This window comes from Strix aluco, chromosome 3 (genome assembly GCF_031877795.1).
Source record: "Strix aluco isolate bStrAlu1 chromosome 3, bStrAlu1.hap1, whole genome shotgun sequence".
Lineage (NCBI taxonomy): Eukaryota > Metazoa > Chordata > Aves > Strigiformes > Strigidae > Strix > Strix aluco.
In genome coordinates this window covers 39,731,357-39,782,221 of record NC_133933.1, presented here as the reverse complement: position 1 = coordinate 39,782,221, position 50,865 = coordinate 39,731,357, and the positions used below count along the sequence as shown (strand labels likewise).

Sequence of the window (50,865 nt, the reverse complement as noted above, 5' to 3'; positions counted from 1 at the left end):
CCTAAGGGGAGGGCAGCGACTCTGGCCCCCCCCTCCGGCACTCGGGTTCGCTCGTCCCGGCCCCCACCCCCGCGCTCCCCGTTGGTTTCGTCCCGTCGCCCCTCTCCCCCGCCGCCCGCCCCACCCCGCCCCGCCCCGCCCCACCCCGCCCCGCCCCGCCCCTCGCGTTGCCGCGGTGACCGGGGAGCCGCGCCTGGCCCCGCCCACCGCTGCGCCTGGCCCCGCCCCCTCCCGTGCTGCCCGATGACGCAGCTGCGCTGCGGCGTGGGGATTCCGCCGGATTACCCGGCGTGCCCCGCGGCAAAATGGCGGCCTGAAGCGAGAGCGTGGGGCCGGGCCGAGCGGGGGCAAAGTTTGGGGCGGGCCCGAGGCGGGGCCGAACCGGGGCAGAACCGGCCGCAAAGTCACTGGGACCCCGGGCGGAGCCGAGCCCGACCGGGTCAGAGCCGGGCTGGGGCCCCGGGGGCGGGGAGCGGGGAACGCGACCGGCTGGGGACTGAGCCCGGGCCCGGGTGGGGCCCCCCGCGCCCCCGGGCCTAGCAGGCCGTCCCGGGCGCGCTTCGGGCCGGCGCTCTGCGAGCGGGGGGCTGCCGCCCCTGCCCCCGTGTGTGTCCTGGGGCCGGGAGGAGGTGTCGAGTCCCCCGAGGGCAGCGGGTCTGGGCGGGTCGCACCGTGGGCAGGGGGAGCGGGCAGCAGATGGGTGCGAGAGGGTGGTACGGTCACAGCCTCGGCCCCGGGGAAGGGGCCACCCCCCTGGGGGATGACGGTAGTGCCATCGCCTCGGCCATCAGGGCATTAGGGAGCTCTCGCTGCCGGGGGGGAGACCTGTGGTGGGGAGCGGAGCAGGCACGAAATCGGCAGGCCGAACCAGGTCCATGCAGGGTGTAGCCTTGTCTGGGTGATGGAGAGGTAGGTGGTGTGGGCGATGAGAAAGCAGATTCTGTGCAGGGAGCATTGCTGGAGTAGGAGCTGCAAAGTGAAACAAGTCTGGGCCAGCATGTGTATGTTGAGGAACAAGAGTATAACTGACAGAGGCAGAGTTGGAAGCAGCGCTTCCACAGAGAGGGAGCAGCACTCTTCTGGTGCCAAACCTGTCAGGGGGGAATGGGAAGTTCTCTACCAGCCTGGACACCCTCTCTAGTGCAAGGGATGCTTCCTACTATAGAATTAGTGAGCAGCCCCTGGGAATGTGGGAAGACTTTAAAGAAAAACAGGTGAACAATAAATACTGAACTGCATCTGGCTCTGGGCCTGAGCACACTGCATGAAGCAGAGTAAAAGGTTGAGTGGTAATAAATGGATTTTTAGATGGGCAGGAGATTGCACTGGTAGACATTAGGGTGTGCAAATGATATGCAAGTCTGGCAAGGCTGAGAATGACCTAGATCTGAGAGATGCCAGGTGGAGGTTGTCCGCTGAAAAGAATCATCCATCAAATGTAGATAGTTCTGTGCCAGCAAAAGCTTTTCAGAGGTATGCATCTCTATTTTACAGATTCAGAGAAGGAACTGGGATAAAGGGCCTGCGTAAGAGGAAGCAATGAATCCTTGTTGAAGCATCAGACAGCAGGTAAGAAAGCCAGGAATGAGCTGATGCTGAGTCAGACTGTGTTCTTTTGGTCCCACTACTTGAATTTTTTGAGAATATGTGAACCACATACCTGAAAAACTGTCCCTCTTTGTGGTGTTCTCTGCATCATAGTAGGCCTACATTGCCCGAATTGAGAGGCCAGGGGTGTCAATGGAATGGGAGTGACCCTGAAAAATTCAGTAAGAGCTCCTGGGAAGAAAAGTGCAATTAAAGATGTAAGCCGGTGCTCTTTTCATGCCATCCAGAGAAGCAGTCTAAAGTCTGTTCTGCCAGTGCTGAAGTAGCTGTGTTCTCTGTGTAATCACAAGAAGTCTGCGCAGCCAGAATCCCTATGAAATCCTTTCTGATGATCCTGCTGTTGCAATAGTTGCAATGTCAAAGTTAGTGATCCTCTCTTCTGTTAGGTTATTTCTTCCACCACATTGTTTTTTTCCACCCGTATTTTAACTGATCCCCTGATAGGTGGTGCAGGTGTACCACTGGGCTTTCTGTCCTCTCCTGAACTCACCACTGAGATCCATTTTAGAGGGGCAGCTGTTTGGTGCCCAGCAGCTGGTCCTTTGATCATACCTTTCAGTTGTCAAATCACTTTCATTACAGCTCCTTTCTCTTTTCTTCACTTAGTGAATCACTGCAAAAAGCATATGTATCCCAACAGTGCTTTGCATGCAGTGTGTTTCAGCTTCTGGATGTTAAATCTGCATTTAAGCTAGCAGGTCTTAGCTGTGGTATCAGGAGCTTTTGGCTTTTCATTCCTTTCCAGGCAGCCAGTGCTCTTGAAATCATGGGAATGCATTTCAGCAGGGCCAGCGGAGTTCCAAGGTGCAGCCCGTGGCTATTTTAATCTTTAATATTAACGAGGCAGTGGATCAGGAGGGGATGAGTTATGTGCCAAGACCTGTTGCCTCCTCAAACCAGCTTTCTGACCAAAGGTGCATTCTTTTCCAATCTGTTTCAAGTCGCTGGTTGGCTGCTGCAAGTGACTTATTGCTTTGCAGCTTTCAGACCTTTAATTCTTACCTCTGCTATCCACTTTTAAGTACAATCATGTGGCATAGTATGTAGGGGAAATAGACTAGCTTTCAAAGAGGTATAGTCCTTTGCAGGTCTGCGCCCCCTTTTTGTCCCAGAGCAGGACAAATGAAGTCAGATGGCACACGTGATTTTTGGTGTGCTGGTGTGAATGGAACCAGAGCTGGCTTGGAGAAAGGGTTTGGCAGCTGGTATGGTATGTAAAGTGTTTTTAAAAAGGTGAAGAAAGCCAAGCTGTTTGAACAATAGCAAAATAAACAAGTTTCAGTAAAACATGACTTTTTTTCGGTAGTTGAAGTAGGCTTGATGCTTTTGAGTCCTGGAGGCTGATGATTTTTCTGAAGGTGAACTCCCTAATCTGTTACAATGTCTGCTGTGTTTTATGGAGGATCCACTGAAAACTGAATTCTCGGAGATTTCCATGTGTCACCACATCTACAGCGTAGTCCCAAGAAATAGTTTTTGAGGTTAGATCATAACAAATTAACTGTCATGTATACTTGTTAGCAAAGGCCTAGATTTTACAGCACAGTGTGACAAGAATAATGTAGTAGTGGCTAATAACCCTTTGCCTTTCATGTTGCTGGGAGATACATAACAGGTAGGGGTCTCAAATGGGTCTGAACGTGATACAGGTTGAGGGCAAGATTTCTCTGCTAAGAAATGAGGATCTGGCTGGACATCTTTCTGACTCATCTCTGCTCTTTTGACTAAGGTTATCAGGAACTGAAATTGTCATAATAGAGCAGATTTTCTTGGCTGTTCATCTTGGTTGATACTTTGAGAGTAAATTTAAGGTCCGGAAGCTGGGTCTGTTCATCTCCTTTCTTGAAGGCTTTGGTTGGGAAGATACCCCCTTTTTGTACGACACCTTGAGCTACAGAGAGAGTGAGTGCTTGTGACATTTGTGCTAGCTGTGTGTATTTCGGGTCACTAGTAACTGGGTAAATAAGATCCTCTCTGCAATTCATTTTACATAGGACTACAAAGGAACTATGTGCGTAATCTATGCAAGCAGGGCTAATGCCTTAGGGCATGAAATCGTCCATCCTGTTTCTCTGCCAGTTCCCCCACCTGAGGGCTTTTCCTTAGATCTTGATTGGCTGGGTCTGTAGCTGTAGTAGAAAGAATGTTACTTCTTAAAATTGAAGTACCTTTACAGCTGGTTGGAGGGGATGACCCTGCGGTCAGAATTCTGAACTGCAATGTAGGATACCTAATTTCTGCCACAGATTTATTGTGTGAATGTGTTCAGATCATTACTGTTTCTTGCTCTTTGTTCTTTGGTTGCAGAATACAATTAACACCCATCTTACTGCAGATTTGAGGAAGAGTCCATAAGTGTCTATAAGATGCTTGGATACCGTGGTGTTGAATGCTTTAGTAAAGCTCAGTGGAGCAGAGATGAAAAGGAGACTTTAAAGGAGACTTTTAAAGCCATGACTTTAAAATGAAGCAGACCCTTGTGTGATCCACTGTCCTATGTATTCTATGCTGTGTAGCATGGTGGAATTGCTAGAGTGCAAGTCAGGCCCTGCCTTGTTTAAGGCAAGTGGGCACTATGAGACCCCTGCTTTTTTTCCCTTCCTAGGAGCAGTTTGCTTGTTTCCCCAGCTTGTAAGTCTTATCTGGCTGAATCTTTTTTACTTGATTATTTTTTTTCTCTCTTTTGCCCCACTGTTTGTTCCAGACTCGGAAATTGTTCTCTTCGTTGTCAGGATGTACATGTATGGTCTTACTGCTAATGTGCTCAGACAGAGAGGGCCAAGAGCAGCAGCTTGCAGGATGTCTCATATTTGGAATGGCATGAACTACCCTTTCTGGAGTGTCCTCCTGGGAGCTGTGCTTAGGAAGGAAATGGTATGGAAGGCCGTGTAGGAGTGTGAGAATAGCATTGCAATGTTTGGAATGCAGGATAAGCATCACTTGGGTGGGCTCAGTTTTCCTCTGCTTTTCAACAATGCTGGGTGCCAAGCCTGAGGAAGACTGCTGTGCAGAGGTGAAGGAGCTGGAATGTATTCTTCAGTTGAGGTGAAGGCAATTCAGTGAAACTGATAGGCATCAAACTGAATAATGATTTTAAAGTATTTTCACATGATGTCTAATCTGTGGAAATTCACTACCACATAATAGCACTGAGGCTAAGAGCTGAGCGGGATTCACAAAAGATCAAGCACTTATGAGTGGAAATGTTCAGACTTGCTTTAGCTAAAGAACTTGTTTTAGAAGTTGTATTTTTCAGACATAACCCAATCTCTTAACAGGTAAAGGATCAAAGAAAGGGCAGTTTGTTCCATAATTGTCCACTGAGGCCTCTTGCTCCATCCTCTAAACCACCTTGTATTGGCCTGTGTCAGAGGCAAGGTACTGAATCACACTTATTTGCTATGTTAGGTTGCCCACTAACCTTTCTTTTTGTGATACCTGCATTAGGAAAAAAAGCCCACCAACCCAAAAATAAAACCCACAAAGCACTCCAGCTGCTCTGGTTAGGCCTGGTGGTTGAGGATTTTAAGCTGGTGGAGAGCAAGGTCCTTGGAAAGATAGTGCAGTCTGTGGATGAGGACTGTCTTATTCATGGATGTGAAGACATGTAAGTATTGTCTCTTCATGCCGAGTGGTCAGGCAAAGCGCTTTGTGCTTCTTGCCTTTGCTTGTAAGAGGGAAAAGAATGTGTGGAGTTTGGCCTCTCTACGTTGCAGTCTTGTAGTGGACTTTAGTCTGGCAGGTGGCTGAAAGGAAGGGCTTTAGGGCTGTTCAGATGAGAGCCAGTATGTTGTAGCATGAGCGTCAACATACTGGTGTTTGGGAAGACACAGCCTGTGTCCAGTGCTCATGTCCAATGTGTTGAGGATCAAGAGAATCATCAGTGCTGCTTGGTCAAGTAGGCATAAATTTGATTTGATGGATAGGATAATAAAGGTAAGTGGCAGTGGTACGGAGAGTGGTATGTATAAAAAGGTGTTTGTTTGTAATGTTTCCCTAAACACAAGGGGAACTCCTGAAAGAAAGAGTGTGAGTGTGGATTTTCAGAGCTAGGAGCAGGTCATGCAAACCTTGAGACCCCTGTATGGATACCCTCCTTATGGGCTGTTCTGGGAACAACATGTGCTTTAGGGCACAACATAACCCTTTTGCGGCAGGAATAACAGCTGTGAGTAGAGGGTTACAGAGTTTCACAGAAGTTTTGTGGTGCTGAGAAAGTGAAATGGGTCAGAATTGGAAAGTAAGGTTTCCTGCAAGGGTTAGGCTGGTTTTTAGGCACAGAGGACCTGATCTGCTGCTAGTGGCAAGAGAGAACTGGTCTAAATTTCTGATTTTTAGAGGTCAGCAAATTCAGAAATGAAAGTCCCACAGTGACTACTGTGTCTTTGGTTGAGTTCTGTATTTGTATTTTGGCTCTGCAATAAAGCTGGCTTTGGCAATGTTGTAGGAATCATAACTAGATTTTCTTGCTCTTGTGTTTAAAGTCTCAGTTGTCCAGCTACATTAATGTAACACTCATGCATGAACGGTTCTGGAATCAAAAGGGACAGATGAGGTAGTTTCTCTAACTATTGGGGAATTAGGCTTATAAAAAGCCCTAGACGAGTTTTACTTTATAGCATTTGTTTCAAAAGTTATTTTTCCAAGATATTAGTTAGGTAATCGTTGTGGCAGTAAGGGTTTTGACCATTATTTTAGCAGGGTAACTGCATTTAGACCTGGATATGTCTTGGTGCACAAGCTTTATACAATTCCCAAAGATACCTTGCTTCATTGTCTCCTAAATCAGATTTCATCCCGCAGCTTTGCTCCTCATTAGTGAGGACTCTGCTGCTGCCCAAAGGGAAGGTTAAAAATATTGTAGGGAGATGACTTGAAATCTGATCTATCTCACATAACTGAAAAGTGATGGCAGTTAATTCTACTGTTCTGGTTTTTTCTTGTGTGTTTTTATTTATGATTTTTTCCTTATTGAGAACTCTTCCCCCTTTTACCTGTGGGAGATCTGTACCCAGTGTATTGTGTGCACAGCCTTTTCAAATGGGATCAAAAAAAAAAAAGGAAAATGGCAGGATATTTGTTTAAAATTAGAATTGTTTTAAGTAACCTTCCTTAGGAATGGACTTCAAGTTCTCATCCTAGCTTTGAGTGGTTTCATTTTTCTGAGCAGAAAGTGTCTCATGCACTAAAGTATGCAAAATGTATTTCTTGAACTTTTAGGATTGAATTTCTAAGCATTGCTTGCATTATGGATTTGTAAATACTAGGAAATGAAAACTTTGTTTAGAAGGATTTTCTCAGGTAACTGCATTTTGCTAGCGATCCACTCCTAGTAGATGTCTGTGTAGGCACTGAATCCAGTTTCTTCTAGGACTAGTACAGAGTGTCATTTTTTAGGAACTTCTCATATTAGGTTGGATTGATTCCTGCAAGCAAATCACCCTTGCTGGACTGTAGAATTTCTGTACAGTCTACTTATAAGTGTATCCGTTTTTCCTTGATTAGATGATGCCTTTGTATATAGGTCCCCAGGTGTATCTGAAATGGCTGTAAGAGAATTCAATGTCATCAAGGCTCCAGCTGGATGGAGAGAGCTGTATTACTATGCAGCTCCAGAGATGATTTACTACCCAACTGACAACTTGCAATATAAACATTAGTCCAAGCATGATCTTGTCCCAAAACCCCACCTACGCAGGGAGCCAGGAGTCTTCCTGCCACGCGCCATAAATCGTTTACGGTTTGCTCATGCCCGTACATTTGAAAAACAGCTGTGTATTGAGGATTAGCAGTTTGCAGAAGGCCCGTGCGGGGGCTAAATTAGGGTCTCTTGCCCTGGTGGTGAATACCGGTATCGGAATAGCGGGAGTGCTTCTCTGCAGTGGAAGGCAATTTACTCTGGGAATGGGGGGTGGGTACAGCAGCCAGGGAAAAGCGTTGGACTGCAGTGCTCCAATTTGAACTCAGATGCCTGACTGATAGTGGCCCAACATGGTGGAAGATTGAACAATTTATCCTTAGCTGTGTGTTTTTTTAATTTTATTTATGTATGTATTATTTCTATACATTTTACATGCGTGTATATATATACATACAAAATGCAAGCAGACGAATTCTGTCTCCTAGGAGCTGAAGGATGACAGAGGTTTTGGGTCTTCTTTTTTTTTTTTTTTACAATGTGAGCAGTGGTTTCCCTTTTGCTAGCCCATGGTAGCAGAATCAAATTATATACAAGGCCATCTGGGGTTTCACAACTAATTTCCAGCTTTTATTAAAAAATTTACTGTGTCACTTGGATTTATTACAGCTTTGCAACTCAACTCCCAAAGTAAAACTATTTTTGTGGTGGCTGCGATAATTTAAATTACCTCCTGGAGCTTCTAATGACTAACTTGTGTTGATGGTGAAACCTCCCATTTGTCCAAACCCTGGCAGCACAATCTGTTTGATAACTCTAAATGTATTGATGCTTTTACATCAGTGCTGAGTACATCAGAGCCTAAAGTCAGTAGGTGCCTTCAGGTCTTTCTGTAATAGAAGACAATATGCAGATTTTGCTGTGCAAATGAGACTAGGCAGTACAGTTCAGATACCTCCTATGTGCTGGCTGAAGGACCAGCTGCTGAGTAGAGCAGATGTAAGTAGATCATTTTTAGCTGGGTTGGTGTCTCCATCAACAAATCCTTTCTTGGGTGGGTTAGATAAGAATCTGGATGGAATGTGTCAGGAAGGGTGCCCCCTTCTAGATGCAGCATCAGCTGAACACAAGTGCTTCTGGACTGTACCATGAGCATCCATGGGGCCATGGGCAAAGCCAGTGGGCTCTGGGTAAAGCAGGCGACTTGTTTCCAAAGTGACACAGTTAGAAGGGTTCTTACTATTTTGTTGAAGCTGCTGCACAGGCGTCCCTCTGAAATAAGACCATTTTCCTTGAGTTTCCCGCTCTGTTCTCCTCTGTTTTAGGATTGGGGAGAGTAGCTGGAAGGGCTCATCCTAGGCTTGTTTGAGCCTAGGAGTTGCCTCAGTTTTTCTTACTCCTTTTGGTGAAAGGCTGTACAGTCTGTTTGATTCTTTGTGCTTTGCTGAGATGGAGGCCAGATAGCACCAAATACGTTTGTGGCTGTTTGTGTGGGCATTTGAGATTTGGAAGGCACCTGCTAATGAGTTGTAGGTCATTTCATGTCAGATTGGCTAAGTTTCCATCAGGCTGTTTCTTTGTTGCGGCAATGCATATGGACTGTGTATGTTTGGGGATCCCTATTATCTATCTCAGATGGAGAGGGCTTTCCTCCTGTTTGCTGCCTCCTCTCTCCCCACAAGAAAAAAGTAATCACCTGATGCTGGAGAGCTGTTAATCTCCAGATTGAATTAGATGTTTTGCTGTTACTTATATAGACTTCCCAGATATATACAGAGGTTAGAGAGGGGCGTGGATATGTGATCGTATTTTGAGCTTTCCCTCCTTCTCCTTGTTTTTGATGCTGCTCTTGGAATTCACCCTTCTCTTTTCCTAGGAACTGGTGTGAAGGAATTGCTGTCACCCAGAGCAAAACTCAATCTGCTTGCCTCAGGGCCTTGCCCCTCCAGGTTAGGACTTTGCCGGACTTCCATGGGCGGCCATTTGTTTGTGAGCTTACGTTACCGGAATCTTCTGGGGTAGGTCTGAAGGGAACAATACAGGGCACTGGAAATCTCAACTCAGAGACGCGGGGATAGGGGAGGGAAGGAAAGAATAGAGTTAGCAGTACAGTTAACTCTACACCCCACCCCCCTGCTTCTTTTTTCCCTGTTTCCTCACCTGCCCAGCTGTGTAGTAGGTTAGCAGTACGTGTCTGTTCTTATTCTTATGAAAGTAGACTTTGTTCTCTGAAGACTGCTAATCATGCCCCATGGGGGTGTAATCAGTTATAAGGTATTTAATACAGTGCAGGCGGGAACAGGCCGCCTGGCCGGGCTGGCAGATTGCAACACTACAATTATAAAGGGCCCCTTTCCCCCACTCACCCGCCCACCAGTGGCAGGATGAGGGTTGTACCTTGAAACAGTATTAAGTCAATGAAAAATAAAGATGTAGTGGGGGAAGGGGGAGGAGAGGCTGAAGAGGCAGCTCCTATTCCGGGAAACAGGCAGACCTACATTCTGTGAGAGCTGCAGCCATTGCAGGTTGCACTGTTGAGACTTGTGGGAGTTTGGGTGCCGTCACCATCGAAGTGGATTGTACAGGGATGGCCCTTGGCAACCTGTAGAGCAGCAGGGGCTTCCGTCCTCCCTGAAATGGGTTTTCTTGTGGTGGCTGGGGTTGGAGAGGTATGGAGTGGTTAGAAGTGGAGAAGCCCTTTCTCCTGCATGTGGTGATTTAGACACCTAATCTGTTTGGGTGCTTTTGTAAATCCTGCCAGGCTTCTATTTATATCTTTGGATATAAATCTATTGGTAAATCTGGCCTTTCATGCCTCTTTCTTCCGAGTACTGGAGCTACTGCAGCAGCTTGCCTTACTGGCTTAGAAGGGAATAGGTAGCTTGAGGCCTTGAATTTTAATGGGCATGGGAAAGTCTGCTGGACCTCATCTGGTCTGTTCTTGTTACCTAATACCAGACCAGTCCCCTTGGTGAGGGCCTCGAAGTGCACATGTGGAGTGTGGAGCAGCTGGGCCACAGCCTTATAAACCATCCCTGCTCCGGCAGCTTGCTAGATGCATTGGCATGTTTCTGGAGCTTGTGGCTACACTGACCTTTCCCCTTCCAGGTTCCCCAGAGATTACAGTGTTTCAGCCCTTCGTTGGTGCTCTTTGAATTTGCTGACACTGTTTTGTGCAGTGACAGCACAGGGCTCCCTCCATTTGCTTCTTGGAAAGTAGAAGGGAATATGCGTTCTACCATATCTGTTTGTGTTAAATAGTTTCTGTCACTTTTGCCTTATGAAATCCTGCTCCTTTCTGGCATCCCTGTGCTTTGCTGAAGTTCAGAACCTACTCTGAAGCACAGCAGGTAGAGGCTCTTTTTTTTTTTTTGGCAGCCTTTGGGATATTGGTGTAGATTCAAGTGGGATATATTCTTGTTACAGTGCTTGTGACAGTGTTGGCTTTCCTGCTTGGTGCTGAGAGAACACTGGCTATTAAGTCTGACAGCTGGCCCTTAGCACTGAGCAGTGGGTTTTTAGGAGTGGGTTGATGTTTAGTTGTATTTCACAAAGTCAGTGCGGATTCAGAACATGGGGGGTTCACAGTAGACTTCCTTTTGTGCACTTGAGAATGCTGCTGGCAGCTTCACCTCCTGATGCATCCTCATGTTTTTCCCTTCAGAGTAACTTCATGTTTGGGAACCGTGAATTCTTTGGAAAGCTTTGGGATTTTCAGGAGCGCCACATGAAAGAGGAGTAATTTTTTTTTCTGACTCGAGCATAGAGTCTGTTTGTGACTCTAAAATAGGTTCAGCAACAAGAGGTTACCTGATGTCTTGGGTTTTTGTACATCGAGTCTCTCTTACCTTGATCATGTAGGTGATCAGGTGTCAGTGCTGTAGGGGGAGGATAATGTACAATGAAGATCAGATCTGTTTCTGTGGGCAGTGGGGCAGACAAAAAGTATTACAAAAGGATTTTTGGGTAGTGAGGAGTGCCTGCATCTCAGAGATGCTGCTTGACTTAAGGTAGAGTGGTTTTCTGGGGATGGAAAAAGGCCTGGATCCTTCCAAGCACCCCTGATGCCCAAAGTCAGCTTCTTATTCAGCTCTGCCCTCTCAGCTCAACAAGGCTCAGTCTTACGTTTGTCCCTTGTCTTATGGAAAAAGTCAGGGAAATTCCCTTCCCAGGCTACTGCACAGAGCTGTTCCTGTCCTGGAACGTGGTTACTTCCCAGTCCTGGTGGCAGCTCTTCTCCTCCCTGTGGCTTGTGTGCCCAGTTGATAACTCTCCTGCCTTGCTCTGTTTCTCTTGCCGCATGGCTCAAGAAGTTGCATGAAGGACTCAGACTCACACAGACAAGTTTGAGGCTGAAGCAGTTGTTGGGGTCCTGGCAGTGGCAGGGCTGGCATGTGTGGGGAGCGTGGCGGGTGTCAGCGTGGTGGGTGTGTGGGCTTGCTGCTTGTTTTCCTTCTCTGCCTGGTGAGGAATGCAATGTGTTTGCCTTCCTTGGCCTGTGGTTGCAGCCACATTCCTGCACTGGGAGTCAGCGCGGCGGCGGGCGGCGTGCTGTTCGTGCCCCCTGGCTACATGCTTTCAGCTCCACATCAAAGGTGTGTTTAGTGTGTAGCTTGTGCCATTCCTGGCCACACCTGGTGGCCTGCAGGCATGCAGGAGGTGGAGTCTGGCTGTGTTTGCAGATGGCATTCAGGGTTCAGACTTCTTGCTTGTGGAAAGGCTGGAGCTGAGTCCACGCTAAACAACCCCAGGAATGCAGCGGGAGAGCCGAGCGGCACAGTCACTCCAGGGGCATGTCCTAGCAGCAATGTTTCCTTTATAGCTGCAGCAAAATAACTCATGCCTGCTCTTCCAAAGGAACTGACTGTTTGCTTGGGTGTGTTGTAGGGTTTAATTTACACCGATAAGGCCAATTAAGGTTGGATCGTCCCCCCTGCAGCCTGTGTGCTCTTGGCAATCAGTAGATGATTGAGTGACTCGTGCCATCAAGCTCTGCTCAGTACAAATTGTGCATGAGATGTCTGCCTGGAGATGGAATGGCTCTGGGATTTAATGCGGGCAAGAGTACTTCCCTCAGTCGGTGGGTAAATGTTCTTACACATATGTGCTGCAGCTGAACTGCTCCAGCTTCTTCTGGAAAAGCTTCCTTTTGCTGACTGGTATCTCAAGAGATGAGGATGGGAAGCTTGATGAAGGGCGGCAGATGAGGATGCAGATGCATTATTTTGGGATCCTTGACATGATGTCTGTGAGAAATGGTCACCAGTTTTATATACCCTTATCATGCAAGTCATCCTTGTCCTCTTTATGTAAGTCTTGCATTTGCCTGGCACAGGGAAACATGGTCCCTTTTGGCAGTGTCAGTATGGGCAGCCCATAGGCATGGCTTGTGGAACAGATAGCAGAGCATCTTCTGTGTCCTGGGTGAGCCCTGGGCTGTTCATTTCATTACCTAATATGTTTTGATCTTTGGAAATTGCAGTTTTCCTTCTGGCAATTTCTAGTAGCCTGAAATTCTGTGACCTGCCAGTCATTTCCATATTAAAGCTAGTCTTCTGCAGAAGACCTCCCTACTGCCATCCTTAGACCATAGCAGACATGAAAGAATTGGCTCTCAGAAGTGCTCTGGCTTTATAGCATGGCTTCTGCTTTTTAGCTGTTGCCACAGTCCCTGGGTCAGTTGCTGCAGAGCTACTGTTACCAGACTGGTCCATGCCACCCTCTCTCACAAAGGAATCATAGAATACCAGGTTGGAAGGGACCTCAAGATTCACCTGGTCCAATCTTTCTGGCAGAAACACGGGCTAGACAAGATGGCCCAGCACCCTGTCCAACTGAATCTTAAAAGTGTCCAATGTTGGGGAATCAACAGCTTCCCTGGGGAGATTATTCCAATGGCTGTTTGTTCTCAGTGTGAAAAATTTTCCTCTTGTGTTCAGTCAGAGTCTCCCCAGGAGTAACTTGTACCCATTACCTCTCGTCTTTTCCATGTGACTCCTTATAAAAAGGCAGTCTCAGTCTTCTTTGTAGCCACCCTTTAAATACTGGAACATGGTGATAAGGTCTCCCCTAAGCCTTTTCCTCTCAAGGCTGAACAAACCCAGTTCTCTCAGCCTTTCCTCACACGACAGGCTTCCCGGTCCTTTGATCATCTTTGTGGCCCTTCTCTGGACCCTCTCCAGCCTGTCCACATCTTTTCTGTATAGCGGGCACGAGAACTGAACATAGTATTCAAGGTGTGGCCTGACAAGCACTGGGTGGGATAATGACTTCTTCATCTCTGCTGGTGATGCCCTGGTTGATGCAACCCAGCATCCCGTTGGCTTCCTTTGTCACTGCAGCACACTGTTTGCTCATGTTGAGCTCGTTGTCCACCAGGACCCCCAGGTGTCTTTCCACAGAGCTGCCCCCCAGCCAGGTAGATCGCAGCCTGTGCTGTACTCCTGGATTATGTTTTCCCAGGTGCAAGACCTTATGCTTGTCCTTGTTGAACTTCATAAGGTTCTTGTTAGCCCACTCTTCCAGCCTATCCAGGTCTTCCTGCAGGGTGGCTCTCCCTTCTGAAGTGTCCACTTCCCCACGCAGTTTGGTATCATCAGCAAACTTCATCTGGGTACACTTGATCCCATCATCCTGATCACTTACGAAGATACTAAGCTGCATTGGACCCAATATCAATGTCTACTTGTGTGTGTCACTTTTCAAGGCAGGACCTCAATGATAAGTGATTAGGGGAATGTTACTTGTTGCAAAAGACTCTTACCATTGTGAAACAGTTGGAAATTACTCACATTGGGCTCTCTTCTCTCTTGATTTAATGTAAACTGGGCGTTTTATTTTGAACTAGTTGCCACTGACTCCATATCTGACTTTTAGGGCTTGGGTGTTGACGAGAGAGTGTGTTGCCCGAATCTTCATTTTCCTTCCTCTGGTCTGCAGTGCCAAACTGAACAATATGCCCTGTGGCAACATGAGGTGTAGCAAAATATAAGTAAGTCTAAAAATGGGCTATGTGGAATGTTATTGATAGAACATTTAAGTGTATATAATCACTGGGCGTTTCAGCTTTGTCATGCAATATAGGCTACGGCTGCAAAAATGGAGATCTTTTTTAGGATTAAATACTGCCTCTGCTGTCACTTTCCCATTGCCAGTAAGAGAGCTTATAAGGGTGCTGGAATGAAATGGATGTGACATTGGCTAAGGAGGAAGGAGGGCAGATTCTTGGCTGCTTTCTTTCCTGTCGGTGAGTTTTTTAATATGTTGTGAAGAGAAAGTGACTAGTTCCTTGTTTTGGCTTCCATGCTGGCTGTCAGGACTGTGCAGGAAATTGAGATCTCTGTGCTTCTGTTTCCAGTTCCAAACACCTCTGCCGGGGAGATGTGCTCCTCTGGCTAGAGCAGTAACCCTCACCAAGTAGCTACATCTCCCCCTGGTGGGACAGGGAGCAGAAAGCAGGGCTATGGCTGGACAGTAAAACTGGGAATTGGTCTGATCCTGGGGCACTTTGAGCCCGACAGCAGATGTGGTGTTTCTCCAGTTGAGACATTCCTTAGTCCAGAGTCACAGACTCGTAGAGCTGAGCTCGTGCAGCTGCATGAAGCTGAAGGCATGAGCGAACAGCTTGCTGTCGGCACTGAACAAACACCTTATCTTTGCAACATCTGCCTGGCTATACACTGGCATTTGTCCATGGTCTTTGCCCTTAGAAGAGCAGTGTGCTGCTAGCTCTTTGAGTGGTTTAGTCTGACCACCAAAAAAAAAAAGGGTACCTCGAACATGATGTCTTGCTTTCTTTAGGATATCTGGGACTGGTCATCCTCTGCTCTCAGTTAGAGCCCTTTTGAGGATAGGGGACTTCATGAGCAACTTGACTATCTCTTATTCTCAGCTTGCTCTCTGAAGAGCTGCACAGAGTTTACTTACAGGGCTGTCTACAGGGAGGAGCCCTGTGAAGGTGAAGAGCTTGTCTTCACTGCTAAAAAGGAGATGGTTTTCCTTAACCTCAGAATAATTAACAGACTTATGCTATCCCAAAGGATAACGGTGGTAAAGACCAGGCATTTCAGTTTTACAAGCGTAATGCTGGGCAGGGGATGTAGTGCTAGTCTGGACAAGCTGACCTTGTGGTAAAACTAAAGTGCTGGGTCTTTGCTGCAATTGCCCCTTGAGACAATTTATGCTCATTATTAGCTCCAGCTGAAGAACAACACTGGTGCTAGCAATGATGACAAATGTGAAAGGGGATGGTTGATGAATGCTCTGACTCTGCCCCAAGGAGGGATTGTGTCTGAGGGAAGAGCTGAAGCAACCCTGCTTGGTCTCAAGTGGGGCATTTGTGGTTATCCCCCCCATGGGAGGAACGTGAACGTAGGAAGTACAATACAGCATATACAGAAGGTCAAGCAGTGCAGCCTGTGAATGCTGGTGACAGGCAGCCTCCTCATGTACAGCCCATAGTGCAGGGGGTGGAGGTGTGGGTCCCCTCTGCTGAGGTTAGGATCCTGCTGATAAAAAGACTGACTGGAGCCCAGGTGAATGGAGAGAGAACAGCCATAGCCAGTTGCGTGCTCTATACAGGTCACCAATGAAAGATGGGTGGGTGGATCTGTTTGTTTTTCCTAAACTGGATTAAACCATGTTGTATTTCTGTGACTGAACTCTCAGAAGAAAATCTCTCAGCAGTTCAGTGGTGCTGAAGACTAAGAGAATCATTTAAAAAAAAGACCCAACAAAAAAACCCAAATGAGGCAAACTGAGGCAGATTAACTATGGGGCCACACCACAAAAAAAGAAAGAAGATGCTCCAGGGTTACATTCTGCTTCAGGAGCCATGGTGCTCTATTGTTTACAGAGCTGAGACAAATTTTGTGCCTCTTCCTGCCCTTGGCTCAGGCTCTGAATCTGCTAGGCCCAAAGCATGTTTTTGAAAGCCATCTCCTTTCCTTGTTCTGCCTTTGTGGCCTGTTGAGATGAGTACTGCCAGTGTGTAGGTGGGTGTGCTCTAACACTCCACAGCGTGCCTGGGTGCAGAGACTGAGTGGAAGTTGATGGAGAATGCTTGATGCAGTCTTCAGAGTAGGCAATGGCTGTGACTTGGGTTAAGTGGAAGGTGTCTGTGCCTGGTAGGAATCCTGCTTTGCAGAGGAGTCAATAGCAACATCACTCATAACCTCTGGGAAGGGAGAGTGGCAGGATGTGATCAGCTTTGGGAAAAGGCTCTGAACTCCTTTCTCTTCTCTCCCTTTGGCTGGATAGGTTTATTCCTCTAACACCACTTCTGTTTCTCTCAGTGCTACCCTGCTTTTCCCTGCCAGTTTCTAATGAGGTATTGCTCGTTGTAGGTGGAGCAAGGATCAGGCGGCATGGTTGCAGAATGACCCACTGCTATCCTCACACAATGCTGGAGTCTGTAATTTTACTTCATTATGCTGACTGCTGTCTGTATTCAGTGCTGTAGAGATCATAAAATATTTCTGTGCTAAAAGATCTTTCCTGATGAATAGCACAGAGGATGTCTCAAGTTTCCATGGCAATGCTTCTGAATGTGCTTCTGTCACCAAAGAAAGAGGGACTTCCAGTTGATTAAGGTTTGAGGGTTTTGTCTGAGAAAGGGGATGGTGGTGAGACTGCATATTAGTTGTTTGCCTGCCTTTGGGTAGTGCCTCTGACTGATACATAATCTGGAGAAAGAGGAACAGACATTTGACTAATGGGAGAGACGGACTGTGTCGTGCAAACTACAGCTGGACTCCTGGACACGCTTAACTGTTCAGCTACAGATGCAGCTGCACAATCACCCAACAGTTAAGCCTGTACCATTCTCTGCCTCTCACATCTGACCATCTGCTAGGGAAAAGCTAATTAAACCAAAACGATTCTTGCTGGGATTAAACCCCAGCAGCAGAGAATTGGGTATAGTACAAATATTGTTCTCCTACTGGATCAGGGTTGCTGCTTTATTTGTACTTACAAAGAATTGCAGGCTATTCAACTCAATTGCTGTCAGGTAGGTGTTTAGCTCATGCACACTTTCCTTCTCTTTTCTATCCCAGATCTCTCTTGTTTTAGATGCAAGAAATAAGGCTGTGTCTTGCTGAATTTTCTTGCAGTTCCTTTCTTATGAGAGCTGAGGCTGTCTTTCTTTAACGTGGAATTTCATGCAAAAACAGTGCACAAAGCTATTTTTTCTCCTCGTGCCTCAATTTCTTTACTTATAGAATGGAAATTATTCCTGCCTTCCTCATTGCATGTATTTGTCCTAGAGTTGGTGTGACCACATAACCGTAGAATTGCTAGAAGCTACCAGTGTGAATCTAAGACTCAAGACCAAACAGTTTATTGTGAAAATGTGCCTGCAGCCCTTTGAGAAGTTTAAATCTCATAAAATAGAAAATGTACAAGTGTGGTTCCCTTAGCAACTGAACGCTTGTGTGTACCTATAATCCATGTTGCCATGTGATCAGGACATTAGAATAGCTCTTTCAAAAAAATAATAAATTAAATGGACTTACAACTGGTTGATTTCACGGCTGCTGCTTGTACTCAGCAGAAGCGGCAGCTCACCATGTTGCTCAGCGTTTTGGCACAATTTAGTTTCTGGAGGCCAATGAGGGATTTAGTTCTGTGCAAGGGGCTGTGAGAGAATTCTTACTATCATCTTTCCATGCTGAACATGGAAAACTTGTACTGAAGAGGAAGTTAGTTCTGTATATAGTAGCTCAGACATGGCAGTAGAAGGTGGCAGTGAGGAGAGGGGGATGGTTGCGTTGCTGGAGTGGATGTGAGGAAGAGACCTGATTGGAGTGAGCTCGAAGAGACCTGACTGAAGAAGCAGGTAGAGATGAGAGTACCAAAAGAATGAAGATAAATTAAGTCTTGATATTCAGGAGGAACAGTTCAGATAGTTTTGAATGAACAGTGGAAAAAACCCCAGTAATTTTGGAATTGCTGGAATTTAATTTTGACAGATATGTTTCAAGGGGAAATGCTGTGGAAACTGAGGAGATGAGAGGTGATTTTAGAGTGTGAATTTGTAGCATGATAGATCTGTGACCTCAGACTTATTTTGTGTATGTGCTTACCCCACAGTTAACAAGAGAACTTCACATTTTGATGGAAGAGGGGCAGTAGTAAGACCGTGCCTGGGGGCAGTTAGATAACGTGCCCTAACTCCACACTCCTCAGATAAGCTGTTGGTGAGCCATACCTCTAGGAATGAGCAAGTGGGGAACGTTGCCTTCCTGGTGTCTGAACTGCTCCAGGTATGTTGGACATCAGCAAGCAAAAGCTGCGTGGGTGTATGGAAAGCAGGGTACAGTGCAAGTATTTGTGATCCCCCTTCCCCTCTTGCTTGGGGAGAGTAGAGAAAATGTTATGCCATGCTTGTCTGAGCATTATTATGGTGTTTAGTTGGCATAGGAGTAGCAAAACTTTCAAGTCATAAATGTCAATACCTTTAACACCTTAACATACCTTGCGTAGTGTGGTTAGCTTATATTAATTCTGAGAGACATGCCATTCTGGGGGGTTTTGGAAGACAAAAACTCAAACACAAAACCTAGCAAAATCTTCTTTGGAAGTAGAAAAGGTCAAAAAAAGGGTTAATTTCAATATTGGTAAGGATTTTGCCATTGCAGGGAAGTTGTACTGATTTAACTTAATCAGATTAGAAACAGCTGTGATTATATTAGTGCAGCATTCTTGTATAGGCATCCTTAATTTAGTCTGTGTCCTGTATCTATCTATTTAACTTAAGTTGATTCAATGTAAAGTGCTCTTAAACTGAATTAAGAGCATTTACCCAGGAGGGTTATACTGTTTTACATTATTTTCTAAGTCAATTTAATTTAGTGCAGTGTATATGTAGACAAGACCTTGGGGAAAAAGCTGATCCTTTTTATTACTTGCTGAACGGTATGTCATGTTTGGCTGCAGCCATGTGATCATGGAATGAAAGAGTCTGTTGTGGTACATGTTGGTGGAGGATGGGCGAACTGATCATTGTAAGCCTTTGTACAACTTGGTCGTTCTTAGCCATAGTGTTTGATTAAAGTAGATTGCTCTTCCTTATAAATTAGGCTTTTTCTTGTCTAGAACAGTTAACTGTGAGACCCCTGAAATGTTATTTTAAGGTTCCTCCTCAGCCTGCCAATAAAAGTGCCCGCAGAGCTGGTTAGCGTGCTGTGTATGCAGCAAAAGCAACATCTCAAAACTTTTTGCAAATGTTTAATGTTTCAAAAGATTCAGATGGCTGAGCAGGTTTGAGCTGGACTTTTCTACACCTAGGCAGACCTTGAAAGAAATTTTGCTCAATTTCGATGCTGTTTCCTGGTCACTGTCTCGCCTCAAGTATGTGTGGTGAGTTACACACATACAAAGCTCATGGCCAAGGAAGGAGTTACTATGTACAAGAAAGGAGTACTACATTACTACAGTACTAGTACTGAGTACTGCAGCTGTCAGTTCTCTTTCTTGTTGAAAAGGATAAATCTAGTCAATACATCTTGTGTTTTCTGCTTGCAGCTGAGGGTTCTATGGGAACAAAACTGGCATGTGAATTACTCCGCAAGCGTGGTTGTAGTGATAGCATTTCAGAATAAAGCTGCCTGCTGTAAACAGACACTTCATTTCTCAAAATTTGCTTTTGCCAGCCCCTGCAAGCATCAGGGCTGGACTTAACGCCTCCTCAGCATTGCACGTGCTCTGTAGGCTGGGTCACTGCAACAACTTGTCCATCTGTCCTCTGTAAATAATGCAAATAATGTGCCCTGTTCTATTGTCCGGTTGTGTAGATACTACATAGTGTGTTAGCCATCTGTGCATCACTACGACTTACAGACAGAGAGGATGTTCTGGAGACCATATTGAGGCAAGTACATAGGTTGCAGTAATGGAGCATTCTCTAGCATTGCTATATCCTCTGTTAGAGGGTTGGCTAAGTGACATTCAGTCCCTGGCACTGAGGAGCTGAAGACACTAGTTTTCCCAGAACTTCTGAAACCAAAGGCTGAAACAAGGACTGCTGATATTAATTGCTGGGGGTTGTGTGAGACTTAGGGAATACTTATAGGGGCTGAGAGTCTGCTTCTCAGTGGTTGAAGAATTTAAGCTGTCCCTACTTTGTCCTAATTAAATGCCTTTTGAGTTTATGCTCTAGGAAGGTAGTGTATGATTTTTTTTTTTTTTTCCCCTTCCCCTCCTACACAGCACAGGAGCTGACAGAGGTCTGGAAAGGGAATTCCTACATGTTGATTTTCTACATAAATGGTCACCCACTCCTTCCTTCACTTCTTTTCAAATGTTTGCTTGCTGTAGCCATTCCCTAGATTGTGTCTGAGAAAGTTTAAGGCCATGGCTCCCAAATTTCCCTCATGATCTACCAGCTTTTGCCAGATACATGTTGTTAAGAGTATTGAGATTTGCTTTTTCTAGCAGGGCCCAGACAGTTATTTCAGGCACTTTTGAGAGTTCTCCTAAGCTCCATGAGTTGTTTTCTAATGGCCTGGTATACATCTCTAAGTATCTGAGAAACATGCTCCAAAAGTTTTCCCACGTAAGATCTTAAAAGAACACAGGTAAGAAGACAGTGGAGTGGACATGAAGCCCAAGGTGCAAAGATGAAGAGGCTCTGGAATTTTGTAGCCTAAACTGCCTTGTGAGAGTTGAAAGGATCACTGAACAAACTAAAGAGATCAAGCTAACAGGATCACTGAACAAACTAAACAGGCTTCTGGTGTGTCAGCGTTTCTGGATGAGAAGCTGTCATTAGCCCCCAGTGTAGCTGTCAGTGCTGAAGGTAACTTAGCAAATGACCTTTTGCCGAGCTGGTCCTTGTGCTATTTCAGATGTAGCCATTAAAGGTGGTTCTATGCTTTTATATGCATTAGAAAGCTAGTGTTCATTTCCTGGTCAGAATCTCCCCTGGGTATTTTTATTCTCCATTAACATTCCTTCTGGGAATTGGATTCGGGTCCTTTACTTCCTGCCCTGTTCCTGTTCAGATGTTAATCAGCTGTTGCATTCTATTCCAGTTACATGTTAGAGATGTTAGTGTTTCTTGGGCAATGCTGATCTGCCCTGGCTTTTATGAAAGGGTTAGGGAAGCTAAGCTACTCTTAACACAGCAAAGAAAGTAGGTAATAAAATGCATACTTAAGGTTATGGAGTGCAACTGAATTAGGGGGACTGGGATCTTTGTATTGTGGAAGGAGGGAGCGGGACTGTAAGAAAAGTACAGTTCTGATTCCTTTTAAGAGTCTTCTGCAGGGTGCAATGGGTATGGCAGACAAATGATACATCTGGTGGTATTTACATTCAGCAAGAACTATGTAAGACTGTAGAGTCCAGGGATTTCATTTTCCTTGGAAATATGTTAGGTGTTAAGTAGGGCTTGTTACATGGACTGTTGTTCAACAGCTAGCCTGATCCCTTTTTCTTGATAGCTCTTGGAATTGTTCCCATGCAGGGAACAGAGGTTTCTGCCTAACAGTCAAGGTTAATTGGTATGGAAAAGCAGGAATGAGCAATAATCCTGCTGAAACTCGATTTTAATCCAAGAGTCACTATAATGCTATTACTCAGATCTGAATCGTGAGCATTAATGTACAAGCAGAACTGAGATGCAAGGTTCTGCACTAGGAGTTGTCATCCTTTTATTTTAAAATGGGCTTCAAAGTAGGCAGCAGCAGAATGGATCTGAGCGTACTTTTAATTGATATGCCTTCTCTGAATTAAAAGATCTCTCTCATCAAATGTTAAAGTGTCCTTTAATAACCTTGCAGTCCTTTTCCATCGTGCTCGGCACCAGAAGTCTACAGGTGTTGCTTTTAACTTCACACAGCTTGTTTGGCTGTCCCAGACAAGACCTCTTGATGCAGTTACTGCATCATCCATCTTGCTGATTAGTTGATCAGACTTACTGCAGCAGCTCCTCACATAGTCTGGCTTGAGACACTTGGAGACTAAGGTTGCTTCTATCTGTAAGCATAGGAGGGCAAGAGTACAAGTCTCTCTTGCTTTTGCTTCTTGTGATGTGAGCAAAGAGACATTGTTGCCTCCTAAAGCAGGATGTGCCAATGTCCTGTACTGGATATGCATTCAGAGTATAGGCTGGCCCACGCAGACTAAAAATGCTGGGTTAGCAGTGGTGATCAGATATGTGGCACAGAACAGTAGAAGCATTTTTTTTACATGTAGGTATTACACTTGGAGTTTTTTGGAGTACACTGATTCTGTAATAGCCAATGAATGTTTCTCTAGTGTTGCATTCCACAAGACCAAGCACAGGGTCCTGCACATGTGTCGGGGCAATCCCATGCACAAATACAGGCTGGGCGATGAGTGGCTTGAGAGCAGCCCTGCGGAGAAGGACTTGGGAGTATTAGTGGATGGAAAACTGACTATGAGTTAGCAGTGTGTACTCGCAGCCCAGAAAGCCAACCATATCCTGGGCTGCATCAAGAGAAGTGTGGGCAGCAGGTTGGGGGAGGTGATTCTCCCCCTCTACTCCACTCTTGTGAGACCCCACCTGGAGTCCTGTGTGCATGTCTGGGACCCCCAACATAAGAAGGACATGGACCTGCTCGAGCAGGTTCAGAGGAGGCCACAAAGATGATCAGGCGGCTGGAGCACCTCCCTTATGAGAACAGGCTGAGAGAGTTGGGGTTGTTCAGCCCAGAGAAGAGAAGGCTCTGGGGAGACCTTCTAGTGGCCTTCCAGTACCTAAGGGGGGGCTACAGGGCAGGTGAGGAGGGACTGTTTGTCAAGGAGTGTAGTGACAAGATGAGGGGTAATGGTTTTAAACTGGAAGAGGTTAGATTTAGATGAGATATAAGGAAGAAATTCTTTACTGTGAGGGTGGTGAGGCACTGGAACAGGTTGCCCAGAGCAGTTGTGGCTGCCCCCTCCCTGGAAGTGTTCAAGGCCAGGTTGGATGGGGCTTTGAGCAACCTGGTCTAGTAGAAGGTGTCCCTGCCCATGGCAGGGGGGTTGGAACTAGATGGTCTTTGACAGTCCCTTCCAGCCCAAACCATTCTATGATTAGAAACAAATGTGACTGTGATTCTTTATGGAATGTATTTTCTTTGTCATACAAGTTTGTCCTTCTGAATGAAAAGCAAGGTTAAAGAAATGCTGCTTTTATAAGAGAAAAGGCTGGAAAGATGACACAACACCTGAAACAAGAAACATTCTCTGCAACATAATCACCGTATTTCAGCTGAGGAAGAGAGACTGCTGACCCTGAATGCCAGTAAGCAGGCTGTTTTATAAGGTCAGAAAAGGCAACACAAGAGAAGGTGATGATGAGGAAAACCCTGCAAGTCCTCTGCCTCTTTGCAGGGAATGTTCAGCTGCTGCAACAGCAGGCAGGCGGAAACTGTGCATCCTAGAACCAAACCTAGGTATCAGCTACCTCGGGCCTCAAGGGACTTGCCAAGTATCAGGAAGACAGTAGGTGCCTACAAATGTTGCTTTTTTTTCTTCGGTGCTTTCCCTTTTTGTCCAAAGGGTTCCTTTTTGGACCTTTTCTGTATGCTATGGACCTCTTTCTTGTTACTGGCGGCAAAGTGATGCTAATAGGTAGTGTCATGGTTTTGCATGCATGCCAAGTGGCTGTTAGTTCTGTGGGCCCTGTACAGAATAGTCTTAAGCAATTCTGTGCTAGATCACATCTGTTCCTGGTGTGTGGTAAAGATTTTGCCTTTCTCAGATCACACAGAGAACATAGCTGCTCTGCAAGTGGATTTTACACTGAGAGATGCTGGTAGAAACAGCTAGAGTCAAGCTTGTATACTGCCTGTGCAGCTGCACTGTCACTGCGCTCCCTCACTGTGAAGAGGAAAGAAGTTGTGTCTGTTTTGTCTTTGTGAGGGAGTGGAGAAATCCTCAGCTTTTTGCATTGGCAAAGCAAATTGTTAGGTTTCCACTGCAGTTTTCTGACCCTTTGTGTGTTCCTGTCTGTTTGCTTGGAAGATGTGACTATTGCTGATGCTTATCAGTGTGAGCCCAAGCCTTGTAGCCCTCAATGAGCCATTCCAGTGAAGCTGTAACTCTCAGTGAGCTTAGAAATGAGACTGGAACTACAGTGGGTAGTAGCTAGAAAACAGTAGAACTGAAGCTACTGCAGACTGTAGCCTGCTAGGAAGAGGATTGTAAATGTTAAGGAACGTTACTGATCAGAGATGGAAAGGGCAGATAAAAGGAACCAGGAGGTTAAGTTTCCTCTTGTATTACAGTGCTAATTTGAATAGCTGAAGAGCTACCTCCTGGCTAGCCTCCAGGCTCAAGTTGAGCTTCTCCAGGGTAGTCAGAATGTGGACTTGACGGCAAGCTCCTTCAGAGAGAGGCTTGTGAATAGCGTAGTGAGCAGAATTACTGCCGCCTTCTATTTCTGGATATTACCTATATCCATTTCTGCTTTGCAGCACAAGGTCCATCTATTCTGCAGAGAGTATCTGCCACCTTGGGATTCTCTCTCTGTGGTAGTAAAGGATGCTCAAGTATCGTAGGCCAGGAGGGCTTAATTGCGCTGTTCAGTGCGGGGAAGTCTGCAGAACAAAATTAGGTTGGTGTGGCAGGGGTTGGAGCGGAGTGACAGAGGCTGGATTCCTGGTGTTGGGCAGGAATGCAGGTGGGAAGCAGTGACCCCTGGAGCCATCTAGAAAAAACAGCTGCCTTTCAGAGGTCAGTTACTAGTCTGCACAGGCATCCTGCTCAGTGGAGAGATGGTTAAAAGGCCTTCCTTTTCTGGGACACAGTGAAGACAAGGAGCTTATTTCACTGGAGGGTCCTGGCATTAGACAGTGGCCTGATGGTGCAGCAGTTTGCTGCTGACTCCTGCCCTGGCACCTGGCTGTGGGTTGCTCTGCGCATGCCTGGCTGTTTCCATGTGTTGTGCTGATAGGTGACTGACACCAACTTTCCTTTCTCATGTTTCAGGAGCTGTTGGCCAGATGCTGCTGGATGCTGAAAGGGGAAAGCTGATTCGGAGACAAGCGGCCAGAAATGTTTGGACACGTCGTCACTTTGGATCTGTAAGTCCTTGTTTGAGGGAAAGTTGCCTGGAGGCACTGTGAGTATTTAAGTGTCTCTGGAAATTCTCAGATCATGAGAGCAGGTTTCAAATCCTGGTATCTTTTCCAGGTAGGTGGGGATGAGATGGCAGGTAACATAGTTGCTGGCTCTGGGGTGGGAAGCAGGACAGTCCTGTTTGAGCCTGAGGAACTGTGTGCTGAGAGACAGGGAGGCCTTTGGCATGTTTGTTCTGAGCACCTCTGCAATGGAAACATGTGTGGACCCATGGGTGCAGCTGTTCCTGGAAGCCTCTGCGTGTCTGCCAGCCTGTGTGGCTCATGGTTTTGCCTTGATGCTGAACCAGCTCCTCCTGAGAGTTGGTGGAAAAGCAGATTCAAACTGTGTTGGCCTGATCCTTCCTCAAGGTGCACATTCTCCCTCCCTCCCTCCCTCCCTCCCTCCCTCCCTCCCTCCCTCCCTCCCTCCCTCCCTCCCTCCCTCCCTCTCTTTCTCCCCCCCCCGTACTTTATGGTTTGCCCTGCAGAGTAGTTATGCTGTTGTGAAGCTGTTTTCTCCTGTGCTAGTTGAGACGCGACTATAGCATTGTAGTAAGGAAAGGGGCCAGACAGCTTGTTGGGGCAGGGCCAGCACTAGGGCACCTCTTCAGTTTGTTTTGGCAAAGCTTGACTTTGCATGGTCCTGGTTGCCTGCCTGTTCCATTCACCTCCAATGTGGCTCTCCCTATGTGTGTGTACAACTGCTCCACACCTCATGCTCCTGTCCCATCTCCCAGGGCTTGGTGCTGTTGACAGGGAAAAAGCAGCACAGCAGCAGAAGTCCATCAGGGAAGGGAAGGCTCCACTGCAGTTTCTCTCGTACCAGTGGCAGTGATGGCCACAAAGCTACGCTCTTACAGCTGGCTCCCAGATCAACCCAATGCTCTTCTTGTAGTGATGGGTACCCTGGGCTTTGAACAGAGAGGAAAGTTGTTTCTGAACTTGTGTTGTATCCCTGGTTGGTTGGACACTATTTTACAGGAGCCTGTTAGCAGCAACATAGAGCATGACATGCTGCTTGCTGGAAGCCAGAGAGTAGCTTGCCGTCCTCACTCCTGGAAGTGTCGGTTATCACAGCTGTAGGTACAAGGACGTAATGTTTTGGCTTAAACAAGAGTCTGATAATTGCCAGCTTATTTGTAGAAGAGAAGCCCTGACTTAAAAGGATGAGTGAGGTAATTGTTAGCATTACCAAACTACTGTACCAAAGGCTTCACAGGTAGCATCCCTCTGCAGTAGCGGGGAAGATCGGCTGGGAGGGTCCCATTTCACAGGTTTGTTTAGTCCTTCCTGGAACCAAGGTTTCCTTGAAGCTATTGCTTCATGAATTCTGAGTTTGTGTGGTCCCAGTTGTCTCAGTGCCTTAGACATGCCCTTGCCAGGTGCCTTTCCAGCTCTTGCTGGGCTGTGTGGCCCAACTATCCTAAGCTAATTTCATTTACTTTTGGAAGATCTAAAGTGGTTTGGGGCATCCAATTGTCCTTGGTTATAAACATTCTCTATTTCTTACATATTTGTGGGGTGAGTTTTCAAACTGGCTGTTTTGATGGATGCTAAGCTATTTGTTTCTCTTCTTCAGGGCATTTGAGTGAGTGTCTCTGCTTCATGAGGCTTCGAATTTGAGCCTTGGCTGGTAAGTGCTCAGGTCCTTGTGGGCTAGAGAAATGACTGTGATTTCAGCTTGGGATATCTCCGTGTGCATCTCCTGTCCTTAGCCTGGCAGGAATTGACAGAAGAGTTCCCTAGATCACCTGTTTTATGGTTCGATGTTGACAAAACCTGCTTCTGGTCAGGATTTCAGCATTCCTCTTTGAAAAAGGGAAATACCTTCTCAGCAAGTCAGACCCATCTGTTTTGCTTGGGTATGCAGGGGAATGTGCATTCAGTATGCTGGATGTTATTTTTCTTAAGTATTAGAGATCTCTTCACCTACTTGAGTCGTTTTAGGAGAAGGTACCTTGAGGGAATGACTGCAGCAAGGGGGAGTTTCCAGCATTCTGGTGGTGGAGATTTACAGGTTAGTCCTAGAAAGTTGTTCATGTCTGTGGAAAGGCACTAACTTTTGTTAGCTTATGTTTTTAGCAGAGTGAAGGACAGTTTGCAGATGTTCCTGTGAAGTGCAAAGCCTGTTGTGGTTTGAAGCCACTCTGTACTTGGTGCAGACACCTCACACTTGCCAGTCCTCCCAGGGGACTTGGTCTAAGTGTCAAGAAGATGCAGCTAGGCAAGAGTGGATGAGAATTGGAGATAATTCCCGGGGCTCCATTTAAACACTTGACATGTAAAACTCCACTGACCAAAACACAAAGCAAGTGAAGTCTGCTAGGTCACTGGCCCATGGTATCCATTAACTGCCTTGAAGGTATGTGAATGGGAGTCAAATGACACTGCCTCTAGAGGAGGGGAGAGGGTGATCTGAGTTGAGGCAGGTCCTGCACTTTGAGGTGCTGCAGGTTGGGTGCTGAAGATTGCAGGGATGCTAGACTTGATCAGTGTTAGGATACAGCAAGGGAAAGAGGAATGAGAAGTGGACGCTTACCCCAAATATAGGGGGACTTTGAACAATGCATATGTTGCATCAGGGGAAGTCTGGTATTGGGCTCTGCAGGGACTGCTTGGCAGCTCCAAGACTTCTTGACTTGTGTACAATGGAGTGGTTGAAATCCTGGTTGCTCGGGGGGAAGTCTTCCTGCTCTCCACTGCAGTCCCAAAGTGGTGGAAGGGAAGGAGATTCTTTCATATGAACAAGATAGCTACTTTCCTTCTACCCCATTTTTTGCTCTTATGCTGCTACCGCTCCTGCATCAGGAAGGATCCTGCCCAGCACAGCTGGAGTAAAGGGACTGATCTGGTCTCTCCACTAGTGGTACTGCTGCATGTTGCAAAATCTGGCCTTAGGTACCGATGTCAATGGCATTGCTCCCTAATTTGATGCCACCTGTGACTTGGGGGTGGTCTTTCTCTTTTCTGACAGAGTGAGTAATTGTAATGGTATGGTACCTCCTTCTGACAAGCCTCCTGTGGTCAGCTCCACTGGGGTTCCAGTGTAAGCCAAAAACTTCTGGGTTTGGGCTCTTTAATGGCTAGAGTCTCCTCCCACATAGTCCCTGCTGACAGTGACAGCACATGATCAATAACTCCTGCTCCAGCTGTCACTGCTGCCTGTAAGGCTTGCAGTTTCCATATTGGAAAAGGCCTTTCCTAAAGAGCCTAATCAATATGCTGCTGTGAGGTCTATTCTCGTTAGCTATATATAATCGGGACACACACAAACTACGTGATTGAGTGTGTGTAGAGGGGGGAGAGGATGTGCCACCCCTCTGCTCTCACTGGCTGGGAGAAGGACAAAGCTACCTCTTACTTTGCTCCCTCTCCTGCAGCTGCTGCTCAGGGCTTATGGCCACATCCTTTCCCTGCTCTATTAGCACTCTGCATGGGGACCTGCTCTGGGACTCCAGGGAAGCCAGATTCCTGCTGGGTCACTTCTAGGGTTGGATGGAGCGCCTGTGACTCTCTCTTCTATGCATTTTCTGCTGTTGGTAGGTAACCTGCTTTCGGAGCCACGCAGGTGGGAGGATGTCAAGCACAGCTCCATCGAAGAAGCCTTACCGCAAGGCACCCCCGCAGCATCGTGAGATCCGCCATGAGGTACCCATCATTCGTGAAAACCAGGATGGAGTGATCTTGGCCGAGCAGAGTCAGGTAACGGCTTGCCGGGTGAAAAAGGTCTTAACACCATTGCACCAGCAAACAGGGTTTAGTTGCACCGAGGCAGGCCAGCTCGAGCAGGCAGAGTGGTTTGAGGTTTGCAACCTGAACTTCTCATCGTGGTCTCTGGAGTCTAGCAGTGAGAAGGAAGTGAGAGGGTGCAGAGCAGAGTTGAATATCAAGAGCCAGACTGTCTCGCCAGCACTTCCACCTGGTGGGAAGATGGGTCAGCGAAGTGGGAAGCGGTGCCCAAACCGCAGTCGTGGGGACCTCAGCAAATATGTGAGCCATAGCATGGAGACAGTTGCAGTGTCTGGAGATGAAAGACACCATCCCCCTTGCTCTTTCAAGAGCAGAAGCCTGGAACACTCGCTTATGTTTAAAGAGCGTCCTGAAGTCCTGACACCAAGGAGGTTTCGGGTCTCCTCTACACATCTGCCTCTCAAAGGGATCCTGAAGCAGACCAACGTGACAGGCCCATGCCCTGAGAGCTTACGCAAGTCCCACTCAGTAGAGATGCTTTCCTGTGGTCGAGGCTCACGGAAGTACAGTGATCCTCAGCTCTGCCTCAGCCGTAGGGAGAAGCGCTCACCGGAGCACAGCAGTAGCAGTGCCGCTGACTCTGTCAAGCGCAGGGAGGAGATCACAGAGGAAAAACTGCAGTTCTCGAAATTCCTGGATGAGATTACCCAGCGGGTGCTGAGTCCCATCCGCTTGCACTCACTGGGAGAGACCAGGGGAGCAAAACAAGACCAGAACTCTCTCCTTTTCCCCAGAAGCTCCATGCCAGAGCGCCAAGGGGAAGGTCACCTGCAAGGGGTCAAAACCAAGCGTGCAACTGAAAGATCCCCCTTCCCAAGCAGAAGAAAGGCAGCAAAGAAATGTGAGGGGCTGGGAATGTCTTTGCGTCAGAGAAAGTGTGCTGAGGAGGCTGGGAGAGCTTCCAGACTAAGAAAGAAACCTGTCCTTGGGAGGAAGAACAGTAAGGAAAAACTCCTTTCCTTGGAGAGAAGGGTTGTAGATCTGTGTCAGTATGAGCTGCAGCAGCTGGCAGACCTGGGGCTGGCAGGGACATCCTCTGGGCAGCAGCACTCACTGTCTTCATGGAAAAGCAGTGCAGAGGGCAGAAGGGATGAAAGCAGTCCCTGTTCACAGCTATTACAGCCACACCATCTGTGTGCTAAACTTGGGCAGAAGCATGCAGTGGAGCCGAACTACCCAGAGAAAGGATCCTTCTCCACTCCAACACTCTGGAGTCGGGAGGAGGGCCCTGCCCCATCTAGATCCTCCCCTTCCTTCAGCCTGGCACTAAACAAGGTAGGTGCCAGGGCCACTGGCTCACAGTCAGGGGTCTCACAAAGGCCAAAGGCCCCACCTGGATCTCATCTAGCCTGTAATGGCAGTGGGGAGAGTGCGAGCAGGCCCCCAGACCTCAGGCTGTGGGTGCTTAATCACCAGAAGCTGCTCTCTTGTGGGTGCCACTCATGGCTGTGCTCCAAGTTGGGTATATCTTCCTGGGAGGAACCAGCTTCCCTTTGGCCCCAGGAGTTAGGAAGGCAGGAGCTGGTGCTGTTCTCCCCACTGCAAACTTCCCAGGTGTTTGCAGGTTGGAGGCCCTCCAGGCTGTGGGGCAGGAGGCAGGCAGCTCTGTTGTCAGGAGGTTGGGATATTCCTGGCTATCTTGGGTTACTGGATCTTTGTATGATGGCTGTTTCAGGTGTTTGTAAGCCTTCTCTTTTCTCCAGCCTGCTTTTGGGGCCATTGCCTTGTTTCAATAGTAATCACATTATCCCCTTTTCCTGGCCACTGGCATCTGCTGTGTGTGTATTTGTGGGGTAGGGGAGGCATAGATAATTCTGCATGAATTAACTGATTGCTATGTGGGGTCAGGAGGTAAGAAAAGAATGGATTGATGCTTTGCCTTTAGGGACAGGAGGGTGTGCACAGGTGGTAAGGATTATTCTTTTAAAATGTGAATTGGTGAAGGAAGCAGCCCCGTGATATCTTAGGGCCAGGACTGGGGTGGTTTGCCTTCTGTAATATTGCTAGCAGCTCAACAACCTCATCCACAGCTGTCTGTAGCGTGGCCTCTCCATCCAAAGCTGGCTGTGACACTTAATGGACAATCTAAAGCGTGGCAGCACTTTGGGTTTGCACAGTGCTGTTGGTACCAGGCACCAAAAATAATCCATGAGCAACTTGGACTTTGTGCAAATGGGCACAGTCCTTGGGCTTTCGCAGAAAATACAGTTGCTTCTAGTGCTAATTAAATTTCTCCCAGCTGTGCTGGCAGGCAGCAGCCATCTCATGGGTTAACATACAGAGAGTGCAAAGGAACGTCACTGCACTGTGTCTTCTTGTTTGCAGTTCTCCAGCCATCTCTGGGGATCTTGTCCAGAACGTTAATTTCTTTCATAGGCTTTTCTGACCTTTGGTGTCTCTTCTGCTGTCCCAGAATAGTTACAGTGGCTGGTTTCAGGTCTGCAGAAAGAAACCCTTTTCACAGCGCCATCTGGGTGGTGTAAATGGTAGACACGTTTTTCAGCTCCCAAATGATTCTCTCTCATTCTTTTGTGGGACTTTAAGGGTGTTGTGATTGCTGTGGTGACAATTTAATCCTCAGTGTATGCTGGCCTGTGAGATTCCTGCTACCCACTAACTGTGGATGTGGAGGAAGGTGAAACACCAGCTAAAGTGGGAATGTTATAAGAGATGCTGAGATTGCACCGTGGGAGAGTGAAGTTACCTAACTTGTGTGGTGGTTTCTAGTCTAGCTCTTCTACCCTGAACCAGAACACACAGTCTGTCTTGGTATCAGACAGCTGAGTGATGTGTACAGATCCTAATAGCTCTAAGCTTCTCTAGCATGACCTGTCAGAGCAGGCAAGGAAGAGTCACATGTAGAGTCTAGCAACCAAGACATGTCCCTTTAGGACAGAGTGAGATACCAACTCCTCTGAAAGAATCTCACAGCTGTTTTCTTCCCTGTGCAGGAGCCCTTGACGGATGCAGAAAGAATGAAGTAAGTGTCCTGCTCCTCCTTTATGCCTGTCATACTTGCAACTGTGTGGGTGCTGATTCCTCACATCCTGCCTGTGTCACCTGCACAGCGAAGCTGACTGGCCCTGCGGGCTCCTCTCAGATCTTCAGTCTTCCTGGGGCCCTGTGGGCAGAGCTTTAGTCTGTGCCTTGCCAACCTCTGCCTTGCATGTCTCTCCCCCAGGAGGGAGAGGGAACATAGACCCTCAGTGCAGGTGCAGCAGGGGAGTTGGTGGGTGTGAAAGAAAGTAGGAGATGAAGCCTTTTATACAGGTGGAGAGGGGAGTGCCTTTTTTGAACCTTTCTTCTTGTTGCCACTGTTTTGGTGTAAGCCACCAGAAGCAGTATGCAGGGGCCTGCTACTGACTGAGGGTGAGAGCTGAGCCCTTTGCTGGTGGTGGTGTGGGGCACACACAGCTGCTAGCACTGAGCTCCAAGCCGCACTGAGCTCCAAGCCATACTGAGGAGAAAGCTTGCACTGCCAGAGAGAAGCTGTGCTTCTGGGTTTCTTCAAGCAGCTGAGCACAAAGGAATGAAAAACAACAGGAAATCCTTCTGACCAGCAGACATGTCCTGGCTGGGGCGGAATGGAGTAGTTTGTGTTGGAATGGGGTTGACTGGCAGCTGTGATCACATCTGTAAATGCACCCCACCGCCTCTGCTTCTGGCCTTAAGGCTGTATGGAGTCCTCTTTCTACCATGTATTAAAGGTGTGAGAGCTTCTGAACAGTTACAGGGGAGGAGATGATTTTACTCTTTTTGCCTTCAACTCTTCTAACCTGGACTGGGATAAATTATTGAGTGGGTTTCATTCACCGGTGAGGGACACTGGAGATGTGCAGCTCATCTGGCTAATGTGCTTTATACAAGCACTGTAACCCGAGAGGGAGCTGGGAGCCATGGTTGACCAGCTGGCATGTGCTTCTTTGCCCGTCCTCCAAGAGCGTTTGAGTCTCCCTCTCCTGATGGAGATGTACCTCTCACTGTGTGTGCTGGAGTATTCTTCCAGTTCAGTTCCTGACTTCCTGGGGCCCCTGTGTGGGATCTTGGGCCCTAGAGTAGGGCAGCAGTGTGTGGGGTGGGGGTGTGAAGTGCTCCTCGTGGACTTGGTGGTACCTTGTTCGTGTGTGCCCCAGGCTACTGCAGCATGAGAATGAGGAGCTGCGCCGACGGTTGACGTATGTGACTAACAAAATGGAGGCGATGGAGAGGGAGCTGGAGTCAGGTCAAGACTACCTGGAAATGGAGCTGGGCCAGAACCGTGAGGAGCTGGAGAAATTCAAGGACAAATTCCGTAGGTACGAAAAAGAAAACAAGAAGGTTCGAGTTAGAGATATCACTCCTGCCAAAGACTCCCTCAACTGATGTGGGCAGGCTGTGCCCTGTTGTGTAAATCAAAGGCAGGCTGCATCCTCAGAAGGATGCACCCCTAGACTGTAGGAGAGTTAAAGGTTCTGCAGCCATTACTTCCTCCAGGGTACAGTGAGGGGCTGGCAACAACAGGAATTCTTCATCTGTTGGATGTAAGGCAGGATCCAGCTTGGATGGGATGGTTACCCCACATGTGCAAAAGGAGCCACTGATGGCTGCAAGAAGATACATCACCACTTTCCTTCAGGAAAGTACCTCAGTTAAAAATCAATGCCAGTCACTGGTCACATGCATATACATGACATAGCTCAGAGGAGTCCTCCAAAGTCATTCACACCTTCCCCTGAAAGATCCTTTCACCCAGCCAACCTCATCTTGCCTCCAGTAACTTGAGGCCTGAAGGCCATTACATGGCAGAGATGAGGCATAATTAATATGCCTGGTTGTCTTAGTACCAATCTTTCTGGAGTTGGAGTTGGTGGTTTGCTTGGCAGCTATGAAGGGGGCTTGAGTAGGTGCCTGAGATCCATTCCCATGTATACAATCTTGTTTCTGTAGGTTGCAGAACAGCTACACTGCTTCCCAGAGAACCAACCAAGACCTGGAGGAGAAGCTGCATGCCCTGGTAAGTGCCCTCTTAAGTCACTACAGAGAAGAGGTGGAAGAGACCTGTGTTAGGAGCAGAGGGGGGGAAGGGGCCCTGGCTTTACCCAGCAGATGTGGCAGTGGGTGAGGGGTGAGATTCTGGCCATGACCATCTACTCCCCATTCCGGCTGGTGTCATGAACTAGTTTCTTGATTTACTGAGCCCCTACTTGGTCATGCATGTGAGCTTTGGTTCCCCACAACATAATTGCATGGTATTCCGTCATGTTGCTTCTCAAAATGCCAGGGATGTGTCAGCCAGTCTTGGGGTGGTCATCCTGGGAGGACGGGGGCACTCAGAGCAGAGCCAATGTGCCTGTATGTCTGTTGTGTGCATTCATAACACTCATGGCTGTTTCTTTTCTCTCCCTCCCCTTCTCTCTCTCTTTCTCCTCCCCATGCTGCTGCTGGCACACGCTGGGCGCGCTCACCTCTCAGGCCTCTCTCAGCCAAAGCTGGATTTTTGCAGTTGCGTCTTTTCGTTTGTGTGTTTTTTCTTTTTCCTCTTTACGTGTCTCAGCCTGTTGGTTTCATTGTCAGTCCCACATACACCATCCCAGATGGAGGGGCCCCAGCCCTCGTCCAGCCAAGGGCTCACCTGGTATCCAGCAGCTGCCCGCAGATGCAGCAGGTCCTAGCTTGCAGTGCTCCATCTTAAGAGCGTTTGACTTTGAGCCAGCTGGAGCATGGCGTGTCGGGAAGTGGTGCCCATAAGCTGTGGCACTGCATGAGATGTGGATGACTGGGAGCCTCATTTGCTCCCTTTCCTTCCCCTTCTGGGCTGTGAGCAGGCAAGTCAAAGAGCTGAGGTGCTGATTGCCTCCATGTAGCCCAGGATGAGATTTCTTTGGTTCTAGGACTTGAATTTCTTGGGTTAATACTCGTTGTACTGGTGCCTGAAGAGACTGCACATGTGGGAAGCACTGTCCTCTCCTACCCCCTTGTGTGTCGCTGTGCCGTACCCCTGACACACAGCTGGGCCTGGGTGGTCACAGCCACTGAGCACCTTTGGACATTGTTGGAATAACTTCTTGAGAAGGGGATGGCTTGGTTGTTCTGAGCTGTTGCCCCTCTCTACTGTTACATCTGGGTCTCTATTGGCCCTGTACCTGTACTGTTAGGGAGTCTAAAGAGGCAAGATTGCCTGCTTTAGGGAGGACATTAACTGAGCTCCAGGTGAAGCTACACTGATCCTTTTTCTTACTAGAGCAAGGCTTAAGCTCTTTCAAGATGGTGCCCTCGCCCTGCCAAAAAAAGCCCTTTTGTCCATTCAGCATTGACTGCTGGATCTCTGTGGGCAGCATTCTCATTCTGTTGCCCCAGAGAAGAGGGCTGGGTATCACAAGCTCAGAGGTCTTTGCTGCCAGTGACAGGATGGGATTGATTGCTCAAAACCACTAACTTTCCACCAGGCACCGTGTGAACCAGGGCAGGCGGGAAACATGGTTGTGCTGCAAGAAGAGATACTGCATTAAGGAGGTTCAGACTCAAATCTGGTGTCTCTGAAGCTAGTGGAGTGGCTGGCTCCATTTGGCCTTTGGAATCCTTCCCTTGGTGAAGAGCCAGGCTGTCCCCCTTGTCTGTCTGGTCTGGAAGTTTTTGTATCCCAGCTGAACATGTCATTGTGCTATGCTTGGGCTGAGGTGGGTGGTGAAGCCAGGTTCTTCTGTGGGGAGATTTACACTTGGTGTTCTTGCATCCCAGATTAAAAAGGCAGAGATGGACCGCAAGACGCTGGACTGGGAGATTGTAGAGCTCACTAATAAATTGCTTGATGCTAAAACCACCATCAATAAGCTGGAGGAACTCAATGTAAGTGTCAGTCTGCAAATGGCTGTGAGAGTGTGGGCTTTTCGCCTTGTTCAAAGTCATTAGTGTGAAGGAGTATGTGAATGACTTCAGTGTGAATGAAAGTGAGAGAGCTGTACGCAACAATAGGGACAGACAAACAAAAGGGTCTGAGGGGTTGAGCAAGGAAGAACTGATCTTCAAGTCTGATGTATTTGCTCTTTTGAGTTTAGGGTTTGAGCTGAGTCCAGACTGTACCAGTGAAGGGGTCATTTAGAGCTGGGAGGGAGCTGATGTCTTTTCTACACCATTTAATGAAGTTTCTGGATCCAGTGTTTGTTTCTATTACCTGCTTTCAACTTCCTCCAGTCTGTCTGTCTGAAAGATGCCTGACATCAGACAGTGTCTTCAGGCATGGCTGAGAGCTCTGGGATGGGATAGCAAATCTGGTGGGACTTTTGAAGATTATTAAAATCCTCAGAGGGAGAGAGGGTTGATACACTGATGGAGTACGTGCCTGCAGCAAGGACTGGAGTTGAAAGGAGCACCTTGGCTGAGTTGTGAGAAAATACACAGGGGTGTGGAGAGGAGGGAATGGCAGGTGCCCTCATGAGCGATCCATCAGATGCTGCCTCCTGCTTCTGTTCAAGCAGCATCTGGTCAGGTGGTGCCTTTTTGGGTAAGAGATTGGGCCAGTCTGACACTGTTGCACACCTGTGCCCTTTCTTGCAGGAACGCTATCGACAGGACTGTAACCTTGCAGTACAGCTGCTCAAGTGTAACAAGTCCCACTTCAGGAATCACAAGTTTGCTGATGTGAGTAGCAGTCCTGCTGAGGTGGGGAGGAAGGGCTCATGGACTCTGCCTGCATCTTGCTTTCTCCAGCTTTCTCTGTAGGGTTGTTGGCCTCTCATCCTTCAGTCTCAGATAGAGGTGGGGGGGGGCTCCTGTTCCCACTCCCCCTGAGAAGGCAGCACAGAGCCTCTGCCAGCTCCTCTTTCATGCCAGCTCCATTTCACAGCTCAGCCAGGAGCTGTTATAAAAAGCACAATAACCTTGAATTTGATAGCCTGCTGGGTGCCTGATGGGAGCTGGCAGGAAGACAGACCTCTCTCTTACCCTGCTCTGTCCTCTTCCCTTCCTCACCTGGCCACATGGAAGGCCCATGCTGCCTGATAAGGAGTCAAGCAGTGGTAGTCTGGCCCTGCTTCACTTCTTACTCTGAGGAGAAATGTGTGAGGCAGCATTCAGGGTGTCTTTTAGGCCTCCTGAACAGAAATTGGTACCAACTCATACTCTCCCTTGTGGGGTCTGTTCAGCTCATCCTGTCCTCAGGATGAGCAAAGATGGAGTTTAGGCCTTTCACATTAGTAACATCACTTCTTTGATTGGAAGTATCATTCAGGCCCTTACCCCAGCTCTCTCTTTGCTGTACCCCTAGTCTCCATCCCTTCTTATGTTCCTCTCAGCAAAACCATGTGCTTGTCTTTTTTAACTTAGCAGGTGACCAATATGTCACCCTCCCCCATTGTGTCTCAAATTAGCACTCTTGAGGTCAGTGTATCAGTTACTGCTGGGGTAACCTTGACCTCTCTCCCAGCTGTCTCCCCTCCCTGGAGCTTTGAATTCTGCCCCCCAGAGTGCTGCGTCCCACGTGGCTGCCACTGGAGGGGGATTGGTGCTGAGCAGCTGTGCAGACAGTCTGCCTCACAGCCAGCTGTTGTCATGCAGTGTGTCGTGCATCCCCAACTTTGGACGCAGTTTCCTTCTGGCTGTGATGGGACAGACCTTACTGTGCTGCTGAGTGGCTTGTGGAGCTCTGCTCTCCACTTCATGCTGTGCATGGGTGTGGTGAGGGTTGGCAGGGTGGTGGGGAGAGCAGTAGCGCCATTTGCAGGACAAAGAGCAGTGCTTACCCCCTGTTAAGTCCCCAGTCCTGCAGCTTTGGTAATAAACCCCATGTTTGCCTCTCTGAAATGGAGAGAGCGAGGAAGTGGGATGAGGTGGTGGAGTTGGTGGGAACAAGGGAAGGCATCGATTCTGGTCTGCGGGCAGGCTGCCAAAGCAGTATGGCTGCAGTTATTGCATTCAGGGAGCACTGCGGATCCCAGCACTGGGGGCTGTTGAGTCACTTCAGTGCAACCACTGGCTGATTTTCCACAGATCAATAGACCCCTTCCTAGTGTGCGATGGGTGGGCCTTGCCTCTGTGCTCACAGGCATGGGGGACTGAGCCTGTGTGCTATTTTCTCTTGTTCTCTTCGCAAAATGGGGCCTGTGAACCATGGCCTAGAAATGTGACTGGTGTGACAGCTAGACATCATTGTTAGTCCCTCGTGGAGCAGGTTTGCTTTGGAAAGAGGTACCTTTCTCAAGGTAAGGTAGGTGAATGTTAGGGTCAAGGTAAGGAGTACAAAGTACACATGAAGGCTAGCTGGAAAAGGCAGGTTATTTGGAACTAAATGACTTCTGTGTCAGCCCCCTTCTAATGTCCTTTTTCTTCTCCCTAGCTTCCCTATGAGCTGCAGGACATGGTCAATAAGCATTTGCACAGCACTCAGGAGTCTGCAGGCCCTGGTCAAGAGGCAACCCACACCTTGGCTCCATCTGATGTTGTGCCCACCTCAGTCATTGCCAGAGTCTTGGAGAAACCAGAATCTCTGGTTCTGAATTCAGCCAAGTCTAGCAGTGGCAGCTGTCCTATGGCTGAAGATGTTTTTGTGCATGTGGACATGAGTGGAGCCCCCCCTGATGCATGCAACAGTGCAGGGCAGATGGGGAAGGAGGGAGGAGATGTGGGGAAACAGCAGAACGGTAGCTGCAAGCCACAGAGCAGCGTGGAAAGTGTGCCAGAAGAGGTGCCTGCCTTCGAGAAGCTAAGCCCGTACCCTACACCCTCACCTCCCCATCCTATGTACCCTGGGCGCAAAGTGATTGAGTTCTCCGAGGACAAGGTAAGGATCCCAAAGAACAGCCCCCTGCCCAACTGTACATACGCTACGCGCCAGGCCATCTCCCTCAGCCTGGTACAGAGCGAAGATGAGAGCTGCGACAGGCACCGGACGCTCCCCAACAGCCCTGCTTCGGAAGGGCGCCGTTCGGCCTCCAGCTGTTCCTGTCAGCAGTCCCCCAAAGCAGCCAGGGCTCATGGCTCTTCCCAGAGCAGCCCATTCAGCAGCCCGCCCCAAATCCCCAGCGCCTTCGCCAGCTCTGCCAGCTCTGAGGAGGACCTGCTGGCCAACTGGCAGCGTATGTTTGTGGACAAGGCACCCCCCACCTCAGAGCGGGTGCTGATGAACCGCACAGCTTTCAGCCGTGACACGGCCCCCGAGCTCCAGAAGAGGTTCAGCCGCTCCATGCAGGAGCTGGGTAGAGCAGCCTCAGTTTACTCAGATGGTGAGGAGTCTGCGCAGAGCTGCAGCTGGACCGTGAGCCGGGACTCGAGCGTGGACACAGACAGCACCGAGTCCAGAGCCCGCAGGAGCCAGTTCTCCTCAGACTATGGTACAGATTTCTCCCAGGATGAAGCCCAGAAGCTGTTGCAGGAAAGCGGTGGAGGCACTGCTGAGCCTGGAAGCCCCTCACCAGAGAAGCACAAGGACTATGTGGACCTTGGCTTGCCGGAGAGCCCAGCTGAGGAGAGACAAATGTTGCTCCAGGGAAGCAAGGAGAGCAACCAAGGAGGTGCCCAAGAGGAAAGCGGAGAAGGCAGGGTCAAGCCATCCTTCAGTCGGCCTCACCGCAGCCCCAAGAGGATGGGGGTCCACCACTTACATCGCAAGGACAGTCTGACACAAGCCCAGGAGCAGGGCAACCTTCTCAGCTGAGGCAGGGCAAGAAGCAGCCACATGCTGTGGAGCTGTGGGATGCCTCCATCTGTCCACCTTCTGAGGGAGAAACCTCCCTTAGTACCCTCCTCCCAGGGTGGGGGGCTCTGCTCTGAAATTTTGTATTTATTCTCTTGTTTTGCTACCTGGTAGAGCTGGGGTCCCCCTTCCCTGGCACCTCAGACCCACAGTACTAGCACACACACTGTGCAGAAGCACACCCACTGCCCTGGCACACTCGCAGCTCTCTTCACAGCCTCACACTGGTGCCTGTACCGGAGCTCGTTCTTGGTACCCCTTGTCCTGGTGCCTGCGCCTCTTCATGCTCGTATCTTCCTTCCCCCTTCCCACTCAGGTACCTGAGGCCCTGGGTGCTCTCATGCTGGTTGCCCACAGCTGCTCTGCTCTCTTTTAACTTGTGCCAACAGGGCAGAGTGCCTGTGTGGTGGTGTCTGATTCCTGGGGAACCCCCAGGGGCCGTGAGTGGGGCACGAGGACTCTCCCAGCGTATGGCTGTGAGCCTCTGGGGATGTGCTGGGATAGCTGGTGTCTCATTTTCCTGCTGGGTTTTGTTTTCCCCAGCTGCCCTCTGGGTGATTCTCCAGAATCTGCCTCTGCAGGTCCCCATCGCTTGGCTCCTGTGTTGGGCTCAGCACCCGGCCCCCACTGAGGCAACGCAGGGATGCTGGTGCTGTGGCGTGGGGCGCGGGTGCCGTCTGCCGAGGTGGTTCGGGGAGGCACTGCCTGCTAGGCGCTGGGTTTGTGTTTGTGTGTCTCCTCCCTCACACCTCTTCCCCCGCTCTCTGTGCTGTTGTTTTGTTTGAAAGGTGCTGATGCTTTGCTCTTGGGTGGGCTTCTTTCTTCTTTCCAAGCCTTTGGTTTTGGGGTGTATTGTTTTTTCTTTCTCCCCGCCCTGCATAAACAGACACAGCCGTTGGCAGCCGGTCTGATGCCTGCACTGAGGGTGTGTTGAGGCTCAGCTCTGAGCTGCGCTTCCCTCTGATCCTGGCCTCAGCCTGCAGAAACCCCTCCAGACTCAAGAACAAGGTCTTGCCCCAGGCGAGCAAGGTGTGAAGGGTGCTACCGGGCTTTTCTGGGCAGGGCTGGGTGCAGGGCCGGCAGGGATGCGAGGGCAGCGTGCTGAGGAGCTGCTCCCTGTAGACGCACTACCTCATGGCTCGGCAGCAGCCCTTTGCCAGGGTCTCCTTGCATGCCCCCTTCTCTGGGGGGCTTCAGGCTGGCTCTGGCACCTCTCTGGGGCCTTCCCTTCTGGGTAGGGCCTCTCTGCGTGTTTTTCCTAGTGTAGCGTGATATTGTGTGACTTTTCTTCTCAGTCTTGTGTGCTCAGTGTCTTGTTGGGGGGGGGGTGGGCAGGATGGGGAGAGGTCTGTAGATGTAGGTATTTTTTTGAGGGCTTGCAAAGCCCAGGCGTCCTAGTTTAATTTTGTCCTGTGCCCTCGTCTGGTGTTTCTTGGCTCCCCTGGGGGTGTGAGGCAGAGAACAGCCTGGTTCCCTGTGCCATGCCCCCCTCAAACCTCGCTGGCTCTGTCCTCAGCCTGCTGTCTGGTTTTTAAGTTGGGTTTGTGTTGTCCTCCCACCCTACTCAATGAGGGCTCTTCACTGGGCTGTAGGAGAGCAGCCTTCTGTCCAGGAGGGAGCTCCCATTTATATACTTACAGCAAGATATGCAGCCAAGAGCTCCCTGGGGGTCTTGCTCCCCTCCCCAAACCCCCTTTTCTGCAAAGGGCCCGCAGCTTGCAGCTGGGGCCAGCCAGGGCTTCAGCTCGAGCCTGGAGGCTCCAGGGCCTGTGAAAGGGAGCTGCCGGCCTCTCTGGCTGCTGTGTAGGTTGCTTCACATACCTGGCTAGAGCTGCTGCTTACTGGCTCACCTTATTCCCCACCTCCAACAGTTGTGAGCTGGATGCCACCCTCTGGTGGGGAGGTGAGACTCAGTATTTCACTACAGTATTTCGCTTGATACCTGTGCAAACGGACTGGTGCTGAGAGCGGGAGCCGCTGCTCAGCCTGCAGGGTGTTCACCTCCCCTGTCCTGAAGATGGTGGTGGGGTCCTTGCATTTGCTCTCATCAGCTGCTCCACTGCTGCATTTCTTCTGTTCTGCTGCTGTGTTGCTGAGGGCCTGCACCTGCAGCGGCTGCCAGCTCCTGCCTCACAGCCATCACCTGGGGTTGGATGGTCACTGAGTGAGCTCCTCTGGCTCTGAGGCTGCTGGTGGCCTGCCTGTGGGACAGCACAGCCACTTGGGCAGTGGGGGAGGCATTGCCCCTCAGGGCTCAGCCCCATCTCTCCTGAATCCTGGCATGCCAGTCAGGGGACAAAACCCACTCTTGCTGAAGCAGCTGGTGCTGGGCAGAGCTAGCCTCCCTCTGCTTTTGGTCGAGGCAGACTTAAACCAGTGGAGAAATGGAGGGGTGGCAAAGGGGTGCCCAAGGCCTCACTTCACAGCATTAGGCTGCTGGCAGAGGTTGAGGAGGAGCAGTGGCCACCAGAGGAGCAGAGCCCTCTCCTGAAGGGCAGGCACAGGGCCTGCCCTCTGCACTCCTGCTCACCGCCAGCAGTATTGGCTCTGGGGCCTTGAGCTGACCCCACTTTCAGTGTCCCAACTCCAGACTGTTAATCTGTAACTAATGTGTTTTTTTCTGAAATTTTCAAACTGATGTATATTTTAAGACCAGAAATAAACTATTTTAAAAGTAGGTGGCAATGGCTATAGTGTTCTTTCTTGGTTAAGACCTGGACTGGACCAATCATGAGCATGTGAGGGAGCAGAGCCTGCTGCAGTATGGTGTCCTGAGTCTGCTGAACTGGATGGGCTACCCATTAGCTCTCCCAGGGCGAGCGATCCTGTGAGCTTTCCAGGAGGCTGTGAATTCACTGGTCATCCTGAGTGCTCACTTCAGCAGCAGCCTGGTTCAAGGTGCTTGTGCAAATCAAGCCATCTGTGGTGGAGAAGAGGCACAGTCCCTGGCAAGGAGTGATGTGTGGGATGAGCAGTGTTCTACTTCTGTAATTGTGTCCAAGGTCTGGAAGCTGCTCTCTGGGTCTGAATGTACTGTCAGCTCAAAGATCAGACAGCCTGCAGACCAGAATCCATTGTTCACAGCAGCACTCGTGTCACTTTTGTCTTGGAAGCAGACAGCAGCTTAAAAAAAGGGCAGATTATTTAGCCAGGCAAGTTTGAGAAATGTTAAAAAACAATGTAGGCAATTTTCACATTACTTAATGGCTATAAAGGCTAGGCTTGTCAAAACCTCTGCAGTGAAGCTTGTGCTGGAAGCAGCCTCAGTGTTGCTCATAAAAACCTGCCTACGCTCTTTCAAGCATTTTGCTGGCTGTCCTTCTGTGTCTTGGCAAAGACCTCCACGTGCTGATCTAGAGTAGGATGAGGTGTAGCTAATTCTTTTAATACTTGTTGGTTTTCTTGAAGCCCCAGCTTGGAGAGTCATATGTGAGTATCAGTTCTCCCTTTCAGTAGCTGAGTTATGTGGGAATGTGTAACATACCCCCTTCCCAGAGGTTTTAAGATTTTTCTAATTCTAGTGTCAGTATTTTGTGGTTTTATTTTGTGTGGGGAGGAAGGATTGAGATTGCTTGGGCATACCCCAGATAGGAAGCCCTCCAACCAGGAGAGAGAGGAAGTTCCTGGAGGATGCTGATACAGATATTTGGAAGCATTTCCTTTTCATGTTAAATGGTGCTGCAGAGGTCAGAGAGCTCTGATGAAATTTCTTCCATCTCCCAAGTTATGCTGCCTGTGCCCTTCTGACCTAGGCGCTGGCAAAGCGTAACCCAGGAAGAGTTTCCTGTTTCTTTGTCCCCATAATTAATGATTTTATTCTGTGTTCCCTTGAGTAGCAGCTGCTGCCACGATTTAATCTTCCAGCCTAATCTGAGCCTTGAAACATAATCTTCCTTGCTTTGCTCCAGGAAGGGCTGCTTGGCCGAGCGCTGAAACCTGCAGCGCCAGTGCGGGCGGAAGCCTTCGCCCGGGCAGAGAGGCTCCGGCCCGAGGGGAGGCCCCGGGACAGCGAACCGGGGGATGCCCGACCCCCCCGCTCTGCGCCAGGCGAGCGCCGCGGGGAACCGGCCGCCCTGCGAGGGGTGGGGACAGGCGGCAGCCGGGCGGGCAGCGCTAGCGGGGAGCTGCTGCCCCCTGCCGGCGCTCCGGGCCCGCCGCGCAGCTCCTGCCTGCGCCGGGCAGCTGCCGATACCTGCCGGCAACCTGCCCCGGCGGGGGCGCAGAGTGACCGAGGCTCACGCCGCCACGAGTGGTGCCACCTCTGTGACCTTTATAAAACTCTGATCGCGACAGCAGTACAAGCGATAGAAAGAACATCTCTTATACACATCTGAATAAATACAGCCCGCGCCGGGCGTGGGGGGGAGGCAGGGCAGCGCCAGCTACACATGCAGCGACTGGACAATCACAAGCAGCCGATGGGGCATGTGACAACACAGAGACGCGTGTAGAGATTCGCTCGGACCGGGCTCCGGCCCTCAGGGAGCTGAAGGAGGCATCAACGGGACGCGAAATGTGTGAGAAGACAGCTGGGGCAGCCCACCGGAGGTGTGGGGGGCTGGCAGACACACGCTCCCCTGGTGGGCACGGTGCTCTTCTCGGCAGAAGCAGGCAGGGTAGCCCAGCTACATTTCTGTTTCTGCTAAGAGGCTGTCACCGAGACCTGACGTCATCAGGACCATCTGGGAGCTGGAATCTGTGGAGAGAGAGGGAGAAAACCATGAGCCATTTGGTCTGGCGGAGATCACAGGGCTGTACTCCAGACCCAGAGGTGAGGATGAGGAATTGGAGCACCGCAGGGTGGGGAAGGGAACTGCTGCGAGGACTGTGAGATTAAGTCGTAACTAGGTCTACTCTGGCCACGCAGCAGAACAGAATCGATGTCTGGGGAGGGGACAAGGCAGACACAGCAGCAAGAGCCCCAGGGTGGGGATCTGCATTTGTTATCTTGGCTGTCGAGAGAAACATCAGCTCTGAACCCTCCTCACCTACACTAGCAGGTGATAGTGGTTGTGCTGGCCCAGCCATGCCCTTACCCAGCCCTGTGCAGACCTTCAGATCTGCACTCACCAAGGGTGAGCTAGAGCAAGTGCCCAGGTGGGATGGGCTGGCAGGCTGCAAGACAGCCAAACCCACATAGGGCGGTGGTGTTGCCTTCCTAAGAGCAGGGAGCACAGCAGGCAAGCAGCCATTTTATGGCAGCAGAGGCCTGGAAATCCTGACTTTCTGAGCTGCATGAATGGAAGGTTTGTGCAGCCCTCCCCGGCCCGCCTCAGGAACATGAAGGCAGCTTGCTGGCTCTGTGATGGCACAGAGCATCAGCCAGGAACACTGCAACTCTCCCCACACCAAATAGATCAGCTGCAAGGAGAATGGGCACGCAGAGCAAGTAGGAAACTCGGCAGGGTACCAGTTTCCCATCCAGAAGTCTTTTTAAACAGAAAAAAAAAAATTGTTTTTTCCTGGATGTGAGGGAGGAGATCTTTAGTAGCCCTGTGCTTCAGAGCCAGAGTCCTACACATTGAAAACTGCTGCGTGAGATCTCTATCTTGGGGATCAATTTCTGGAAACTGGATCCAAAACTTGGCCAGAGCTGTCAGTAAAGGATTTTTATGGCTCTAATAAATGAGGATCCAGATGTTTTGAGGCCCAGAGAATGGTTGTGCTTGCCTGCTGCTAGTCCAATATGAGAACTGGGAAGAGCGAAGGACAACTGAAGGTAAAAAAAAAACAAACCCAAGCCCTCAGGATCACAAGGTAAGCATGACAATATACAATATCATATATACAAACAATACACAAACAGGCTACTACTATCTCCATAATATACCTTTTTTTCTGTTACAAGCAACAGACGGGCTGTGGCACCTGGCTAACCCTTCACACATTTGAGACGCAGAGATAGGAATAGCTGATGCTGTGCAGATTGCAGGGAGGTTCTGGAAGCAGTGAAGAATGACACGAGTTTTGGCTAGGATATCTGGCAAAGGCTCCCAAGATCTTTAATGCTCCTGCCCTTGAGTTTTAAGACTTTGCACAAAGATTTCGTTCCTGCAGCATCAGGGAAAACGCCTCTGAAGTACTGTTCCACTCATTGCAGCAGCCGCATTGTCCTTGGAGGCTGCCTTTCCAAGCGCAGCTCAGCCCAACGCTATTTAACATGAAGGTCATGCCTGGAGGCTGTCTGGATTCCAGTTCACAGGGAGAAGGGACAGATCTCATTCACCAACCCCACCATGAGAGACCAGTGGCACTGGAAACACCCCAGACACCCCACTTCCTGCCTGTCAGCCCCTGCCCACAGCCCAGGTCCCAGGGCTCTTACTGTTCTGGCAGATCCAGGGGTTCTTCTCCCTGGCTGTGACTTCGCGAGCTTCTGTCTCCTCTTCTTCCTCACCCTCTGAGAGCAAGTCAGAGATCTGCTGCTGCAGCTCGGGACTAATGTTGTTCTCTGCCAGGATGAGTGTCCGTAGGGCTGTGGGGTAATTCTCTACCATGTCCAGCAAGGTCTGGGTGGAGAGCGAGATAAACAGGCTGACAAGCAGCACAAACAGCAGCTAGGTTGAGCGGAAAGAGCTTCAGTGCTCTGTCTCCCTGCAAACTCCAGCCCTTTTCTTACCTCTACCTTCCCTTGGCCTTGATCTCCCTTTCCCATACTTTCTGAGAACGTGAGGAGTTCCCATCTTTCTATGGGAAGAGCTGAGCCTGGATTTCCTGGCTCTATCTAAAAAGGAAGGGACTGCTCTGCACCCTGTTGCTGCCACATGTCTAGGCTAGTCCTCTCTTACTGCTGGGAGCTGGGGCTCTGAGAGGAGAGCCTGTGCTACCAAGCCTTGGTCCCTATCTGTCCACAGAGCTTTAGCTCTGATCCTCAGTCACAAGTCCAATCCCCTACTTCTTCCAAAAAAAACCAAACTACAAATAGAGCTGCATGTTTCTCCCTGCTGACTTGAGGGAGATCCAGGAGCCCTAGGTCAGAGCTGTGGCTTATGAGCTCCTCCTGTGGCTGAATGCAATGAGCCAGGGGATGGCAACAGCACCCCTGGGCACAGGGAGGGATGGGGGTGCATGTGAACCCGGGGATGGAGGCAGGTATAGGTCCTAGGGCCTCTATAGACAGCCAAGACCTATATGTCCTTGAGACGTCAGTGATGCTGTAGAGTAACTGTAGGCTCTCATACCTGGGCTGACTGGTTGGTAAGTCCTGTTCCCTCCAAGTCCAGAACTTCGAGGGTTCGACTGGAGGCCACAGCGACGGCGAGCATCCCTGCTACCTGGTCACCTGTGGGAAAAACAAACTGAGGCTGTCAACAGTGCCTGCCTTCCCTCATGTAATACCACATGCCTTCTTTCTGCCATCAGACAACCTCCAAATCTCAGTTACCTTGGCGGGGTGGAAAAAAAGAAACAACTGTTAACTGAGAAAAGGGACAAGGTAAAGGTGCACCATTTTGTGGTTACAGGAGCAGTCACTGATTATCAGGGGGAACATGAATGAACACAATGAAATTGGTTTTATTCCCCAAGGAACCATATCTTCCCAAAACTCCTTCCTACTCAAGTATGGGAGGGCCTTTAACAGTCCCCATAAGGCATCCCAGATGCAGAATAAGGAACTGAGTACCTCGGTCTAGGGGGAGGTCGGAGCCACACAGAGGACTCTGCACCAGCTGATGGACTGCCTCCCTGAAAAGGGGCCAGACTTTTGGGGGTGGATGCAGCAGGACCAGGAGCATTAAAGATTGATGCTGGTGAAGAGACAAGACTCCAGCATGTTCTGACATTCCCAGCGAATGCCAAGATACTGTACAACTGTGACACCCCCTCTTGGAAAAAAACCCAGGCTGCTGTCAGGTAACACCCTGGGGCCTTTCCTGCCCAAGAGGAGGTACCTGGTCAGACAGACCTGGAGGGAGGCTCTGTCTCCAGACAGGGTGAAGAGGGGAGCACCCTGCTGATGCTCAGGGAGGCATGGCCTGGTCTCCTCCTCACCACCTTGCAGCAGAGCTGGAGAGAGTTGGTTTCTATGGCAACGAGTGCCAGGCTCTCCTCCTCCTCCTCCCTGCTCCACTGGGAAGATGAAGGGGGGAGCACGGGGACATACTGCATCTGCCAAGCCAGCCTCGGCACCCAGGGCTTCGGGAACAGGGAAGATGTGGAGGGTCAAATGTGACAACAAAAGCATTGGAGCGGGCAAGGCACAGCCTCCTTTCTGCACCTCCCTGCAGGGCACGTGGCCACAGAAGCAGGGCAGCAACGCTGGCTTTCCCTGCAGCCGAAGGCGCCTGGCAGGGTGAACTTGCTGCTGGGGATCAGAAGGCACCTATGCAAGAAACTGCCCCATCCTGCTGGTGATGCTCTACTGCCTTTGTAGAGCTTGGTCCCCAGCCATCCACCGGCTCAAACTGCACAAACGCTGAGAGGCAGGAGTGCAGTGGCCCCTGCTCCTCCTCTCTGGCCCCCCAGCTTACCTAGGGGGTTGTAGTCCAGGTTCAGCACGCGGAGCTGTGAGCTGTGAGCCACTGCAATGGCCAGGCGACCCCAGCCTTTGCTTGTGACACCTGGGTTGGCGCTCAGCGTTAGCTCTTTGAGGCCTGGAGAAGAGAGAGAAGCCAAACCAGAGCCTTAAGGTCACCAAGGCGGTCTCAGAGAAACTAGTTCAGCTAACCAGAACGGCTTTGAGTCGTGTCCTCTGTACTCTGGCAGGCTAAAGGGTTTGGTTTGCTCTGACAACTGTCAACGCGTATTTCACTGATCAGTGAAATATTTCACTGCCTTCAGCAGCAGCCCTTCATTTACCCACACTGTGACTGCCCCATTTCTCTGCTCTCCCAACCTGTGTCCTGCTTACCCTAAATAGCAAACACAATGGAAACAAGTAAGGGGTGTGTGAGGTGACTGACGAGAAGGAGGTGGCATGAGGTGACAGGTTGGAGAGAGGATAACAGCCACAGTAGGCTCTGAAGCCTGTACCTGCGAGGGGTGGCCAGCAGAGATAACAGCATCTGTGGCACTGGGAGCACATGGAGGCGAAGGTGCTGGAGAGAGGTGGAAAGCACTTCGAGAGTCAGAAGAGAGCTGTTACCTCAGCACATGCCAGCTCTCAGCTTAACTGGTCCACTGGCCTCTGACCACCAGAGATCATCCCCTGCAAAGACCTCAGTTGTGGCACTGAGGCTAGGATCATGCAACTACATACTCACAGAGTGCACCCGCAAGCAGGGACAATTCCCAGGCACTGACAATAAAGCCAAATGCTGAGGTGGGGGGGCACACCATATATTTATCTACAGTCATGATCAACACGCAAATGCAAAATAATAAATTCAAAGTCCAAGCTGTCCCCTCCTCCAGTTTCAAATGCTCCTGTCACGAACCAGAAGCAACCTGTTGGTCCCTGAGCTCCAAACTGCCAGCAGGACAGATCAATAGCAGAAAGCACATGGCTGCCCAAGGGCACCGCTCCTCTGTTGCTTGGCTTTTCTGCTTAAGTTGGGGAAAGAAATTCCTCAGTCCAGGCAAACTACACAGCCTGCCTCCTCCAGGGCTGAGGGTTTACTACTGCATGCATCTGCTCTATGTGAAAGCTCCACCGGTCATTGTGCGGCCCACGGTCCCTGGTGCTTACCGGACTTGGCCCCGTCAGGCGGCAGGAGCCCACAGATAAGGTTGATGCCTTCATCACCCAGCATGCAGTCTCCTAGATCCAGAGCCACCAGTGAGGGGTGGATGGAGAGAGCAGGGTTGAGGAGGGCCAAGCCTGCATCTGTCAGGGGACTCCCGTGGAGGCTGTGCAGGTAAAAGGGAAAATTACTATGGAGCCTTCTTCCTGGGGGCTAACTAACCTGGCAGGAGGGAGAAGCAGAGGAAATGAGGATGACAAATCCTAACCCCAGGTAGGGAAAAAGCGCTGGGAAGCCTCTGCTGCGAGAGTGAGCCGGCTGCTACGGTGGCCCTCCTCTCCCAGCCAGGGCGAGGGGGTGCAGGAGGATGCCAGCGGGGCAGGGACAGCCCCCAGCACCGGGGCAACCAGGTTGGAGGGGCCGGGACTTAAAGCCAGGGCCGTGCCCAGCCGGCGGGGGCAGAGGTGGCTCCCTCCCAGCCGGGTGAAGGGCGAGGGGTTACCCTCTGCAACGTCAAGGGCGTTTTTCCTCCGACAAGACTTAAACTCAGGGGCTGCAGGGGCTGGCCCCGAGCTGCGAGCCCTCGAAAGAGCCGTCCCCACCCGGGAGGGGGCCCAGGGGCACCCCCCGCTCCGCTATACTCACAAGAGGGACTGGACGGAGCGGTTTGTCTTCAGGGCCTCGGCCAGCTGCTTGACGCGGTTGATGTTGGAGACGATGCCCAGGTTGAGGTTGAGCTGGGCCAGGGAGCGGGACTCGGCCGCCCCCCGGCAGACGTGCCCGAAGTCCCGCTCGGAGAGCTGGCAGCCCCGCAGCGACAGCAGCCGCACCGAGTTCTCCCGCAGGCTCTCGCAGATGTCCCGGATCTCCGCCCCCGACAGAGTCTCCCCGGAGATCTGGATGGACCCCGGCAGCATCTTCCCCCGGCTCGGGGACCCGCCGCCGCCCGCCGCCGCTGCCCGCCGATCCCGTCGCGGCGGCTGGGCGCCGGGGGGGAGCCGCGCTGCGCGCTGCGGGCCGGGGCGGGCGCCAACGCCGCTGCCGCCGCCGCTGCCGCCGGGCAGTCCCGGCCCGGCCCACCGCGGCCCCGGGGGCGTCACCGCGCAGCTTTACCGGCGGCCGCCGGGCCGCCCCGCTCCAGCCGGCGGGGCCGCCACCCCTCCGCGGGCGGCGAGACCCAGGGGAGCCATCGGCGGGGGCTAATCCGGACCGGCGCCGGGCTCTGAGCCCCGCGGGGCCGCTCCGCGCCGCCCCGCTGCGCCAGCAGCGCCGGGCGGGGGCCGAGCAGCCCCCCCACTCCCCGCCCCGCTCCGCCCGCACCTGCCGGGCCGCCCCGCCTCCTCCCTGCCGCCGCTCCGGGCCCTCCTACCGCCCGGGGCGGGCCGCTACCGCCCGCCGCCCTCCCCCCGGCCCGGGCCGCCTCCTGGCGGAAGGGGGCGGGCGTGGAGGGACCCCCCCCCATCCCACCCCGGCACCCCTCGCCGCCATCTTGAGCCCCGGCGCCACTCG

The 50,865-nt window shown here is 50.0% G+C and overlaps 2 protein-coding genes across 14 annotated transcripts; one reads left to right on the top strand and one right to left on the bottom strand.

Moving 5' to 3' along the window:
- The first annotated feature begins 291 nt into the window (after positions 1 to 291).
- Positions 292 to 42,410, top strand: TJAP1 (tight junction associated protein 1). Of its 13 annotated transcripts, none has more exons than XM_074818219.1 (14): positions 292 to 439; positions 1,495 to 1,569; positions 9,123 to 9,264; positions 18,338 to 18,510; positions 25,187 to 25,281; positions 26,897 to 26,950; positions 28,861 to 29,019; positions 32,019 to 32,047; positions 33,201 to 33,362; positions 33,994 to 34,060; positions 34,519 to 34,548; positions 35,785 to 35,892; positions 36,601 to 36,684; positions 38,378 to 42,410. In XM_074818219.1, exons 7-14 carry the CDS (start codon positions 28,894 to 28,896, stop codon positions 39,692 to 39,694), a joined length of 1,923 nt encoding a protein of 640 aa, XP_074674320.1. In that variant the 5' UTR covers positions 292 to 439; positions 1,495 to 1,569; positions 9,123 to 9,264; positions 18,338 to 18,510; positions 25,187 to 25,281; positions 26,897 to 26,950; positions 28,861 to 28,893; the 3' UTR covers positions 39,695 to 42,410. The 13 variants fall into 13 exon arrangements, with proteins under 13 accessions (XP_074674320.1, XP_074674314.1, XP_074674322.1 ...); XM_074818216.1 differs by lacking the exons at positions 292 to 439; positions 9,123 to 9,264 and adding exons at positions 23,344 to 23,498; positions 23,588 to 23,698 and having other exon boundaries at positions 488 to 1,569; XM_074818213.1 differs by lacking the exon at positions 9,123 to 9,264.
- A 1,571-nt stretch (positions 42,411 to 43,981) lies between these two features.
- Positions 43,982 to 50,655, bottom strand: LRRC73 (leucine rich repeat containing 73). The gene is made up of 6 exons (XM_074820654.1): positions 50,002 to 50,655; positions 49,362 to 49,522; positions 48,205 to 48,327; positions 46,915 to 47,015; positions 46,059 to 46,242; positions 43,982 to 44,429 (listed from the first exon to the last, which is right to left on the bottom strand). The coding sequence occupies exons 1-6, from the start codon at positions 50,271 to 50,273 to the stop codon at positions 44,359 to 44,361; spliced, it is 912 nt and encodes a 303-aa protein (XP_074676755.1). The 5' UTR covers positions 50,274 to 50,655; the 3' UTR covers positions 43,982 to 44,358.
- Between the last annotated feature and the right edge of the window lie 210 nt (positions 50,656 to 50,865).

What these genes read in the sequence shown, in the direction of transcription:
- TJAP1 (XM_074818221.1), top strand. Translation starts at nt 28,894, where the DNA reads ATGTCAAGCACAGCTCCATCGAAGAAGCCTTACCGCAAGGCACCCCCG. An exon ending in TCTTGGCCGAGCAGAGTCAG is followed by an intron (nt 29,020 to 32,018) that starts GTAACGGCTTGC and finishes TTCCCTGTGCAG; the next exon opens with GAGCCCTTGACGGATGCAGA. An exon ending in GGAATCACAAGTTTGCTGAT is followed by an intron (nt 36,685 to 38,377) that starts GTGAGTAGCAGT and finishes TCTTCTCCCTAG; the next exon opens with CTTCCCTATGAGCTGCAGGA.
- LRRC73 (XM_074820654.1), bottom strand. Translation starts at nt 50,273, where the DNA reads ATGCTGCCGGGGTCCATCCAGATCTCCGGGGAGACTCTGTCGGGGGCG. An exon ending in CGCTCCGTCCAGTCCCTCTT is followed by an intron (nt 49,523 to 50,001) that starts GTGAGTATAGCG and finishes TTACCTGCACAG; the next exon opens with CCTCCACGGGAGTCCCCTGA. An exon ending in CCTGGACTACAACCCCCTAG is followed by an intron (nt 47,016 to 48,204) that starts GTAAGCTGGGGG and finishes TTTTTCCCACAG; the next exon opens with GTGACCAGGTAGCAGGGATG.